General features: G+C 43.0%; 1 protein-coding gene and 1 non-coding gene across 3 annotated transcripts; both read right to left on the bottom strand.

Annotated features, from left to right (window-relative positions):
* Window positions 1-22,996: 22,996 nt before the first annotated feature.
* TRNAV-CAC (transfer RNA valine (anticodon CAC)) lies at window positions 22,997-23,069 on the bottom strand. The gene has a single exon. It is a non-coding gene; the product is annotated as a tRNA-Val (tRNA).
* Window positions 23,070-42,658: 19,589 nt separating this feature from the next.
* Window positions 42,659-68,945, bottom strand: MAP3K8 (mitogen-activated protein kinase kinase kinase 8). Of its 2 annotated transcripts, none has more exons than XM_065921243.1 (8): window positions 68,610-68,945; window positions 63,898-64,259; window positions 55,342-55,509; window positions 52,660-52,921; window positions 51,049-51,155; window positions 46,156-46,308; window positions 45,210-45,456; window positions 42,659-43,769 (listed from the first exon to the last, which is right to left on the bottom strand). In XM_065921243.1, the coding sequence occupies exons 2-8, from the start codon at window positions 64,234-64,236 to the stop codon at window positions 43,639-43,641; spliced, it is 1,407 nt and encodes a 468-aa protein (XP_065777315.1). In that variant the 5' UTR covers window positions 64,237-64,259; window positions 68,610-68,945; the 3' UTR covers window positions 42,659-43,638. The 2 variants fall into 2 exon arrangements, with proteins under 2 accessions (XP_065777315.1, XP_065777316.1); XM_065921244.1 differs by lacking the exon at window positions 68,610-68,945 and adding an exon at window positions 68,213-68,315.
* Window positions 68,946-72,089: the final 3,144 nt, after the last annotated feature.

Here is a 72,089-nt window from a genome sequence, read left to right as displayed (position 1 = left end):
TAGCACATGATGGATATGTACGTACTACTGTGATTAAAATGGATACCCAACAAGGAATAGCATATAGTGCATGGAACTCTACTGCATAGTATATGGAACTCTGCTCAATGTTATGTGGCAGCTTGGGTGGAAAGGCAGTCTGGGGGAGAATGGACACAGAATTCCTTCATTGTTCACCCGGAAGTATCACAGCGTTGTTAATCGGTGATACCTCAGAACAAAATAAAAAGGTTGAAAAAATAAAGAAAAAGAAGGGAGTCAAAACAATGAACACCCCATATAACCTAAACACACACACACACACACACACACACGCCAGGCAGAGGCCAGACCCAGGAAAAGACTAGATCCTCTCATGAGGAATGGGTGAAGTAAGAAAAAAAAAAAAAATCTACCTCGCAGAAGCATAGAACAAAGGATAAGCCCATTTCTGCTTTGTTTCTGGAAGACGGTTTTTAAATCTTCCCCGAATATTCCCAGTCCCTGACCAGCCCTCAGGTTAGAAAATTTGCACAGCCTGGAAACGCATGAGCAGAGACTTTTGATTTAAAATAGCTGTGGTTGGCAATGTCTTCAGTGCCAGAAAAAAGTAAATGCAAATCCTCCCTGAAAATATGTATACTCAAACCAACTAGGCCTTAAATAATCCCCATAGGAAAATGACAGAGATCAAGGGCTCACATTGAAAAATTATGAACACGCATGGAAACAAAACACCATAAACAAGAAAGAGCAAAAAGAAGAAACAGAGGAATCTTCAAAAGGGCTTCAACATTGTAAGGAGCAAAAGGTATAATTAATATAAGCAAAATTTGAAGAGTAAATCCTAGTTTAGACACAATCAGAGAACAAGTTAGTAAACTGGAAGATAGTTCTAGATCAACTACCACAATATGCCCTAGAGGGACAGAAAAATGAAAAGGAAATATTAAAGGCCAAGTGACAGAGTGAGAAAGACCGACATACATTCAATCAGGGTTTAAAAGCAAAAATAAAGGAAGCAGGGATGGAGGAATATTGGAAAAAGTGAGTCTGAGAACTTCCAGAACTGATGTAACACATTCAGTAAGTCCAGCAAATCCAGACAGAGTAGTTTTAAATGTATACCTACAGAAACCTTAGTTACATAACTTCGAAGTTACATAAACAAAAAGATCTTTTAAAAAGTCAGAAAGAAAACACAGATTTTCTACAGAGGAATTAAAAGGAGCTATTTTTCAACAGCCAAAGTGTTATTAAGACAGAAAATGGTATTAATAGCATTATTAATGCTATTATAGAAGAAAATGAATATCAACCTAGAATTGCCTGTGAAACTATCTTTTAAGAAAAAGAGGAAAGTTTGGCTTCCCTGGTGGTCCAGTGGTTAAGAGACCACCGTACAATGCAAGGAACACAGGTTCAATCCTTGGTGCGGGAAGATCGCTCAAGCCACAGAGCATCTAAGCCCATGAGCCGCAACTACTGGGTCTGCGCGCTAGAGCCTCTGAGATGCAACTACAGAGACCACATGCTGCAACCACTGAAGCCCACCCTAGGGCCCATGCTCTGCTACAAGAGAAGCCGCCACAATGAGAAGCCCACGTTTGGCAACCAGAGAGTAACTCCTGATTGCCGCAACTAGGGAAAACCTGCACATAGCAAGGAAGGCCCAGGGCAGTCAGAATAGTAACTAACTAAATAAATAAAATTATTAAAAAAAAAAAAAGGAGGAAAATGGAGACTTTTTTTTTTAAACTGAGAATGATTAACATCACAGATCCTCAAAAAGAAATTCTTAAAAAATTGACTTTAAGAAAAAATATTCTTTGGGAGTGCTCTTGGATGACAGAGCGAAGGTCTGAAATACAAGAAATCTGATGAGTAGACAGGGTAGACCAGCCCTGTAGGAAATCTAAACAAGCATAGTCTATACAAACTGATACAGTGTTTAATATGTGAAGTTCAAAGTGACTGGACAGCATCAGCTTGGCAACTGGGAGTGAAGAAACTGGTGTTAAATCATGAAGATTCTCTGATTTGGGGAAGGGGGGAATGCATTACTTAACTTTGGGTTTTGTGAAGTTTTCACATTAAATCATCAAGGGCAACCAAAGAAAGAACCAGCAATTTACCAACAGAGGGGAAAAAATGAACGAAAAACATGCCCCACATATGTGGTCAAGTCTCAGAAGCAATTTTATACCAAATCAAGTTCACACAGTAAAATCAGACTTATATAAAGTTTAGAGAATAAGCAAAACTAAGTAATGCACTTGTTTAGGGATTCGTAAAATGTTGGTAAAATTATTTTTGAAAAAGGCAAAGAAGGGATGAAAAAGATGAGAAAATTATTTTTTAAAAGAGCAAAGAAATGATCGGGTTTATAATTAGCTCTGGGAAAGGAATGTGGAAAATATATATGGCAATGTTTATTTCCCAAAATTATTTTGGGGTAATGCATGTATGCTCTTCTATTAGTTTTGATGCAAGTGTGAAACGCTCATAGGCATTATAGATACTGTTCTAAAATCTGAAGTGTGTTTATACTTAAATTAGCTTGCCTTTGCTGAGAAACACACCAAAACTCAGTGGGTTTTAAACAGGAATCATTTATAACTGCTCATGCATCTGCAGATTCTCTGGGGTTTGGCTGGTTTGACAAAGGATACAGAAATACCCTCTGTTGCTTAGGAGGAGTGGTAGTCAGATGACAAAAGTTATGAATAAAGAGAGAAGTGAAAACTTGAGGTCAATAATATACCATATCAAGCTCTTGGGGGATTAGTTCAATAAATCAACACATTTCTTTTTTTATTATGGTAAAATACACATAACCCAAAATGTACCATCTTACCCATTTTTAAGTGAACAGTTGTGTTATTAAATATATTTACATTATTGTGCAACATTACCACCATCCATCTCTAGGACTCCTTTCATCTTGAAAAAATTGAAACTCTTTAGGCAGCAATTAGGCAGTAATTCCTTCACTCTTTCATTCCTCCATCCCTGGAGACCACCATTCCACTTTTCTGTTTTGATGAATTTTATGATTCCATAAGTGGGATCACGTGGCTTTTTGTTTTTTGTAATTGGCGCATTTCACTTAGTGTAAGGCCCTCAAGTTTCATCCATGTGTAGCATGTTTCAGAGACCACTTCCTTTTGAAGACTGAATAGTGTTTCATTGTGTGTATATGCCACATTTTGTTTAGCCGTTCATATGTCAATGGACGTTTGTGTTGCTTCCACCTTTCAGCTATTGTGAATAATGCCGCTATGTACAAGGGAGTACAAATATTTCTTCAAGTTTCTGCTTTCAAATCTTTGGGGTATATACCCAGAAGTGGAATTGCTGGATCAAATGGTAATTCTATTTTTAATTTTAGAGGAACCACTATTCCGTTTTTCATTGCAGCTGCAGCATTTTACATTCTTTCCAATAATGCAGTTTCTTTGCATACCCACCAACATGATGTTTTCTGTGTTATACCATCTTAATGATTGTGAGGGGTTCTCTCTTTGTGATTTTAATTTTCATTTAGGCAACCACAAGTGATGTGTATTTTTAGGTACTTATTGGCTATTAATATATCTTCTTTGGAGAAATGCCTCCAAGTTCTTTGCTCATTTTTAAAAAATCTTTATTTTAATTGGAGGATAATTACTTCACAGTATTGTGATGGCCTCTACCATACATAAACATGAGTCAGTCATAGGCATACATATGTCCCCATTCCACCCTCCAGATGGTCACAGAGCACAGGCTTTGGATTCCCTGTGTTAGAGCAAATTCCCACCGGCCATCCTTCTTACATATGGTAATGTATATATTTCAGTGTATATGCCACTCTCTCAAATCATCCCACCCTCTCCTTCCCCCACTGTGTCCAAAAGCTGGTCCTTTATGTCTGCATCTCTTTTGTTGCCCCGAGAATAGGATCATCAGTACCATCTTTCTAGATTCCTTATATATGCATTAACATATGGTATTTGTCTTTCTTTCTGAGTTACTTTACTCTGTATGATAGGCTCTAGGTTCATCCACCTCATTCTGACTCAAATGTGTTCTTTTTTATAGCTGAGTAATTTTCCATTGTGTAGATATACCACAACTTCTTTATCCATTCATCTGTTGATGAATATCTAAGTTACTTCTGTTTCCTGGCTATCTAAGTAGTCCTTTGCTCATTTTTTAATCAAGTTATTTGTTTTGCTGTTTTGAGTTGTAGGAGTTCTTTATATATTCTGGTTATTCATCTCTTATCATATAAATTATTTACAAATATTGTCTCCTATTTTGTGGATTATGTTTTCACTGCATTGATTGTGTCCTTTGATGCACAGTTTTTAATTGTGAAGTAGTCAATTTATCTTTTCTTTTTCCTTTGCTGCCTGTGCTTTTGGTGTCATGTCCAACAAATTATTGCCAAATCCAATACCATGAGGATTTTTCACTATAGTTTTGTCTAAGAATTTGGTAGTTTGAGCTCTTACATTTTATTTAATTTTTGTATGCGGTATAAGATAAGGGGCTTCCCTGATGGTTCAGATGGTGAATCTTCCTGCAATGCTGGAAACCCAGGTTCAATCCCTGGGTCTGAAAGATCCCCTGGAGAAGGGAATGGCTACCCACCCCAGTGTTCTCTCGCCTGGGGAATTCCATAGACAGAGGAGATTGGTGGGCCACAGTCCATGAGGTTGCAAAGAGTTGGACACAACTGAGTGACTCTCACTTCACTTTCATAAGTAAAGGTCTAGCTTCATTCTTTGCATGTAGATACTCAGTTTCCCCAATATTTGTTGAAAAGACTCTCCTTTCCCCATGATCTTGACATCTATGTCAACAAAAATTTGACCATGTGTATAAAGTTTTATTTCTGGGCTTTCTATTCCATCTCATTTGTCTATAGGTCTGTCTGTAAGACAGGACCACAGTTCTGCTTACTGCAGCTTTGCAGTAAGTTTTGAAATCAGGAAGTGTGAGGCCCCCAAGCTTACTCTTCTTTTTTAAGATTGCTTTGGCTCCTTGGGGATTCACCAAACTCTCTCTCGAAATTTCATTTAAACTTTAGGATAGATTTTTCTATTTCTGATAAAAGCATCATCGGGGTTTTGATAGGGATTACACTGAGCAGGTAGGTCAATTTTGGGTACCATTGACATCTTAACACTCTTTAATCTTCTGATTCATGAATATGGATTGTGTTTCTATTCACTGACATCTTTAATTTCTTTCAGCAATGTTTTGTAGTTTTCAGTATGTAAATAGTTTGCCTCCTTAAGTTTATACCTAAGTATTTTATTCTTCTCTTTTCAGTTTGTTTATTTATTTATTGATGTGGACCACTTTTAAAGCCTTTATTGAATTTGCTACAATACTGCTTCTATTTTATGTTTTTGGTTTTTTGGGCCATGAGGCAGGTGGGATCTTAGCTCCCCAACCAGGGATCAAACCCGTGCCCCCCACACTGGAAGGAGAGGTCTTAACCACTAGAATGCTAGGGAATTCCCATCAGTTTGTTATTGTTAGTTGATAGATTAACTCCCTTTTTTAAGCATAGTGACTTCGACATATGCCAAGGTAAGGAACTTATTTATTTATCAGTTGTTTCTTGAGTCCAAAAAAAATTAATGCCAAAAATAGATATATTGTATAGTCATAGAACCCTTAAAGAAAATTAACCAATAATTGAGTATCATCTCACAAAGAAAATTCAGGCCCCAAAGGTTTGCCAACAAGTTTTACAAATTATTCAAGGATTCAAACATTTGAATATACTAATTCTTTAAGAGAATATAAAGTCAGGAAAAGTCCCCAAGGAATCCAGTGAGATTATTATAATCTCCTCATCATCAAATCAGAGTATGAGAAAGAAAATATTAATCCTGAACACAGTCACAGAAATTTTATACAAAATATGTACAAAATGAATCCAAGAGCATGCTTTAAAAAAAAAGAATCATCACTGAATTCATGCCAGGAATGCAACCAGATGGCTTAATATAGAAACTCTCATATTTTATCATTGAATACACTAAAGGAGAAAATTTTATGTTTATCTCATAGAAGGGATTTGATCTTAGTAAAAACATATTATAAAATTCACCAACAATTCATTTTAAAAAACTCAGCATATTTGTCAAGATCCAAGCACATCCTAATGGGATAATTTGAAAAGCATTTAATGATTTACAACAGCAAAGGCATAAAATGAAAGGAAACCAGTTGAGATAGTATGTGTCTTAGATCGAGTTCCCTTAACAGCAAGACCTAAAACTGAATTCAGATGCAAGCATTGAGAGTGTTCGGGGTGGGGGTGGGGGGAGGAAGTGAGGGAAGCAGGATGCGGCAGGAAAAGAAACTAGCAAGAATGTGTTCCACCTGAAGTCTACCTGGAGTCTAATCACATAGGAAGTTCTGGAGCATCTGTTGTACCAGAGTTGGTCCTGCCTTTAGGAAGCCTAGGGTGTCAGCCTTAATTTTACTAGGCATGTTAATTCTCATCATATATCCGGGAATTCAGGAAATTGCCACTGGGTGAGTCCGTGCCTTAGTAGACCGTCTATCGGATGGACCTGCTAAGACTGCATTTACAACCTAATCTCCACCTGCCCTTACTCAGGAGGGCAGTTATCAGGTCAGCTTGCCCTGCATCCAATAGTCCTCAAAAGGTGTGGCTCCACCGCTCTCTTCAGTATATGGTACCCAAGTAAACCTTTGGGGGAAAGACCAGGAAAATCACTGCTTTCCACAACTGCCATGATGTTTTGGGGTCCTTTATGGCAAGCCAGCCTCTCTTCCAATCAATGAGTTTTAAGTCTAAAAGCTATCTAGAAAAAGAGCAAGGTCCCCACCTTGCCATTGTGGTGACCGACCTCAGCCTCCTGCTCACCTGTTTTTGAGGTTCTTTGATTTTAGACATTGACTAAGACCCTCCAAGTCTGCCCATCTCTCTTGTCTGAGGACCAATACATTCTAGTAACCATCTCTATGGACCTCTTCAGGTAGGAGCTATTCAAACTCTGTGGCCTGTTCTGGTCATTACACCCAGCTGGTTTGTGAGGTAGTGTTCAATGCATCCACCTGGCATCACCTTGACTACTAGGGATCCCAATTCTCGAACAACATCTGCGTCCATCATCCATGACATACAGAAGACAACCTCTACTGAGCTCCCAGAAACGTCGGTGCTTCCGTAGCCAGAACATCTCTTATCATCTTAGTAAACAGATGTCCTTTAGGGTCTCCTAAATGTTAGCGGAGTCAGCTGGTGAGTTCTCCATCTTAAATAGCAAGTCATTGCAGCAGGCCCACCTCTCAGGGACTTTTGATCCCTTCCTCCATGGTTGCCATGGCAGTTTCAGCATCTCTGCTTCATTGAGCATGACCCATCACTTTCTCTGAGCAAAGCCATACGGCCAAGTCCTCATTCTTGGACTCTTGCCAGGTTGGGCCCTCCTAATTAACAGGAGTCTCTCCATATTGACAAATATCCTCTTTATCCAGACATACATGGATCCAGCTTAATCCTGAACCACCAAGAGTTACTCTCAGATGTAGATTTCCTGTTCCTGCCAGGACTAAGTAGCCAGGGCCTGGAGTGACTTGAGGGTACAAATTCCTTCCCGTGCCTTAGCATGTGCCAGCCTGGGATTTAACCTCAGATGCGTCTGGTGGTCTGGAGGAGAGGGAAGAGCAGATGCCAAAGAAGGACAGGCATTAACCTGACCACACCAGCCTCCGCCTCATTTAAAACTTCTGCATGATCCTCAGGAAGGGTCAGGGAGTGTTATTTTTATAAGGGAGAAAGAGCCCTTTTCTTAATGGGGGAAGGGCTGCAGAAGGCTAGGGGATTTTGCATATTGGTGGCTTATAAACACAAATACCCTGATCGCCCCATCCCAAGCTTGAATGTTCTACTTCTTTCCTATCAGGGCCCTGACTTTGGCTGGAGACTTGCTAAGAATTCGACCTTCAATAAAGCTCTGCTAATCAACTGATCAGTCCCTGAGGTCGGAGCTCAGCTCAATCTGCCCTCTAACTTAAGGAGAAACTCGGATTTGTTTAGGGGCTTCCCAGGTGGCGCTAGTGGTGAAGAACCGGCCTACCAATGCAGGAGACATAAGAGACGTGAGTTCAATCCATGGGTTGGCAAGATCCCCTGGAGAAGGGAATGACAGCCCACTCTAGTATTCTTGCTTGGAGAATCCCATGGACAGAGGAGCCAGGCAGGCCACAGTCCATAGGGTGACGAAGAGTCAGACATGACTGAAACAACTTAACAGGCATACAGGATTTATGTAATGCTGCTAAGAAAACCCTGTCTTCCACACTATGCTTTGAATTGACGACTGATAACCCCAAGCCTAACATTTTCTTCCTTCAAATCATCAATGCAAGCCCCTGATTCCATAGCTCTTTGATGACTAAGGTATAACTTTCAAACAGATGAGATACTATATAAGCCAATGAATCTATTTCCCCTACATTTCAACCCAGGGTAAGAGAGGTAAATATCTGTGCAGCTGCACTGGTGCACACCAGGGATCAGAAATACTGCATCTTCCACCAGGGACACTGCAAAGAAATGTGTACAAAACTCCTTCACATGTGCACCAAAGGACATGAAAAGAATGTTCCTGGTATTATTGTTGAAAAAGAAAGAAAGTCAGAAACAGCCCAATTGTTTCTTGATGGGAGAATGGATCAATCATGGTGTTTTCTTACAACGGAATATTATACATCACCAGATTTGTAATGAAATCAATGACCTACAGCCACAAACACCAATATGAATGAATAGTCAACATTCTGAAAGCAAGTACCTGCTCAGTACAAACAGTGCAACATTGTTTTCAGTTGGCTCTAGTGGAAGGAAGGATGCGGGATCAGAGAGCACCCCCCAGGATGGTTAATAATCTCAACCTCATTAGACAAAATGTTTAAGAAAACTGCATGGCCGGGGGGTGGGGGGGGGGGGAGGAATAGAACTAATCAACTAATCATAACTGGGATGATCACGAAAGGTTGGTGACATTTGAGATGAGCCTTGAGAAGATTTTTAAGGAGATGAGAGAAAGAGAGGAAAGTTACCATCCAAGGCAGATTAGAAGAGTTTGCAGAGGATGCTGGGAAGTGAGGGTGATGCTATGTGATCCCACCCCTAGGAACTCCTACCATTCCGCTCCTTTAGGACAATCTCCACCATAACCAGGGGCTACTCATTTGCTCCAGTGAAATAGAAAGAGCTCAGCTAAAGAAAGCTTTGAGCTGTAGCTTTGCCGTGCTTCCACTCTTATGATCTGGGATGGCCCCTTCTCCTTCTGTGTAAAATGGAGATGCCACAGTTACCACATAGTTATTTAAGGTATGAAAAATGTGAGTCAACCGTGGAGAACGGTATGGAGCTTCCTCAAAAAACTAAAAATAGAGCTACCATCTGATCTTGCAATCCCACTCCTGGGCGTATTCCGGGAAAGATGAAAAGCGTAACTCAAAAAGGTACATGCACCCCAGGGTTCATTGCAGCCACTGTTAACAATAGCCAGGACAGGGAAGCAACCTGGGTGTGCATCAACAGATGAATGGATAAAGAAGATGTGGTGTATATATATACCTTGGAGAACTACTCAAGTGTACAAAAGAATGAAATCATGCCATCTGCAACCACATGGACGGACCTAGAGATTACCACACTAAGTGAAGTAAGTCAGAAAGAGAAAGACAAATACCATATGATATCACATATGTGGAATCAAAAACATGACACAAATGAATCTATATATTGTAGAAAACACAAACAGACTCACAGACACAGAAAACAAACTTAGGGTTACCAAAGGGAAAGGCGGTGGCTGCTGCTTCTGCTGTTGCTAAGTCGCTTCAAGTCGTGTCCGACTCTGTGCGACCCCATAGACGGCAGCCCACCAGGCTCCCCCGTCCCTGGGATTCTCCAGGCAAGGACACTGGAGTGGGTTCCCATTTCCTTCTCCAATGCATGAAAGTGAAAAGTAAAAGTGAAGGGGAGTGGAGGGAGGGATAAATCAGGAGACTAGGAGTATCATATACACACTACTATGCATAAAGTAGATAAATAACCAAGAACCTACTGTATAGCATGGGGAACTATACTTTACATTATGTAATAAACTATAAGGAAAAAGTATTTGAAAAGGAATATACACGTGCATGTGTATATATGTGTATACGTATGTTATACATGTTCAGTTATACCCACACGTATTTATGTGTAATGGGATGGCTCTGCTATACACTTGAAACGATACTGTGAATCAACTATACTTCAATTAAAAAAAATTATTTTCTAAATGTGGGCAAATATTGGCTCGCCTATTCTCAGGACACAGTTATGTCAATGGCTTGATTTTTATCTTTGGCTTGATTTGTATCTAAATTCTATGTAGAGTGGACATTGCTTCCTTGGGCTCAGAGAGAAGTGGACTCAAGACCAGACTGGCCATCACATGGAAAGCTTGAGGAAGGCGGTCCCACCCCACCCCATGCTGAGGCTCAGGCTCCAGATTGAAAAGCAAGAGGAAAACTGACTTGGGAATCTGCTCAGTTATCCTCCAGGGTAGCAGCTGCCTGCACACCAAGCAAGGAAAATTTCTGACCCTACTTTTGGCCCCCAAGGAAGAGGAGGTCCTGACCCATTTATGTCTGATCAATGGGTCAAGATCAAGGGCAGTGGTCTGTCCTGATCTAAGGCCCTGTGAAGTCAGAGGCCCAGTGACATAACTGGTTCACTGTCAGGACAGTCTATAAACAGTTGAGGTTATCATGAACTCCCTGTTCACCAGGCATTTCTCTCCTGTAAGTAAACAAGTCAGCTTATGGTTTCAGCTGATTTTTTAACCCTAAAATGAATGTCTCCAAAGAGCTTAGTGTACTTTTAGGAAATGTCCCCTTTTAAGTTCCTAGCTTGGGTGACATCAGATAGAAGCTTCCAGATGGAGAATAGGCTTCTCTGGAGGAAAGTTTTGACCTTTAAAGAAGGTGTGAAATAGCCTCTCCTGATTTCAGCCAGGCCTTTGGGTTCCAATCTTGATAACCAATGCCCAGAACAGTTAGATGTGAAACTCTGATTTACTGTATGAGTCAGCCGAAGCTGGCCTGGGACAGGGGAATACCCCGTCCACTAGACAAAACCTCACTGTGGCCCAGGGGGTGGGCTGACTCAGCCCACAGCTACTCTTGAGAATCTCCAGCCAAATATTTTCCCCCATTTTGCTCAAGTACCTGAGGGGCTTTTCCTTTGTTTAAAAATGAAAAAAAAAACAAAAAAAAAAAACAGTGCCAACATACCAAATGATATTTCAGAAGCTGGTCTCCAAACTGTTAAATCCTGAATCCTTTGAAGGAAACTTCTTTGTTTGTTTGTTTTCACTTTTTATTATGAGACATTTCAAAATTATTTAGTACGAATTGCCAGGTACTGATCACTCAGCTTCAGCAGCTGTGAATTCATGGACTATCTCACTTCATCTCTACCCTGCCTTACTTCCCCCACCCCATCCCCTGGGTTATTTCAAAGTAAATCCCATATGTCATATCATCTCATCAGTAAATTCAATGGGGTTTTTAAACTCTTGTTTCAGAAGTTAAACAAGCTATGGCCAAGCAAGTGGACTCTGTCAGCAGTAAGAGCCCGTCTGCTCACCACTTACGGACAGCGGCTTGTCCTAGGTAATGGGGTTGGTGAGTCACAGGGCCAGGGATAAACACATGCTATCCAGCTTAGCAGAAGATAAATGATTGAAACTCGGAGCCCTGGTCAAACTGCAAGTGACTCTCTAATGAGAGATACTGAATGGGGTAGGTTGCTGCCGGCTTGCATAATAGGTTTAATCAGTAATTTTTCAAGCACTTGCTATGTTCAGAAAAAACACTTCTCCATAAGGAGCGTTTTGCAACGTGCGAAGTCCTTTGAACACCCTGGTAGTCCTCCTAGGGTTACCATTGTGCATGCTCTAGGAAGGAACAAGCGAAAGCTCTGAACAGCCAACCAAATCTCCCAGACATTCACTCGTAAGAGGCCAGATTTCCCAGTATACAGCTGAGATGTTGCTATCAGCAAACATGCCAAGAAAAGCAAAAAGCATTAAACAAATGTAAGTCTCCCTCTCTACCAAGAAAACAAGCATGCACCAAAGAGTGAGCCATTTTTACTGAAGGAAATTAAATAGAGTGTCAGCTCCTGAACTACAAATTACCTATGATAACTAAAAGCCTGCTGTCTCATGGATGACTGGACCTGCAATCTATGCTGTCGTAAGTTTGAAAAGATGAAATATGCCCCCAGAGAAAAGGCGATCTCTTATAGGAAATTCTGAATTACTATTAATAGAAGCCTCTGTGTCCAGCTCAGTCACCCTCCCCCCACCCCACCCTGGGGCCACGTGGCCTAGCCCATCCCCCAGAAAAAAAGGGTATTTTTGAATGTCAGACACAACTCAGAGCCACACAAAGTCCATCAGAAGTTCAGCCTCAAGGCGGGAGTAGGCGGTGGGGGTTTGGGGGGGAATGCAACAGATAAAGGAATTTCAAGAAGTCATAGAAAAAAAAATACAAGCACTGAAATTACATTTCCTGTAATTTCAGGGAAAACATTCACTGTCATCATTCAGTGAATCGCGTCCACAATTCTGCTTGTTTGCAGGGAAGGAGAGGAGGCTGGCATGTTTCCTGCTGTCTTCACTCCTTCTGGGAACTCTTACAAAACCACCCGTCCAGTCTTATTTTTTCTTTTTTTTTATGGCAGTAGAGTTGATTTATAGTGTTGTGTTAATTTCTGCAGTACAGCAAAGTGATCCACTTATACGTATATATCCTTTATCATATTCTCTTTCATTATGGTTTATCACAGGATATTGAATATAGTTCCCTGTGCTATACTGCAGGACCTTACTGTCCATCCGTTCTATATATAATAGTCTACATCAACTAACCACAGACTTCCAGTCCAATCCTCTGCATCTTATGTCTTAAAACCTCTCAACCAAAATATTTATCACTCATTTAATCAAGCACTCTTCCTATACACTGAATAACAAGGATTGTATTAATTATTTCAGTGTACCAAAAGGAAAAAGTGCTTACTTGACTTATTAAGGCGTACTGCCTTGAAATACTTTTGCATGAAGTATTTAAAATCTATTTCTAAACAATCAAACATCTATGACAAGCACATTTTCAAGCAATTTCGTGTTTAGTCTGTTCTAGTGAATGATGTCTTTTATTGTAGATTTAATCAAAGAGAACTTTAAGAAGCCTGCTTGGACTTTCATGGTGGTCCAGTCACTAAGACTCCATGCTTACAACGCAGGGGGTGAGGGTTCGATCTCTGGTCTGGGAATTAAGATCCTATATGTCACGTGGCACAGGCAAAAGGAAAAAAAAGAAGCAGCAGCCATGGTTATCTTTGAACACAAGAGCTAAATATTCAGTCAACTTTCTGAGTATCTTTGCCAAATCATGATTTTTAATACTTCTTCGACTTCGCTTTTTCTCAGATAGAAGCCACTGCTTACTCAGAGAAACTTTTTAAACTACAGTAAAATCACCAGTTCTGAGGCAGCAGATCTTAATTCCAAGTAAAATTACCAATTCCAAGGAGGCAGTTTCTCCTCTGTGAAGGGGCTAAGATGTGTGTCTTCTATTCCAGGGGCCCAAGAGGAAACGATGTGGGAGGGGAAGTCAAAGCAGGAAGGCATTATGGGAAAGTCTTTAAATGCTAAAGAACCTTGTTAATGAGAGACACAACTTTGTTTGCCTCACTGATCTTAGCTTCCAGCCTTCAGAGGGCCATTCCCCACTGATTTCCTTAAAATGGGAGGTCAAAGCCACCCCAACCTCAACCCCTTTGCCCTCAAAAAACTAACAACCTAGATTCAGTTCTGTGGTTGTTGTTCTAAAGAATCTAACCAGACATTTTTTTCTCACAGGAGCTTTGTAAACACTCACTTACCACCCTCCTCTGATGCTCCCGAGCTGTGAACCAGGTTGGGATCTCATGTCTGGTGGGTTTCTTAAGGGCCAATAAGCAGTTAATGTGGGTTTGGAGTTTAGATTCTACCCTGAAGTTTAGACAATGCTGACCACGAATTTATTTTTTTTTTAAATACACCCTTCAGCAGCAGTCTAGCTCGTGTCTGTTTGGAAGAGCAGAGCTGTACTGACTACATGAAAACATTTATTCCAGATGTGTCTCTGCTCTGAAGGAACCAGAATCAGTTTTCCAACCACATCTCCTTAAATTCCCAAACGAGGACAAGAAGAAGTGATTCGGTGAGAGGACACCGTCTGGGATATTGATCACTAACTGTAAGTGAGGTCAAGCCATATTCCCAACATTTTGTATGCATTACCTCTTTGAACTCTCATAACTCTTTGAGGCAGCAAAATTATAATCCCATTGTACAGATAAATAAAACCAATACATGGAGAAGTTAAGTAACTTCCCAAACCACAGAGAGATTCAAGAGTGTCCAGTCGAGACTCAAATTGATCTCGGGTGGCCTTGGTCTGGAGTAGCTTGAAGCAAGCAGAGATTTTGTTCCTGGCCAGAGATTGAGGTCAGGTCACGGCAGTGAGAGTGCTGAATCCTAGCCCCTAGACCAGAAGTCAGCAACAAGGCCCTGGCCCTTCAGCTTTGCAGAAAAGAATTCCCTCAAGACAGTAAGTAGTGAAACAACTAAAGTATTTTTTAGGAGGAAAAGAGTACAGTACCTGTTTGTAGACACATTGGCAGACTCAGAGGGAGAGTCGTGCCCTCATGGGCATTTGAATCACTTTTAAGGGGCATTTCCTCCAAGTTTCCTTGACCAATGATTTTGATTTGCCTGTTTCAGAGTCTGTATTTTGTATAACTCAGGATCCTCCTATATCTACATGTTCATCTCTCAGCCAAGATGGATTCAGGCGAAGAGGCCTATGGGTAGGTTGACATCATTCCCCTTTTGACCTCCAACGATACTTTCTGTGCATGTGCAGTTGGCTAGGTCTCCTGACTTCAAGAATGAGAAATATGTGGTCTCTTCTATCTGGGCAGGGCCCATCCTTCTGTCTAGATTGTCTTGCTGTTCTCATCTTAGAGTATCAGTCCAGAGGAATGAATCTCCAACTGCTTTCCCTGGGGGAGGGGTCCATTTACCTCCAGGAGGTGACCTGTTCCTTTTCTTCGGTTCGTGTTATCTGGTACTTTCTCCAAGCTTGGGCCATGATGCACTCTTGACCTGCGTTATCTAACAGCAGCCGTATGAGGTAACACCATAAGTATCCCCATTTTCCATGTGAGTTCTGAGGAATCTCAGTTAAAAACCATGCCCGTATGCCCACCACTTACAGTCAGCTTTGAGCATCCAACCGTTAAATATGAGTGAACAGCTAAGGATCAGCAGACATCAGAAGAAGCCTTGTAGTAAGAAAAACAGAAGTCAAAGCAAACTAAGCAAGAATAAAAATGTGAAGAAAAGTAAGAAAAGAAAGCTTAAAAAAAAAAAAACCTTTGTGAATTTCTTCAGAACAAAATAAGACAAGATATTCTATCCATAAAATAAGAACAATGTTTTAAAAGAAGTTTTCCTGAGACAAATGTGTTTAAACTTAGTATATAATAGGAGAACAAATTTTAATTTCTGAAAGATTTTGAAGTTAAAATTGAAACAATGTCCCAGAAATTAAAAAGGAAAAATAGGAGGGAAAAAATCATAAGAAATTTATAGGTGCTGATTAAGAGTTGAGGGGAAAAGCTGAGAAAATAAATGAGAACATAACACTAAAGAAATTATGCATATAAATTTCCCCAAGGCTCAAAATGAGTTTCCAAATTAAGAACCCCAGGATGCCTGAAAAATGTGCTGAGACAAATTACCACAGTGTTTCAGAACACTGCAGTTAAGGGTCAAGAACTGGAATGACTTTAAAGTTGTTAAGAGCAATACTAGAAGGTAGGAGAAAACAGAACAAAATGCCTGCAGAGTTTTGAAGGGAAGTTACTTCTTATCTAGATACCTACACACAGCTGTTTATTAAGTATGAGAGTTCTTCCTGAGGGAGAAATTTCCTCTGTCCTTTACGTTCTTCTGTCTGGTCTAAGAATTAAATTCACGTGAGACAGATAAACAAAATCAAACAGAAGTTTAATAACATGCACACCCAGGAGAGGGGCTTCCCTGGTGGCTCAGTGGTAAAGAATCTGCCCGCCAATGCAGGAGACACAGGTTCAATCCCTGGGTTGGAAGAGCCCCTGGAGAAGGAAATGGCAAACCACTCTAGTATTCTTGCCTGTGAAATCCCATGAACAGAGAAGCCTGGAGGTGCATGGGGTCACAAAAGAGTCAGACATGACTTAACTACTAAACAACAACAACATACATAGAAGAGACTCAGGAAAACTGAGTAATTCATCAAAATGGCCGAAGTTCTCATCATAAAAAGCATCTTCAACTGAAACCAAAAGAGGATGTTGGGGTAGTGGTTTGGGACTTTAAAGGGGAGGGAGCAACTGACATGAGGATGAGAAAACAAACATTTGGTAGACAAAAGGACACAGAGTGGACTCCGATTTCTGGGCCCTGCCAAGTTTCCCCCATCACACTTGGCCTGTAATCTTTGCAAGCATCTCGGGTAATAGATCTATTCTGGAAAAAGTCCCTTTATCTAAATACTCTAGGCAGGTAAGAGGAAAGGGGAAAGTGACTTTCTGTGTCTTTTGGGCCTCGATTGCTTTCAGCTCAAAATAATTTGCCAAGGAGACATTTTGGGGTGGCAAATTTTCCTTCCCTACAGAGTAGAATAAAGACATTTTCAGAGATGCAAGCTTTCAAAAACTACTCCTCGTGCACTCCTCCTCAGGAAGCTACAGAGAAAGAACTCAGATCAAGAAGTAAACAGCTAAGAAATAAGATAGAAACCGTGTGATGGTGAAAGTTCTCAAGGTCTCCAGCCTCATTTGGTGGCCCTTTGAACAGAAAATCAGGAGCTATACCAGCCTGTAAAGATGTGGGATGGCTGATCAGCCCTTCCTTCAGGAGATAACTTGCAGAAGGGAAGCAGTCAGTGACAGCTTCCAGCTGGCAGCTCCCAGACACTGCCTCAGCATGGCAGTGCTAGGGGACTATTGAGCGAAATGGCCCGCCTTGGCAGACAGGATGATAACCACGTGTATGAGCTGTCTCACAGCAGGAGGTCCTGATAAGGAATATGGTGCTGCTGCTGAAAACTAACTGGGAGAATTTGGGAGGGGCCAAAAGGAGGGAGGAGCCACCAGCCCATAATATGTCCTACCAACCTTCCAGAATCCTTCACATGAGAATCCATCTTGGCTGGCAGATGCCAGTGCCACCAAGAAGGACCCTGAGTCAGACCAAATTGGGCCAAACGAGATGATTGGCCAGAGACAACCCAGAAACTAACCCCATCACCATAAACCCTGAGACTGTGAGCCAAGTGGCAGAGCAGTCCTCCTGGGTTCCCTTAGCCTGCTGCTCTCCACCTGGGTGCCCCTTCACAATAAAATCTTTGTTTTGTCAGCTCATGTGTCTCCTCAGTGAATTCACTTCCAAGTGTTAGATAAGAGCCCACTCTCAGGCCCTGGAAGGGGTCCCCCTTCCTGCAACTGCAAGGTTCCTACAGCTGGTCATTTCTGCCCAACATAGCATTCTTCCAAGGAGACTTCAGCTGCCACCCTGAGGTTTTCTCAGAGCCACAGTGCAGTCTGAGACTCTTCCTGCCACAGCTTCCTTCCTTCCTCCTCTCCTTTCCCAGATGTCAGACCTGCATCCCAGTCTGAAGGCTCTCCCTGCCTCCTCCTGCCCCTTTATGTTCCCCCTGCCCAGGCATTTGTCCTAATAAATTTCTTTGCTCTTTAAATACCATCTTGGTGTCTGCTTCCAGGAGAACCCAAATTGGCACAAATCCAAAGCAAATTTAGGTCAGAAGTTTCCTGGAAAAACTTCTTCAAGAAGAAAAAATATTAGAATACCCAGGATTGATTTTATTGAGTGATATTAACACAAGTGAAAGTGAGAGGTGGATAATTAGTGATAAATACATAGGCAGTTAGCCTCTTGCCTGCCCTCAATAAAGGCAATAGTTAACCCTAGTGGGGAAAAACCTAGTTTACTATGTTGACTGAAAAATGTACAACAATAGAAGTTGAGAACTATGCTTTATTCAGCAGACATACTGAGGACGTGAGCCCAGAAAGCAGCCTCTCAGGTAGCTCTGAGGGACTGCTCTGAAGATTTCAGGGAGGAGCCAGGACCGATGGGGGGTTGTAACAAAAACCAGTTAGTCAAAACATCCAAAGATGACTGTTAGTTAAAGAAAACTGGATATCTTAAGTTAATGAATTTAACACTTTCCATGTATGGGAAAATACAAGAGCCTGGGCTCACTGAATTCATTCCCTTGATGTGGACCTTAGCTGTGTAGGACCAGTTTCCTACTTTCTCCATCCTGAATCCCCTCGGGATGCACACAGTCAGGCAGCTACCGCGGCTGCTGGCTTGATGGCAGCAACATCCTTTTCACTGATACAGCAGGCAACAGTTTTCATTCACAACCACTTGGCTCAGCTCTAAATAGCATCATAATAATAATGCAAACACCACACAGTACAAACCAACTGAAATTATAACACGTTGGAGGAATAAGAAATCAGAAAGTGCCCAAGGATATCACAAAGGTTCGTTCAGGAGGAGAATTAAATCCTCATCTTTCATATGGAGAAATCAATAGATGACACATAAACAGGCAAATTAAGTAGTAAGTATGTTATTTAGTAAGTAAGTATGTTAGAGGAGAGTGAAAAAGTTGGTTTAAAACTCAACATTCAGAAAACTAAGATCATGGCATCTGGTCCCATCACTTCAGAGCAAATAGATGGGGAAACAGTGGAAACAGTGACAACGTTATTTTTGGGTGCTCCAAAATCACTGCAGATGGTGACTGCAGCCATAGAATTAAAAGACACTTGCTCCTTCGAAGAAAAGTTATGACCAACCTAGACAGCATACTAAAAAGCAGAGACATTACTTTGCCAACAAAGGTCTGTCTAGTCAAAGCTATGGTTTTTCCAGTGGTCATGTATGGATGTGAGAGTTGGACTATAAAGAAAGCTGGGCGCCCAAGAATTGATGCTTTTGAACTGTAAAGTTGGAGAAGACTCTTGAGAGTCCTTTGGACTGCAAGGAGATCCAACCAGTCAGTCCTATAGGAAATCAGTCCTGAATATTCATTGGAAGGACTGATGCTGAAGCTGAAACTCCGATACTTTGGCCACCTAATGCGAAGAACTGACTCATTTGAAAAGATCCTGATGCTGGGAAAGATTGAAGGCAGGAGGAGAAGGGAGCGACAGAGGACGAGATTGTTGGATGGCATCACCGACTCAATGGCCATGAGTTTGAGTAAACTCCAGGTGATGGACGGGGAAGCCTGGTGTTCTGCAGTCCATGGGGTCGCAAAGAGTCGGACATGACTGAGCGACTAAACTGAACTGAACTGATGTTATTTAGTGATGAAGTGAATGTTACCAAAATAATCAATTAAAACTGCTGAAAGTAGATGCCCTTAGGGAGCAGAAAATGGAGGGGGAAGTTCAAGGAACTGGGATTTGGGAGTTAAAAACCATGAAAACAATTCAGCTCTTAAACCATGTGAAGCTATAACTTTTATTTAAAAATACATTGCCAAGGGACTTCCCTGGTGGTCCAGTGGTTAAGAGTCAGCCTTGCAATGCAGAGGACATGGGTTCAATCCCTGATCAAGGAACAAAGATCCCACATGCCAAGGGGCAACTACCCTGAACACAACACTAAAGACAGTCTGTGAGTCATAGTGAAATATCTCACATGACACAACTAAGAGCCAATGCAGCCAAATAAACAAACATGTAACAAATAATTGATTTAAAAAATATATTGCCAAACAAAAATATACAATAAAAGGAGCCAAGTAAAAAGAAAGGGACTTCCCAGGTGGAGCTCATGGTAAAGAACCCACCTGCCAATGCAGGAGATGCAAGGGACACAGGTTTGATCCCTGTGTCAGGAAGATCCCTGGTGGAGGGCATAGCAACCCACTCCAGTGTTCTTGCCTGGAGAATCCCATGGACAGAGGAGCCTGGCAGGCTACAGTCCATGGGTTCACAAAGAGTCAGACAGGACTGAAGCAACTTAACACACACACAAGTAAAAAGAAACAGGAAGGACTCTAGGCAACCTCGGAGGAGAGGAGAGGTAGGTGTGAGGTGAGAGTTAGTTAACCCAGTGAGCTGGACTGAGCATCTCATGCGCATCTGACACAGGATTGGGCAAGGTGAATGTGGTTGGAGTGTGGCGGGCAGGGAGGACAAGGACGCAGAGGAGGCAGGCAGAGAAGTAGGGACACAGATGACCTTGTCAGCCACATCATCTCGGGACATTTTCTTAGGAGCCATAGGAAGACTGGATTGTTCCCTTTGATAAGATGCCTCAGATGAACACCTACGATTAGTGTCTAGGATGCTGAGAACTTGTTGGAGGGAGACAGGGGAAAGGAGGGGGAAGAAAACGGGTGTCCTGGATGTTGGCCGGCATCTTGGAGGATGGCTGTGCATCTTGGATAAAGCACATACCTAAGCGCAGGATGGGAACAAAGGATGTGAATGTGTTCCATTTTTGTGATGATGGTTAAGTTGTCTGAAAGTTTCCTGGGTCAAGATGTCAAGTAAGCAGTTAGATTCACAGACTTAATAGAAAAATCTGGCAACTTTGAGTCGCTAAGGCATAGACAGATGGTAATTCAAATCCTTGGGAATAAGTGACGTGTTTCAGGAAGAGAGACCCAACCTCGGGCAGAGGCCTGTGGAACCTGACAAGGGCTGAGTACGGAGCAGCCAAGGAAACAAGAGAGGGAACAGTCAGAGGGTAGAGTGTGTGTGGGGGTGGGGGGGGGGGGGTGTCTAACAGTCTCTCACTGGAAAATTCATTTTGATACCTCATTCAGATATTCAAATGGAACTCTCTCGTGATGACTGAAGCTTGGCCACCTAGAGGGGCTGCAGGCTGACCCCAAAACTACTAAAGGTGGTGCTGCTGCGCTGAGACCCCCTGGACTGTAGCCCGCCAGGCTCCTCCATCCATGGGACTAAGGAGAGGCAGAGGGATAAGAGGATGCAAAGTCCCCAGCAGCTTTGTACCAGAGAAGCCTGATGCTGCTCCCAAAGGCTGAGACACAGAAAATGACTCCAAAGAAGCAGAATAGTAAAAGAGAACAACAGGAAAAAAATCTATTTGGGGACTTCCGTGGTGGTCTAGTGTTTGAGACTTCACCTTCCAAAGCAGGGGGAGTGGGTTCAATCCTTGGTTAGGGAGCTAGGATCCCACACTCTTCAAGGCCAGAACATCAGAACATAAACAACAGAAGCAGCATTGCAACAAATTCAATAAAGACTTTAAAAGATGAGACTTCCCTGGTGGTCCAGTGGTCATGAATCCGCCTGCCAATGCAGGGGACAGGGGGTTCGATCCCTGGTCTGGGAAGATTCCACATGCCGCAAAGCAGCTAAGCCTGTCCACCACAACTCCTCGAGCCCACAGGCTCTGCAACAAGAGTAGCCCCCACTCTCTGCAGCTAGAAAAAGTCCGTGTGCAGCAACAAAGACCCAGCACAGTCAAAAATAAAATTTTTTTAATTAAAAAAAAAAAACTTTAAAGAATGGTCCACATAAAAAAAAAAAAAAAAAAAAAAAAACCTTAAAAAAATGCTATTGTGATAAACTGGAAATCAGCTAAACTTTCAGGAGTTTTGAGACTTGTCTTAATAGGTGAAAAACAGTCGCAACCAAAGGTTTATAAGAAACCGTTTGATGTACAAACGCTAGACTGAGTGATTTCTTTGGTCTTTCGTCATTCATTTGGGCAGATTGATGCAAATCCCCAAACGGCTTAACCCTAGCCACTGACGTGTGTCATTTCTGGATGGTTTCTCCTCACAGTGGGTTGCCCGGGGCAGGTATTGTCAGAACCTCCAGCTGTGCCGGGCCTGCTTATCACACCCTGTGACTGAGGTCTTTCCAAGTGCTAAAACCACTTCCTAAGTACGAGAAACGAGATGTTTTTCTACTCAGGTAAAATGCAAAATATAAACACAAGCCCTCTTGAAAGGGTACCTGAATAAAATTATGCCAAACTGGAACATTTACTTTAAAAGTCTGAAGATAATGACCCCTTTGTTGAAACGGTCTTATCAGTTGCTACCTGTGCTTGGCACGCTGTCTTCATAAAGCAACATCAAAAACCTGATGGGAAGGCGTTATCATTCTTTTACTTCAGCAAAAAATAAATAAATGAAGATTCTGGGCTTTGTGTCCCAGTATCCTCTGGGTATTGTCTGCATATATTCTGAATTTTGTCTTGATTGTTGTGGATGTTAAATAAATAGAAAGCATCTCAGGAGAAGAATAGTTAATGCTAATAGATGTTAACTCATAGCAGTGAAAATAGGGCATCAAAAAAATCAGAGAAAAGTGGTTTTGACCATGGAGACTGTGATTGGTATGGTCACTACTGTAGTGAAAGGAAATGCAATCATTTTTTATTTTTCCTGTTCTGAAACAAAGCTTATCAAAGAATACTTTCAAAAAAATTACATTAAAAGAATAATGTATATATTTCTCTTTTCATCTATTCCTTTTTAAAAAATTTTTATTGAAGTATAGTTGATTTAAAATATTACATTAGTTTCAGGTGTATAGCAAAGTGATGCAATATTTTTCTAGATTATATTCCATTTAAAGTTATTATAAAATACTGGCTCTATTCCCAGGCTGTACTACATAATTTTGCAGCTGATTTATTTTATACATAGTAGTTTGTTCTTCTTATGCCTATTATTTTACCTTTCTTTTTAATCATTTTGCATTTTTTGTTGTTTATTTAGCTTCACAAGATCTATGATCTTCATTGCAGCATGCAAACTCTTAGTTGCTGCAGGAAGAATCCAGTTCCCTGACCAGGGATCGAACCCGGGCCCTCTGCATTGTGAGTGCAGAGTCTCAGCCACTGGACCACCAGGGAATCCCCATTTCTTTACTTTTTTATTTGGACATTGGAGTGTCCCAGACAAGGGAGTGCTGTGGCAGCTTCACTTTGAGGATGGACACCGCACGCAAGTCCCCGAGATGGGAGGGTCTGCCTCTGAGATTACGTAGTCCCTGGAGAAATAGGGCTTCCACTGGAGCACTCTGTTGAATTCTGAAGATAAATCCACCAGACTGAAACCTTCATAGGTTCCCTATTACTATCACATTAAACTTTTTATATTTTTCTTTCAAAAATATATACAATTTGAATGCATCCATCCTCAGCCTCCCATTCTAAACTATGATGTAACAGACTTACCAGCAGTGTCTTTTGAACAAGGTTGTTCTAGAAACAGGATGGAACCAGCTGTCAGAAACACCTAGGCCCTCGGCAACTGTGGGTTTTTTGGACCATCATCCTACTTTCTTGGAAGATCACCTTTCCAGCTCCGAATCCTGCTAAATCTTCCCCAGACCTCTCTCTGCTGTGATATTCAATCGATCCTTTCACCTTATAGCATATTTTCAATTCGTGGTTCAGGCATTTGTGGCCATGAAACTAAAAAATTACATAAGATGATGCTAAACTCTTCCATTTCGTTCTGAACAGCTATTGGACTCTAAGGAGATCAAACCAGTCACTCTTAAAGGAAATCAGGCCTGAATATTCATTGGAAGGACTGATGCTGCAGCTGAAACTCCAATATTTTGGTCACCTGATGCAAAGAGCTGACTCATTGGAAAAGACCCTGATGCTGGGAAATATTGAGGGCAGGAGGAGAAGGGGAAGGCAGAGGACGAGTTGGTTGGATGGCATCACCAACTCGATGGACATGAGTTTGAGCAGGCTCCGGGGGTTGGTAATGGAGAGGGAAGCCTGGCTTTCTGCAGTCCATGGGGTCGCAGAGTTGAACATGACCAAGCAACTGAACTAACTAATTAGTCCTAAGTAGCCAGTTCTATGGGCTTCCCAGGTGCTGCTAGTGGTAAAGAACCCACCTGCCAAGCAGGAGACCTAAGAGATGTGGGTTTGATCCCTGGGTCAGGAAGATCCCCTGGAGGATGGCATGGCAACCCACTCCAGTATTCTCGCCTGGAAAATTCCATGAACAAGGGAAGCTGGTGGACTATGGTCCATGGGGTTGCAAAGAGTTGGACATGACTGAATGATTTAGCACTCATGCACAGCCAGTTTTACAGGCAGTAGTTTAGAATAACACTTTTTGAGATGAGGAGAATTCATTTCTCCAAAGACTTAGGTGTTAATACTGTAGTGTTTATAGATCGGCAGAGAAAGCAAGGGAGAGCGTGGGAAGGAAGTGGTGAGGGCGAGGTGCCCAGAGTCCCTCTGAGAAGTAAACAGCGGTCAGCACCGGTCCAGGGAAATTTCTCTCTCAGGCCCTGTGAACAGAGCTGCACGCTAGAGTGATTCCCCAATACCCCTTCCAAAAATGCCCTGGGGGCCTCCACGGGGACCCAGTCCTGACCTTGACTGACCAGATGGTTTGCATCATGTAGCCAGGAAGATTCAACCTCTCTCCCCCTTTCTCTCTCTCTCCTTTTGAAATGAAATTTCAACTTTTCAAGCAGGAATCCAGCTTTTCAAGCAGGAAAACTGTGAACAAAGCTTGCTGCAAATCCCAAATCTCATCCATACATAAACTTTCAAGTTTTCTTTTTTTTTTCCCCTTAATTCAGGCAAATCAGATTTCCAGAGCAATAGTGCATCCATGGTGCTTACATTTTCTGACCTAGCAGGGTCAGAAAATGCAGTTTAACTCACAGTTTAACTGTTCCAGGGACCTTTTCATACACTTTCTCTAATCACCAGGCTTCCCTGGTAGCTCAGCACATGAAGAATCTGCCTGCAGTGCAGGAAATGCAGGAGATGCAGGTTCCGTCCCTGGGTTGGGAAGACTCCCCTGGAGAAGGAAACGGCAACCCACTCAGTATTCTTGCCTGGAGAAATCCATGGACACAGGAGCCTGGGGGGCTAGAGTCCACGGGGTTGCAAAGAGCCAGACATGGCTGAAGCAACTGAGCAGAGCAGAGCAAAATCAAGAAAAACGGTTTTCCAGCTACACCCAAGTTTTACATTCTGCACTTTGGGGAAATCTGAGAACACAGACCAGTGAGGAAGGTGAAGAAAAAGGAAACCTTGGGACAGGGGCACCGAGCCATCCAGCGACCAGTCTCCAACACGGGCTCCTGGGTGTGCAGATATCCTGTAGTCACCTGGAAGCTGCTTTAAGCCAGCCTGTCCTAGAGCCAGTAAAGGTGTGAGATGCAAAAACACCACACCAGTGTCTTCACCCTGCTTCCACCTTACAGATGACTGAGCACACAGCTGCCTGCATGGTGTGTCTGAGGGGCTTGGGAGGGATCACGGTTCCTTTGTTCTTCCTGCAGAACAGCCTTCCCTACAAGCCAGAAATGTCATCATCTGTCATTCACTCCCTTTACTCAAGCACTGCCCTCTTTCTAGTTTTCTTGTTTGTTTGGCTGTACTGAATCTTAATAGTGGCATGCGAACACTTAGTTGCAGCGTGTGGGATCAAGTTTCCTGACCAGGGATGGAACCTGGACCCCCTGCATTTGGAGTGCAGAGCCTTAGCCCCTGGACCATCAGGGAAGTTCCTCCCTCTAGTTTTTATTCAAGTTATAAATACTCAAGAAATATGCCACACTCACTCCCTGGTACTTTTCTATGCATAAGTCTACTAAGTGGAACCAAGAAGCAGGACAAACCGGGGAGGATGGAGACCAGGTAGGAGGGAGAGATGGTATCTCAACTGCACAAAACCTTTTCCTACATCAAAGATTTGCTGGGTCCAACCCCATCCTTTTGATATGCACTTCACTCCTACTGCAAGGAAAATTCTGAGCCTGTGGGTATGTTTTCATAAATTATTAAACCATCTTTCCTAGATGGTCTAGTTTGGAAAACCCTGTGGCAAAGGAGTCACCAAGTGAGCAAAACAATGTAAAGCATCTCACATGACACATATTACTTAATAGATGTTCAATAAATAAATGTTTCCTTCCTTCCTTTCCTAGAGTTGCAGCATCTCTAGTGTATTAATTTTTCTGCATGTGGTTACATTCCTCAGAAGTGTAGGTTTCATGTCTGGAATGATGGGAAATACCAAGTAAATTTCATAAAGAATCAATCTTAGGGAGGAAACAACAGCCATGGGTATCAGGGGATCTCATACCTGTTGACTAGATCCAGCTTATAGTTTCATAAGAGGTGGAAATTAAAGAAAGTCCAGAGGGCTGAGATGCTTACTGACCAGAGAGCATGACTGTGTGTTCAGACCTGAATCACAAAGGCTTCTAGGAGACAAGGCAGTACCTCCACCCCAGGAAAACTGGGTGTGTTCTAAGCAGCCAAGGACCACACGGATTGCATTTCCAAAGTGTATTCTTAGATGTGCCTCTCAAAACGAAATTCCATGTTCCACGGCCAGGGGGTGGGATAGTGGGGAGACAGAATAATCAAATAATTTCAGAAGGTCCTGAGTTTAACTGATTTTTACTTCAAGGTTTCTGAGGCCCTTCACTGTTTTAGGACTCAAGGTTGATTTCCTAACGGAAAGGTTTCTTGGAAAAATCTCAAGGACCAGTGTGTTCCTTACGATCCACACACATGCACCACCCTGAAAATCAGGCTTCCATGATTCTAGCTGCAGGTCTGCCACTGTCTGGCTGTGTGGGGACACCACAAGCCACTTAACCTCCTTGGATCTCATCTTTCTTGTCCTGCTGAGTTAAGGAGTCAATCTAAGGTGTTCATATCTTTAGGATTCAGTGTCTATCCCAGAGTCAGGGTTGACCAGAAACCTTGAATTTCTCAGGGTAAAAAGCACAACCTCAGAACAACAGACTCCTCAGAGGGCTACCTGATGCTTTCTCCCCTTGACCAGACCTTAGTCTTGAACTCATTGTTCATCATCACTGCACAGCTCTGGTCGCCGGCAGTGATACACGCTGACCTGAGTGCCTGTGGCAAGTTCACACAGCCCCAGATTCTGCCCGGTCTGGTTCTACCTCTGTGACTCACTCCTCTCCATCTGTGACACTTGAGTGTTCCCCAAGGTCATCCCACTGTGCCTGGGATCACGTGTCCTGTGTTCAGAGCTCACCAGACCTCACTGGCAGCTCCACCCATCATGTCCTCAGCAGTTTTCTTTTGCATGCTGATTTTTTTATTTCCAAATCATTTGATTTGTTTCTTATATCTTCCTCTTTTTTCCTACCGACACTGGCCGGCAGTTTTGCTTTTTTCTTTTTCTTCCCCAAACGGCCACTTCCCTCCTTCCCATCCTCCCACTGCTCTCTGTGGCTTCCCTGTAGCTTTCAGGGCAGAAGTTGCCATTGCCCTTCCATGTGAGGACCCTGAAATCCAACCCTCCCTTCCATGGTGACACAGGATCAAGTTAGCTATTCACTGGGGTGACCATAGAATTTATCCTTCAAACAGATACTTTTTGAGTGAAGGCGGGTGCTGTTAACAATTATGCCAAAACAACAGTATACGGAGACTGTTGTTGGTGGGGTTCTATGGTCACTGCATTGTGTGCAGACATATGATTTGCTCTATGGCTGACATTTTATATAATTTTTTTAATGAGTTGCATTTATGTCCTAATCTTGCAGATTGGAAGCACTATACCTTGAAAATAGTGCTTGAGTTACACGCACTGCATGTGCCTAACCATCCCCTACATCAGCCAAATTCCTCCTCTAAATGATGAGGTCCCTAATTTGGTGGTTAAAACTGCTATCCTGTTCATGGTCATGGTCATGGGTAATAGCAGCATCTGCATCCTTGCCTGTACCCCCACCAGCTTCCCAGCTCTTTTAGGGACCTTTTCACCCTGTCCCAGCTTTCCAGCTTGATCTAATCACCTACAGCAGCATTCACTGGGGTAATCCCAAAGTCAAGAACTTCTTTCAGGGCAGGAATAGAGACTCAGATGTAGAGAACAGACTTGTGGACACAGCTGGGGAAGGAGAGGGTGGGACGAACTGAGAGAGTAGCATTGAAACATACACACTAGCACGTGTAAAACAGATAGCTAGTGGGAAGTTGTTGTGTAACACAGGGAGCTCAGCTTGTTGCTCTGTGATCACCTAGAGGGGTGGGGTAGAGGGCTAGGAGGGAGGGTCAAGAGGGAAGGGATCTATGTATACATATAGCTGATTCATGTTGTACAGCAGAAACTAACACAACATTATAAAGCAATTATCCTACAATCAAAAATAAAAGAAAAATCATTTTTAAAAAGGCAAGAACCTCTAGGTCCTCAACTCCCACCAGACCCTTAATAGCCTGCTTCTGTTTTGAGGTTTGTGCTCCTCTTCCTTGGCAGCTAGATGCTTTTCGGTGAGTGCTCGAGCTGATTTCACTAGCCTCTGTGTATTGTTGGGCTGGTAAGTCAGCACCCCAACTCAAGCTAGTTTAGTTCCAAAGGGAAATTCATAGACTCAAGAATCTAAGAGAAATCTTGACGATGAGATGAAGCTGAGCCTGAGAATAAACTGGAACAAGAGATCTGAGTGGCCCCCAGACTGTCTGCATCTCTTGTCATACTTAGGTCACCAGTTTGAGTCCCTCTTCTTGACGACCAGCACCACCCCATGCCAGGAAATGTGGTTTCTGTGCTTCTAGGTTTTACACTTTAGTGTTGTGTGTGTGTGTGTGTGTGTGTGTGTGCAGCTATAGCTATATTTCCATCAGCTCCTAGGTGTGAACTTGGGACTTGACCACTAGAAGCCCCGGAGGTCACACTTGGCCAGGGAGAGGGAGTGGGCCCAGCGGGTCTCCTGCCTGGAGTAGTGATGACATCACTGCTCGGATACAGGGGTGAGATCTCGCAACAGCTTGGTTCTTGAGACAGAGAACAGGTTCATTGGTAGTGTACGTGCACAGGTGGTTTCTGGTGCATTCTCAGATTCTTCTGTCAGTTTTTGTTGAGACCTGGGTGAGGAAGTATTCATTTTACTTAACTGATATGCTTGGTGAACTGACACACTTCAGTGCTTTTGACACTGAGATGATTAACCGCATGGCTTTGGGTCTCCAGTCCCAAACCCAGGCAGGAACCAGCTTGGATCTGACTCTCCAACCCTAAAGAAGATCAGCCAGAGCCGGAGCGAGAAGGGCTGGGGCTGTTTCCAGGAGATCGGAGTGGCTGGCCGGGAGTCCCACAGAGTCCTTGACCCGAGTCTCCTGGACCCCACAGGGCCCATCCACCATCTTCCATGGTTCTTCTCCTGAGCCCTGGGAGACATGTTTTTTCTTGCTGAAGGTGCAACACTCTCGGTAAAACGCGCCCTGATTTCCTTTTGTGCTATTGTTTTCTTTGTGATTATCAGCTGCTGCTGAGGTTGTGTTATTTTAGGAAGGTCCTTGGGAGTGGTCATTACATAACTGCCCCAGCTGCCGCCCATCAAGTCAGAAATTGTTGGGGATGCTCACCTCCACCCAGTGGTTCTAGTACAACAAACAGCTTCTCATCTCCGCCCCCGCGTCCCTCTCCCCAGTTCCTCCCTCTGGGTCCCACGCTGGGCTAGTCACATGCCTGCTGACTTTCAGCTGAGTTTCATCACATGGGAGATTGATTCATCTGAGTTGAACTCCCAAGTTTCCTTCACCTTTGACACCTTTCTTGTGTGTACTTTGAACTTCTTTTCAGATAAATTATGATGATGCCTTTGGTTAAGTCAAGTGTCTCCTTCTTCGACTTTCTCTTGGGATCTTTTCTGAGGACCTTGTTTGCCTGTGTACCCTAGATCCACAGACCCACACACCCCCACCATCACCACCTCCATCACCTCCACTTGACAGATTTTCCCTCTGGGCTTCTCTCCCTCTTTCCCTTCATGGATCTAAACCATGAAAGCCCATCCTTGCCCACCTGGAGATTATCTGCTCCTGCTTGTCCTTCGTTCTTCTCATGCTTTTCCCCAGCTACTTCTTCAGCATCCCTTCAATTTCCTTAGCATCCACTGATTCACCCCTGTTCCTCCCAAAACTTGTCTTGCAAGCTTTGTCCTCTGTCTTCCAAGGAGCAGTCCCCTGCCTGCCTCCCAGCAGATGCTACCAGTCCTGTGTTTCATTTCCCCTCTCCCTCTGGGCCCACCTCCACTGTGGCCTACATATGAGTCGTTTATATAAATGTAACTTCCCTCCACCCAGAGATTACCCCAGCCTTTTTTTTTAAACTCAAATCACAGATATAGGTACTATGCTTGAAACACCATTCTCAGCAGCACCATTGAATTCAGAGTTTCCTCTTTTCTCTTGTGTTTTTGAGATAACAAGAGTATCCTTGGAGGTTGTGAAAATAATACATGGCGGCAACAGAAAACTGGCAATTGAAACAACTTTTTGTTGTACAATGTACCATTTCTGTTGTTTGAAAGATAGTTTTTTTAAAGGAATAGTTGTAATTATATTATACGTACAATTATGGATCCTCCCATTTTCACTTACTATTAAGACTTTCCAGATATTCACTGAGTGTTTTGTGTGTGAAGGATTGTTTCAGGCCCTGGGGATACAATGCTGCCCACCCTCTTTGACCATGTGGTCTAATGTCAGAGGTAACAGGGCAGTTATGATACTGTATAGAGAACACAAAATCTTGTCTTGGATGGGGTGGTCAGGGAAGGTCTTCTCCCCACCCCTCACCTCATGAAGTGAGGTCCCAGCTAAGACCGAAAGAATGAGCAGGAGTTACCTGGGAAGACTCTTCTAGGTACAGTGAATAACATGTGTGAAGCAAGGAGGAGAAGGGCACAAGAGAAGTGTAAATGCTGATTCTAGAGCAGCAATAACAGATGGTGTGAACCATGTTATTGAATGTGCTATTTTATCACAAGAGAGTCAGACACTTCCTTTTGAGTCTAATTAGATTTTCCCATAAGACAGCTGTAATTACAGTAATGAAGCATGGATCAACTCTTTTGTCTAATTATTAACTCTTCATAATACACCTTTTCTTGATAATGGAGATTCACAAGTGGAGGTACCATCACTTACTTAATCTTTCCCCTGCTGTTCCTGATATTTCACAGTTATAAATAATGTTGCAGTCAACACATTTCCCCTGGTTTCTCCTCTGCATTAACAGAAACCCTTTGCAGATGCTAACTCAACAGCCTCTTCTTTGTAATTCACCCTGTGTTCTCTTTGTTCCAACTCTACTCATGTTTCACGCTTCCAATCCAAGCCCTTAACTAGCCTACATACTTAGTAGGAACTAGGGGGCTTGCCAGGCTTCCCAGGTGGTGCTAGTGGTAAAGAACCTGCCTGCCACTGCAAGAGAGGTAAGAGACCCAGATTTAATCCCTGGGTCAGGACGATCCCCTAGAGGAGGGCCCAGCAACCCATTCCAGTATTCTTGCCTGGAGAATCCCGTGGACAGAGGAGCCTGGAGGGCTACAGTCCATAGGGTGGCAAAGAGTCGGACACGACTGAAGTGACTTAGCATGCACGCAAGGGGCTTCCCAGCTGGCACAGTTGGTAAAGAATCCACCTGCCAATGCAGGAGACAAGGGTTCGATTCCTGGGTTGGGAAGGTCCCCCGGAGAAGGAAATGACAACCCACTCCAGTATCCTTGCCTGGAAAATTCAATGGACAAAGGAACTTGATGGGTTATAGCCCATGGGGCCACAGTGAATCGGTAGAGTGGACAGGTTCTCGTGTGTTTCTGAAAGGAGCTGGGAGTCCTAGTGTGAGAGACCACAGTGGTGTATGGACAGTGCACACACACAAACGGAAAATGGACTGAAATCTCACATCAGCCATTTTCACACACTTCCTCTTTTTCATTGTACCTTTTTTTAGCTTTCCCAGCTTACTTCTTAATTACCATCAGTGAGTGCAGAACAGGAAGGAAGCAACTACCACCCTTCTTGAGTTGCTGGGCTATTTTAGATTCAATGTGATGGATCCACAATTGAAGCTTTGAACCAAAAGTTCTATTAAGTTTCACACCAGTGTCTTAAATTGCTGAACCTCATTTCTCCAGCTTGGGCATCAAAGAGCCAAAACACTCATAACAGTTTCTATAACTATTCAGATAACGTAGTGTCTCTGCTTTTCCATGTTGTTTTCTGCTGATTGCAGTTCTTCTTGTTATTGTGTCATCTTTCCTAACAACTTAGCTTCCTCTCAAATTAAATTTTATTCATTAAAGGAACTCCGTTTTCATGGTCCCTACTTTCTTGCTAATTAGACTGTGTACAACCACGGTATTAAAAACCACACCAAAGTTGATAGACCTCACAAACCTTGCACTAATGAACAATTTCATCCTTGGTACATTTTTTTGTGTGTGTATTTTTAAATCTCTTCTAAGTCCTATTAAAATTCCACAAGCTTCTTTGTGCAGAAGGGGGATTGCCAGAAAGAAGAGTCTTTCATTCACTTATTCATTCATTGACTTCTTTAAAAAAAAAAAAAGTGTTTATTGAAGAACCCATCATGAGTGAGGTTTGTGATACACTCTACCATCCCAGGACCTGGATGATATCAAGTATGACGCAGGTCTCAGCTCCAACCTCAGACTTTGATCAAGAGTTAAGAAGATTCAGTATTCTGAATACCTCAACTAAAAAAGACCTCTTTGTGCAGTGTGCAAAGACAACTCTATCACAACCGCACTCTTAACACAATGCCTAGAGCAGATCATGTTTTAACACTCCCTTCCTCTATATGACAAAATTATTTTCAGTCATAATTATGAAATGAAATAGTGTATAGTTATGACCAGAATAGAAGAACAATGAAAATGTTCTTTCATTAAATTTCATAACATATACATAGCTGTATAACATATACATGGCTGTATAATAGCCATGCCAGTAAAAAAAATTAAGAATGAAATAAGTAGTACAGTTAAAAAAAAAAGTCACCCCTCTAGGTCATCACAGCACCAGGCTGAGCTCACTGGGGGTGGACAGAGGGTGGGAGGGAGGGGATATATGTATATTTATAGCTGATCCACGTTGTTGAACCAAGGAAATCAATACAACATTATAAAGAAATCATCCTCCAATTAAAATTAAAAATTTATTTTTAAAAAAGGGAATGATTAATATTTTCAATTGCATTAATTTATTTTTAAAGAGAAAGAATCTCTATTTTTCTCTGTTGCAGTAGACAATAATAAATTATATTTCTGCTTTCCAGTCATAACTCCTGCAAATCTGTCAACAATACACTCAGCTTTGATTGATCTTCTTCATGAATACATGCAATACAGTCTATGCTATGGTCAGATTTTCCATTTTTCTTTCTTATAGTTGATTTGAGAACAATGCTTATTAATTTTAATTGCTAAAAGCTCCTTCCATATGAGACAACAGGAATACAAACAGTTAGGAAAAGAATACAGTTTAGCAGATACTTCCACGAATCCCATTTCACAATAAACTCCAGAGATAGCAACACTTCCAATAATTTTGTTCTTGGGAATTGATCCCAGTGACTTTCAAAAGTGTTCATACTAAGAAAAACTTTGATTGTCTTCCAAATATCTTCTCCAGAAGATTTACTATACATTGCCTCCATATTCGCTAAAATCTTTCAAAGTTTTTCTTCCTGTCCAAAAATCAGAGAGTAAACCTTGACATTACCTGTTTTGTTCCTTTAGAATAAGTGTTGAGTTCTTGGGGAAAATGACTGGGGTATTCACACATTACACTTTGGGTTTCTTGTGGCAGTGTAGGCCAGCATCTTTTATCATTGCTATGTATTCTTCTTCAATATTTAATTCTATTTTCTATGTCAACATTACTTGTTCATCTTTTGTTGTTGCAGAGTTAAAGGCCATTTTCATAAAATCTAAGCCGATCTTCCTAACTTCAAAGTCGGGATTAATTTTTCAAAATAATCTGTGGCATGGACAGCTTCATACTGATCCCATCTTCTTTGGGAAAGGCTTTTTATTTGATACCCACAGTCTGCACCATTTTTCACTGATGGGGTGAGACTCCTAAGAATTCGTTAAAATTTCCCATATTTCCAAAAATATCCCACCTGAAGAAACACAACCAAAAGGGTAAACTCTGCAAAGTTGTGAGAATGATTTCTTAGAACTGTGCTGGACACCACTGTGCACACTGATCAGAGCAAAGGTGGGGACATTTCCTTGACCATAGCAGAGGTTTATGCTCAGTCCATCCATATCCTGTTATTCCAAGATGTCTTTGATGCATCCAGCAGCAATTTGGGCCCCAGAATGGGAGCTTAAACTTACATAGTGCTAGATGTCAATTCAGTTCCGTTCGGTCACTCAGTCAGGTCTGGCTCTTTGTGACCCCATGGACTGCAGCCCACGCCAGGCCTCCCTGTCCATCACCAACTCCCAGAGTTTACTCAAACTCATGTCCATTGAGTTGGTGACGCCATCCAAACATTTCATCCTCCATCGTCTCCTTCTCCTCCTGCCTTCAATCTTTCCTAGCATCAGGGTCTTTTCAAATGAGCCAGTTCTTACATCAGGTCGCCAAAGTATTGGAGTTTCAGCTTCAATATCAGTCTTTCCAATGAATATTCAGGGCTAATTTCCTTTAGGATGAACTGGTTGCATCTCCTTGCAGTCCAAGGGACTCTCAAGAGTCTTCTCCGACACCACAGTTCAAAAGCATCAATTCTTTGACGTTCAGCTTTCTTTACAGTCCAACTCTCACATCCATACATGACTACTGGAAAAACCATAGCTTTGACTATACAGACCTTGCTTGGCAAAGGAATGTCTCTGCTTTTTAATAAGCTGTCTAGGTTGGTCATAACTTTTCTTCCAAGGAACAAGCATCTTTCAATTTCATGGCTGCAGTCACCATCTGCAGTGATTTTGGAGCCCCCCCCAAAATAAAGCCTGTCACTGTTTTCACTGTTTCCCCATTTATTTGTCATGAAGTGATGGGACCAGATGCCATGACCGTAGCTTTCTGAATGTTGGGTTTTAAGCCAACTTTTTCGCTCTCCTCTTTCACTTTCATCAACAGGCTCTTTAGTTCCTCTCCACTTTCTGCTGTAAGGGTGGTGTCATCTGCATATCTGAGGTTATTGATATTTCTTCCAGCAATCTTGATTCCAGCTTGTGCTTCATCCAGTCCAGCATTTCTCTGCATATAAGTTAAATAAGCAGGGTGACAATATACAGCCTTGACATAATAGGTCAATTACATCTCACTAAAATTTGAAGTAAATAGTTTTAATAAACCACCTATGTTCTCTGTAATTTTGGTACTTAGTAGACATTTATGAAATCACAATATTATCAAATATCAACTGCCTGCTTTATTCTATTTTTTCATTTCCCTTAAAGAGAAGTGAAAAGTGAAAGTGAAATGTGCTCAGTCGTGTCCGACTCTTTGCGACCCCATGGACTGTAGCTCACCAGTTTCTTGGTCCATTTTTTGTTTTACAACAAACAGTAGTTAAAAGAGAAAAGTAACTTTTAATTATAACAATCAGTAATTAAAAGAGAAAAAATAATTTTAAAACATTTTTTCAAATTTAAAATATTTCATGTGTGAACCAAATTTTACACCTACCAAACAAAAATATTTTACCTCATAGTTCACACTCTATTTTACTATTTCAAATTTTAAACACAAATAGGAGCTCCAAGTGGTCACATAGAATGATAGAATTGAAATGACTCAGATCTATTCCTTCTTCTCTAAAACTATTCTCTAAAAGTCATTGTTTATTCTGAATTGGTTTAAAGGTGGCTATGCCTAAGACCACAGAGGCTGCAGACACCAACTGTGACTGAGTGATGGTCAACAGTTATGTCATGTTGAAAACTTACTCTTGAAACTAATATAGGTAACTGAGTTCTCTGTGGGGATAACTTTGCAATTAGCTCTGTAAGTTAGCATCATATATTTATTAGATAAGTAATGACTGTACTACTATGAGGTATGTAGAGCAGTCAATTCATAGAGACAGAAAGCAGAAGGGTTGTCGCCAGGGGCTGGGGGGAGGGGAACAGGAAGTTAGTGTTTAATGGGGATGGAGTTTCAATTTTGCAAGATGAAAAAGGGCTCTGTGCATGGATGGTAGTGACGGCTGCACAACATGAATGTACGTAATTACACTTAACTGTACACTTCAAAACGGTTAAAATGGGAAATTGTATATTTTATGTAGTATATTTTACCACAAGTTTTAAAAATAACTAATTTTTTAAAAATCAAAAAGAGATAAGTAATTAAAATATGAGAATTTTTAGCTTACATATATTATAGAAAGTCAGCAATCACCATAGCAATTGTTTAGAATTTAGATCAACAAAAGATTTTTTTCAGGAAGGATCATTTTATCACTGACCAGGATACAGTAGTAGTCACAGCACAACTGCTTGTATTGATTGCATCACGGTTTGTGAGTTCTCTGTAGACAATGCCCCGCCAGCCCCTGCATGCTGGAGGATAGCTCCCACCATCCCATCTGAAACTGAGCAAGACATCGTGGGGCTCCTGGGAACAGAAGCCTTTCTGTTCCCCATTTCTTGTTTATAGGGAATAGAGGTCAGCCTCCATGACCTTCCCTGAGTCCCAAAGTGAAAGTGAAAGGCAGTCTGTCATGTCCGACTCTTTGCAACCCCGTGGAATTCTCCAGGCCAGAATACTGGAGTGGGTAGCCTATCCCTTCTCCAGGGGATCTTCCTGACCCTGGAATCGAACCAGGGTCTCCTGCATAGCAGGCAGATTCTTTACCAACATCAGGGAAGCCCCAAAGTGCACATTCAAACAGTTGCTAATCAAAGAAGGGAAAGAATGTGGAGACAGAGAGGAGTTGTCAAAAAACAGTAGTGCAGATTTGGGGCAGGGTCCTGGTTCCACCTGAACGGATACACGTAATAGTATCTTTGATTTCTTCTAGAGAACTAAAACTGCCACCAAATGGAAGACATTAGCATTCTTCATTCCAGAGAGAAGATCTTGGTTTGACAGCCCCAAGAACCAGAGAAGCTTGTCAAGAGACCACTTGAGGCCAGATTAAAGGAATGTAGACCCTGCACACACTAATCTTATCAGCAAACCACCCTTGAGTGATTGCTATAAATCCTCCACCAAATCGTCCTGGGTTGAGACACACGGTTTATGGAGAGCTCAAGCCCACTGTGTCCCCCTTTGCCTTGCAAAGCAATAAAGCTATTCTACTTCACCCGAGCTCTATCTCTGAGCTTTAATTCAGCACCAGCGCATAGAGGTCTAGTTTTCAGTACCACATCCTTGGTCTATTCTTTCAAAGGTAACATCCTGGGTTGCACATGTCAGGATAAGAAGAGATGATCAAGTGGTGGGTTTTCTCAGTCCCAACCCTCACTTATGGATTTGAGCGAAGTGCTAAACTGAGGTAAATGGAACCTGATTAATCAGAAACTGCCTAAAGGTACCTGGAGACTCAACCCAGCACTGAAGAAAGGCCAACACTCACAGGCAGCCCTTGACCAGCAAGACAGGACCCCTGTGTCTTTTCCTGAAGCTGTAGCCAATTCAGTGATACACTGATTTGTTTCTCCTCATTTTCTGTCTCACTCCCTCTTCTCTCACTCTCACTGCCCTGGGCTTATACTACCCGCTGACCTCTTAGGAGAGGAGAAGGACTGGAGGTTGAGTTAGTCACCAATGGTCAATGATTCAATCAATTGCATCTATGAAACGAGACCTCCATTAAAACACAAATGGGCTTCCCTGGCAGTCCAGTGTTAAGACTCTACACTTCCAATGCAGGGGGCTTGAATTTGATGCCTGGTCAGAGAACTAGGTGCAGTAGGAAATGACAACCCACTCCAGTATTCTTGCCTGGAGAATCCCATGGACAGAGGAGCCTGGCTGGCTACAGTCAGTAGGGTGGCAAAAGAGTCGGACATGACTGAAGTGAATTGAAGTCTCCCTCCACCTGGCAGAAACAGCTGGGGAAAGTTTTGTCTAAGACAAATGTTAAATAAGACACTTGTTAAATGTGATTGCTCTTATTTAAATGCTTCCTTCTGTCACTGCCGGGAAATAATTCTGTCAAAAACCAAGATGTAAAATTATGTACGCATCATGCATTTTGTTGTTGTTGTTTTCCAAGGAAGGGTGCTAGCTAAGCGTACGTGTGTGTGTGTGTGTGTGTGTGTGTGTGTGTGCCCAGAATATCTCTAGGAGCAGCAGCTGTTTCTGGAGAGCTGGCTGGGGCCTGGGGAGGGTCACAGAGGAGAATGAGGAAGGTATTTGCCAAAATCTTTTTGTTCATTCTTGCCCACTGGCCAGGGGACAAAAGGAACTTGGGGTTTCAGAGACAAAATCTGAATTAATTACCCTGTTTGTGCTCTCTCTTTCCTGTGTAGTTTAATTAAGATAGAAACAATCGGGGCTTTCTTGCTCACAGGCTCTGGAGAGGACTCACAGAAAAGTCCACACAGGGAAGTTGTGAGAGATCCAGGGCGTCGCCTGGGCCCCTGAGGCCCCACCCAGCCTTCTCATCTTTTGGAAGCAAAGCCTTGGCAAGACCTGAATTTCCAAGCAGAAGAAATGCCCAGGCAGAAATTGAGGAGGTTCTGCCGAGGCCCAACATTGACACCAGTCCTTGTCTTTCTGTAACCTCTCCTTTATCCTTACTGCCCATGGGTTCACGGTCCCCGGAGCCCATCCATCTGCTTTCGTGAGAAGCCGCATTGGCCTAGAAATCAGCCCCACCTCTCGAGTACACTGCTCTCTTGTTCCCGAGATTGTTCTTCTTCCTCTTCATCCCTTGGATACCTTGCAAGAGTGTTAGGCTCAGAACAACCACGTCAGCTGGAACTTAGTTAGACCGCTAAGGAGACATGTTCCGATGACATGCAAAACGATTCCTGCTCCTGGAGTTCTACATCCATGTAGGAAAGAGACCTGAAGTACTCTAAGCTTCATAGAGAGGAAATTTAGCACGAGTTTACTGAAGGAAATAAGAATGATAGTCAACATTTGTAAAGCAATTGCCCAGCTCTTCTGATTTTCAGGGTTATTCCAAGGATAATATAATTACGAAGACAAGTCAGGGCACCTCTACGTGGACAGAGGGCTGTAATGAGAAGAATATTCTGCCCTCCAGCTGATTCCTCGCTGTTTGTATTTCCAGTTCACTTCACTTGTACGGCCACCAGAATTAACAGGATCTCATGAAATCAGCTTTAGTGCTCTGGACACCCAGATAAGCTCGCCTTTATCACTTCTATCTCTGCAATTTCTGAGGAAACAGATGCCTGAAGGCCAAATGCTTAGAACGTACTGATCATAAGTGAAGGACTTGCTCTGTCCTCATGTGTGATCTCACTTTGTTTTGTTTTTAATTTTTATTTTTTATAGGATATAGCTGATTAACAATGTTGTGTAGTTTCAGGTGGACAGCAAAGGGACTCAGTCAAACATGTTCATGGATCTGTTCTCCCCCAAACGCCCCTCCCATCCAGGCTGCCAGGTAACCTGGAGCACAGTTCCCTGTGCTATGCAGTAGATCCTTGTCGGTTTTCCATTTTATTTATTTATTTTTGGCTGCTCTGCTGTGAGGGCTTTTCTCTAGTCGCAGTGAGTGAAGGCTACTCTCTAGTTGCAGTGTATGGGCTTCTCTTTTCGGTGGCTTCTCTTGTTGCAGAGCACAGACTCTAGGGCATGCGGGCTTCAGTAGTTGCAGCTCCCAGGCTCTAGAGCACAAGCACAGTTGCTGTGCCACATGAACGTAGTTGCTCCATGGCATGTGGTATCTTCCCATATCAGGGATCAAACCCATGTCTCTTGCATAGGCAGGTGGATTCTTTACCACTGGACCTCCAGGGAAGCCCCAGTTATCCATTTAAAATATCACAGTGTGCACATGTCAGCCTCAAACTCTGTAACTATCCTTTCCCCCCATCATTTCTCGTTTTGACTTCAGAGTAAAACAAAGCAGATTTCCCATAGCTTCTTCACTGGGACCCATAATTGTGCGATATCCCCTCCTCCTGACACTGTCACCTGCCTGCCCTCCCAAGGTGGGGAAGCCAAGCAAAATTCACAGCAAGGGCATGTGAGATCTGGGACAAAAGTGCTCTGTGCAGCCACTTTGCATCCTTATCTCTGGCTCAAAATGAAGTTTTGAAACCCTGTTATTGCAATAATCACTTTCTTGTGCACTTGAAATTAAATCAACATTTAAAAATCTAGCTCCCAGGCTAAAGGTTAGTCTTGGCCAAAAAAGTTTTTGGGGAAACAGAAAGTCATATATTAAAACAAAGAAACTCCTAACAATTCCAAAATGGGATATACTTCCTTTCAGCAGGGACTGGATTGGTCTGGGGGCTGGAAACGTCTCCTACTTGTGTTCCCTGCAGGGGCCAGCCCAGTTCTTTGCCCAGAGAAAGTCCCCATAAGGTTTTGACTCAACTGCCAGGCTGCTGGGCAGCACATTTCTTTCCGGCTGCCCCTAGGGCTGGCCCTGGACACTGGCATCAAACGATCTTTGTTTCCAATCACGCTGCAGATCTACAAAAAAAAAAAATCCCCCAGGCCCTCTAGAAAACATTGCTTTCACATTGAGTTACGCCACGGAAAAGTGCTATCAAGCCACGGAAAAGTGCTATCAATGAAAGATCAATTGACTTCAGTATGTCAGATAGTGGAGGAGCTCGGTGGCTGATAGAAATCAGCCCACTGCTTTCAGGTCTTGCTGCATCATGACATACCATACATCCGGTAGAACTAGCACAAGAGGTGTAGATGTGTTCGTTGACCCCCTAGATGGAAGCCATCTTTCTGAGGCTCAGCAAGCCCCCATTACGTCTGACACATTCTGGGTGGGCAGTCTTCATGATCTGTTTCAAGTTATTTGCAGACCTTAAGGCAGACACAAGGGCATTGTGATCATCAGAGGACCAGGTTCCAGCATTGCCCGTGTGACCTCCCCAAACAGGTCTATATACCAGTCTAAGAGCAGCTTAGACAAGACCGTCTCCAAGGCCCAAATGGAAAGGTCCCATCCATCTTCCGTAACACATTCCAATTCCCCCACACAATCAGCCTTGCTGCCTGAAGCAGGAAGAACCCAGGTGGTCAGGAGTTGGTTTCAGGATATGATCATTCTGTCCTCACTACCCTAGGGTCTGACAGCCCCACTGCCCCCTTCCAGGAAGGAGGTGAGCAGTGGATTCTCTCAGAACCTTCTCGGGGCCGCCTGGCTTCTCTGAAGCTGATGTTCTGTCTGGTGGCCCATCCCAGCCACAACTCGTGACTTTCTGGGTCGGCAGCTGTGCAAGTCCTCGGTGCTCATGTCCCAGCCCTGAATTTCCCTGGGTGCTCTTCTGACCACGTTCTCAGCCCCACTATCTCTGACTACCTCTTGGCAGACAAATATCCCCAGATCTTTCCATAAGAGTTCCAGTTTACTTAAAAGGAATGTTCTTCTACAAGTGGAATTTGTTAATTGGACCTCAATTCACATGGGCTATTTGGGTTTTTCATGAAAATCATCAAAAGTTATGCACTTTTGGGACTTTCCTGGTGGTCCACTGGCTAAGACTCAGGGTTCCCAATGAAGGGGCACCAGGTTCAATTCTTGGTCAGAGAACTAGACCCCACATGTTGCAACTAAGATCCAGTGCAGCCAAATTAAAAAAGACATTGTGCACCTTGACAGCTGTAGGCAAGTCCAGGTGTGTTGGGCCCAACCTGGAAGGGTACAGAAATTGCTACAGGGCTATAGAGGGGCCCCCACAAGCAAAGAGCCCTGAGGCCAAAGCTACATCAGCTTTGTGGTATATCTACCTCTGACCTTATTTGGAGACCAGAATCTTAGGGACACTGAGTTTTCTGTCACTTCTGTTGGTCTATCATTATCACAAGAACAATCTGAGGAGATTAAGCATGTGATCCAGAAAGGCCCACATGCAAACACCTCCCATCTCTTTCCTGGGGGGCTTTGAGATCTTGAGCATTAAGTTAGCTAACCTCACTCTGCTTCAGTTTTCTTCTTCTGAAAAACAAAAACAAAGTGGAGGTAACAATGCCTCTTTCACAAGTGCAGTGTTGCAAATTACAGGGAGGGCATGTTTATATAACACTGGTACAAGTGTTCAACACTATTCACTCAGTGAATGATGGATCAGACCCCCATTCAACAGTCTTCATTAGAGTTTGTAGACGTGATTGAAATCTACCTTCTACAAAGGCAAGTTGGTTGTGAACTTGACAATAATTGGCATGGAGAATCCAAGCAGGTATTCAGAGGTGGTATAAATGTATAAAAATAATATGCAAAATTGAACCACACTTAGCCTAAACCAGCAGCTGAGAATTATTTCCCAACCACAATGAGAATTATTTCTCAACCACGATGTGCTGAAAGTACACAATCCAGATGACAATCCAGATGACAGCTATGGCTTCACACAGCAGCCAAGAGCAGAGGTGGACACAGACCACATGCAAAGCTCGCAAAGCTCTTGGGCACTTCTGGCCTCCTCATGGCACACGTTCTCCTCCAAGTTCTATTCCAACCCCTAAAACCCATCCCTGGGCCAGTTGAGAATCACACTCTTTACAAGACTTCAGGCAAAATACTGAATTTATTCAGCTGACTTGACGGGTCATGTTGGATAAAAGTATCATTTTCATTTGCATGATGTAAAAACATACTTGGAATACTCACATTACAGTGTTAAAAATATATATGTATGAAAGATTCGTGAAGGCATTTGATATAAAACATACACAGTATGCTATTTTAATATACAAACGCTTTCAAGAAAATAGAGAAGTAAGAATTATAAAAGTAGGATCATTAAGAATTTATAAATGTTCCATTTTTCTTAAAGGTCACATTCTCATCCTTTGGGATGTACAAACATTATGTGGTTTAACACAGTTTTATCCACATTCAAAACATCATGTTTCAAATGTCTGAAGCATAGCATGTACAGTACAAAATGTTTCCATAGGAACTGAACCAAACCTGTCACTAGTGGCAGCTGTCACATGGCTCCCAGTTCATCGGTGAGCCATTTTTAAGACACTAGTTCAGCTTATCGCTATAATATTCAAGTTGTTCTATTTACCCCAAATATAAAGACTTTCATTTCTATCAGCATTTATAGACAAAGGCTTGAAGAATTATTGTACAATATACACCATATATACACTGAGTTAAAAGAGGTTCCCTTAGTTAAATTATTAATAGAACCAAGAACAGTCATTGTAGGCTAATATATTATTCTTGTGATTGGTATTCTTAAAATTTTGAGCAAAGTGCACAGTGGATGGAATCAGTCACTGAGAAATGATCCTTCCGTGAATTCTCAGCTTCCTTAGAGTCAGGTATACCACCTGAGAAATGAGAACTTTCCAGCCTAGTGGGCCAAGGGTAGCTTCACACATCAACTCACAGGAGTCACATGGAGTCACATTCATGAGTCGGAGGAGCCCAACCAATAAAAATACAATTCCCTCGATAAAGACCCTGTGCAGAGTCAGCAGAATCAGCTTCCCAGAGATCTATGAATATTGAGTCCTAATTCAGGGCAAACGCCACCAGCCATCAGCCATACTCTAGGGTCGGTGGACCCCGGACAAGGTTGAAATAGCCAGCAAGGGCCCCAAGGTCTATGTAGAGAGAACGCTGCCTCTTTAGCATCTCCGATTCCTCAGTGCTCCCAGTGCATGAAGAGTCTGAAAAAGGAAATATTGAAAAAATAAAATAAGTGATCAGGGGACATTTTCAATAATAGATGCCTATTCCCTCAACTTAACAAAAACAACAAACTTTGGGCCTAATGGAACAGCATTCAAACTCTGTTGAATTATTACTAAAAAGCCGTAGTATTGGGGGCTTCCCCAGTGGTCAAGTGGTTGAAACTCTGCCTGCCTGTGCAGGGGCTGTGGGTTCGATCCCTGGTTGGGGAACTAAGATCCCACATGCTTCAGGCTGCATTTCTGGCTGCAGCCAAAAATTTTTTTAAAAGCCATAGAGTTGAACATGATGGGCTAGTTTATACAGCACAGACAAAAGAATTTAGAAAAGAGTCAACAACACAAAAAATTAGCTGGAAATCCTGGCCCATTTTCCAACATCCCAGACTATTCTTTTCAAATGCAGGAAAGTCAGATAAGAAGCTGAGAAATGCAAATAAGCATTCCAGGCTTGACATCTGGGTTTGGACCCAAATACATTTAGAACATCACAGATTTCATAATAAAAACAAAAACCCTTCTCCATGCATATCCAATGTTCCTGGAATGTGTATCGTTTTTCCTAAATGGGAAAGTTTCACAGCTGGAAGAGAGATTTTTGAGCAGAGGAAGACAGAAATGCAGGTTGCCTTCAAATTCAATATTTTATCAGTGCTGTGATGTTTCCAACCAACAGCTGGCATAGTTTACCATAACTGCATTATACAGAGTTCCACTCTTTGCCAACAGCAAAACTGTCATGCTTGATCTATTTTTAAAAGCAAACACTTTTCTCTGTTGCAAAAGAAAGCAAGGCAGAGGTAATTCTCAAAGACAGCGTTACCTCCATCTGTACTGGAAACCAGTTAGGCTTGCTGGTAACTTAGCCAATGGCTTGCAAGATCCTAGTTTCCCCATCAGGAATCAAATTCATGCCCACTGCAGTGGAAGCATGGAATCTTGACCACTGGACTGCCAAGGAATTCCCAGCTAATTTTTTCTTTCTTTTTTTTTTTTTTTTTGGTATATGCTTTTGCTAACATTCTTGCTAAAATCTCTCCAACAACTTATAGCATGCAGGAAGTTACTTCAGTTTTTTTTTTTTTTTTAAATTTTACTTAAGTCAAGTTGATTGACAATATTAATTTCTGCTGTACAGAAAACTAACTCAGTTATATATATATATATATGTATATGTGTGTGTGTGTATATATATAGATACTTTTTCATATTCTTTTCCATTATGTTTTATCACAGGATATTGAGTATAGGTTCCTGCGCTATACAGTAGGACCTTGCTGTTACCCATCCTACATATACTAGTTTGCATCTGCTAATACTATTTTTTTTCCCAGGCATGTTCATGAGTTCTATGAGAAGGTGGATGGAGACAGAAAAAGAAGGGAAGCCAGGGCACTGCACACCGCAGGGTGTCCATACCGGCAATGTTCTCAGGAAGCTCCAACTCCTTCCGGCTCAGCAGCCGCTTCCGCTCAAAGAGAGCAGAGTCCAGACTCTGACAGCGGGGTTGATCCTCCCTGGAGGGGTTCAGCGCCTCGTGTTTCAGTAGGTCTGCTGCCCTAGGCCGGTGATTGGGGTTCCTCTCCAGAGCAGCCTCAATCAGCTCTCTCATACCAGGACTGCAGTCCTCAGCAATATCTTCCAAAGGAGGCGCTTGCTTGTGAATCTGTGAACAAACCAGCTCTCTTAGCATCAATGGCATGAACATATACCCTCGACAGGACAGGTATTCTAGTTACAAGACCCGGAAAGTCTTTTGTTTTGAAGTGAATACAGCGCATAGCCTTCGGTAACATTTCCTAAGGACACTGAGTGAAACCCATCTTTTGGTTAAATGCAGTCAGAGATAAACACTTGAGGTCTGAATACACAGCTTTCCATAGGAGCAATGCCCAAAGGTCCCTGTGCAGAAATGGGAAGCGCCTGCCTCTCAATTTCTCTATAGTCAAAGGAGGGGGGTGGGTGGGCGCTGTGTGTTTCACTATGTGCCAGGCTGCCCTGGGGATCTAGAACCTAATACCTTCTTTCTGGAAAGTGTTCAAAGAACATTTACAACTTCCTCAGTTCAATGATTTATGCTACTGCAGTGGCATCGTGTGTAACAGCATAGCAAATAATTTCTGCCTGGGCACAGCTGGGTGGGTTTCCACAGGGTGATCCCTCCATGTGGGAGAGTTAGGGTTATACTAAGCCTAGTACATGGTCAGCATACCATGGCTAGCATACTGAGCATATACTAGTGTTACCATAGAGAACAATGGTTATACTTCACCATCATCAGATGTGTGTACTATCAGAGAGAGAGCAGCTCTCCTGAGCAGGTGAGATGCTCCAACCCCACCCTCCCTGCATCGTCACCACTTACTATGTACAGGTAGGAGGGGTAGGCGGAGCGCGGGTAACGCTTCACCCAGGGCGGGGTGCCCGTCTGCATGTGGATGAGAGTAGCCCCCAGGCTGTAGATGTCTGCTTTGGTCGAATGGCCCCTGCAGAGGATCACCTCCGGACTCATGTAAATCTGAAAGAGAAGCAGGAAGGTCAATCTGACCCCCTCATGGGTCTAGGCACCATTTCCCTAACCCAGTTCTGGAAGCTGGCACATGCCCCTCGCTGTATCCACTGCACACTTCGTCCCTTGAGAACAGCATATCACTGCTGTGTTCCCTTCAGCAAAGGAGTAGCACTGGCCCGTGGGCACTCAGGCAGCTTCACCCTGCAGCCTCACAGCACGTCTCCCCACAGACTCAACACAAGGCAGCAAACCATCCATGGCTGAGAACACATCTGGCACTCCCACCAAAGTTCTGCGAAGCAAGGACCGATGTTTCCTGTTCCTACTAAAACACCAATTCCTTTTGTATTTCAATGGACACTAAAATACACGTCCTCATTTCATGTTTGGCATTCAAATGCCAAACCGATAATTATCTTCAGTCATCAAAAGCAGCAGCGGTCCCCAGAGTATCAACACCGGCTACACAGAAGAGAAGAATTTAAAGTGTAACGCTGGAGGACTTCCCTGGTGGTACACTGGATAAGAATCTTCCAGCCAATGCAAGGGACACGCGTTTGATCCCCAGTCCGGGAAGATTCCACACACTTCAGGGCAACTGGGTCTGTGTGCTGTAACTACAGAGCCACGTGCTGCAACTATTGAAAAGCCCATGCACCCTAGAACCTGTGTTCCATAATAAGAGAGAAGCCACTGCAATGAGAAGCCCACGCACTGCAACTAGAGAAAGCCCCTGTGCAGCAACAGAGACCCAGAGCAGCCCAAAAAAAATAATAAAGTGCAATATTGGAAAAGTGATCCTAGTGGGTCATTTCTATGAACCACTTCTTATTTCTACCTACCAGGGAGCCCAATGACTAAATACTAAAGGCAGGCCGTGTTCACATTGTGTAAGTTGGTTTTATGAGCCAATGCTGGAAAAGGAGGGCTCGTTTTAGAAATGGTTTCCCTAAGCAGTGTGTGTTTCTAAAAGAGAAAAAGAGCAAACACCGGTGACCTGTCTTCATGGCTGGTACAGGCACAGTGCAGTTTCTACCCTCACCATCAATATTTAGCTTTAAAAACTTTGGATGCTGCCATGAACGTGGAGGGGGCAGGGGGTGAGTATTCCCAGAATACATTTCAGAGTAAATAAAGAAAGAACTGGCTTACAAAAACTGGGGAAATTGCCCAGTTTCCCCACCTCACTTGCCTCAAGTACTTCCTACAACACACTTCCGGGCTGCTTGGGCTTGGTTCTTTACTAGTTTTTTTTTTTTTTTTCTCTCTCTCTCTCTCTCCTTGGACTTTCTTACTAAATAAAATCGCAAAGTTGAGCAACACACTCAGTGGTCAGGACAACTGTTAACAGAGGTGCCTGCCTCCCCTCCCCGCCACCCCGGCGGCTCTCCTAAGCAAGGATTAGGCAAAGTGTTACAGCTGGTGTCACCAGTGGCAGCTGTGTGCTTGGGGCCCTGGAGGGGCTGTGGGGTGGCGCGTGGTGGGGGCAGATGCCTTGCCCAGAGCCCCATGGCTCCCAGTTCCTGACTCCTTAAGCTCTAGGGAGCCACAGTAGCAGGTCATGGGGTCAAGGGCACTTCCTGAAACAGGCCTGGGGGGAACCCCAAGTCAGGCTCTCTAGGGGTTGTGCACCCTTAGCTGTGGACCCAGGAGCCTAGAGCTCAGCGGGGTCGGGGGGAGGGACGTCAAGGCCTTCACCTCCTAACACATTTGTTACAAAGGGAAGGAGACTCTGTGTGTGTGTGTGTGTGTGTGTGTGTCCCCACGTACTTGATGATGACATGTGACCTTATGTAAGAACTTTACAAAAGGAACAAGGCTATCAAGGGAACTCTAATTTCTAATTCACATTCATTATTTCTTCTCTCTCTGTACCAGGGAATTCCAAAACAATAGCTTAAAGATAGGCTGGATTAACCCTGTATAAGTGCATCACATGGCATGGTTACAAGATCATCCCCCGAATAGGCAGGCCACGAGTGACCAGTGTCTGTATTTGGAAGCTCGGCTGGGGGGTTCGGAAGTTATCTGATCAAACTGAATGATCAAGTTCTAATGGAAGGCGAATCTGCACGGCTGACCCTGACTAATGATACCTTCTTGCTCTTTGAGGATGAGGGGTCAAAACAAGCTTTCTGAGAAGTGACCTCTACACCTCAACTCATCAGCACACTTCCTACCACACTTCAATCACAAGTGCCAGACATACAGTAAACAAACACGGGTGGATCAGAAGAGTTTTTACAGCTAGGAACTCCAAGGCCAGTTTAGCTCTTCATAGAAAGCAATTAACATTTGGTGAAAATACTTCAATCCAAACTCCTATTCAGGAATAGACACTGTGTTGCTATCTCGTACTCAGACACACACTCTTCCGATAGAAAATCCCAGAAAGGAGATGTCTTTCTCCAGTTATTGCAAAATGTCCAATTTGATCATCCTGCCGGGAAGAGAAAGGTATTTTCCATCTTTAATACCATAAATAGTTTGTTTCTCAAACTGGCTCCAGGAAAAAAGGGTAGAGTGTCACATATCTGAAGGTCTGACAACTGCCAAAACATGCTGAAGTAGTTCCAAAAAAATCATGTCAGAAGTGTTAAGTCTTATTAGATTTTGTGCTTTGGGGAAGTATTCCCAAGATCTGGAGACTAAAACATGCTTAAAATAAAAGGTCTACAGTTTTCTGAATATTACTTTGCTTAAAGACAACTCTCCAGGATCCTCTCCCAAGTATTTTCCAGAATAAGTTCAGTAATAAAAGCAAAACCAAAGATCTCTTCTACTGCCCAAGAAAGTCTGCTTTAAGAGAGTTAAGAAAAGGCTTACACAGCCTGGATGGGAGGAGGGTTTAGGGAATATTGGATACATGTATATGTATGGCTGAGTCCCTTCACTATTTACCTGAAACTACCACAGCATTATTAAATGGCTATGCCCCAGTACAAATTAAAAAGGTTAAAGTTTGAGGTGGGAAAAAAAAGGATTAAAAAAAAAAAAAGGCTTACAGAATCCCAGCCTAAAATGCAGACAATTCTTTTTGCAACTGCGTGCATGTGTGTACTCTGTCACTTAGTCGTGTCTGACTCTTTGCAACACTTTGGACTATAGCCCACCAGGCTCCTCTGTCCATGGAATTTTTCAGGCAAGAGTATTGGAATGGGTTGCCATTTCCTCCTCCAGGGGATCTTCCCAACCCAGGGATTGAATCCACATCTCCTGCGTCTCCTACATTGCAGGCAGATTCTTTACCGCTGAGCCATAGGGGAAACCCTTGCACTGCAACTGAGTCCAATGCAATACATTTACTAGCTAAACTAAAGGTTATCTTTTGATTAACACCAGGACTGACCTGGTAATCTTGAGGCAAAGATTCACCAACTGCCCCCTCTTCACTTCCTGAGGGCACTTTCAACAGAGAAGGGCATGGGGCTGAGGGGCTCTGATAGCTAAACACCTCATCGTCATGAAGATGGGCCAGGAAGGCAGATTCTACCCTCATGTACCTTCCCAGATGCAACCAACCCCATACCCATCATAACTGACTGTGAACTAAATGGCTGGTCATTTATTAATAATCCAGGTAAATTTAAAATAGGTCCTAACTCCAGAATGGAGTCCTTGTTGGCTTTGTCTTGGGTTCCATCCCTTGCAGGCTCAGCAGCCTGAACAATCAGATGTCCAACAGACACTCACTACATGAATCAACTATGCAGCCTAATAATATGAATGCTAAATATATTATTTGAAAGCTCGTGAGTGTATCTCTCTGAATCTCATTTAGATTCAGGAAAGTTTTGTTTTTGTTGTTTTCGTTTCACAAAGGAGTTAAATGTTATAGTAAGCTTATACCTTCAAATTTCTTTCTTTTAAGAGTCCAAGTTCATGTCAATGTATGACAAAACCCACTGCAATGGGTTTTGCATAAAACTAATAAAAATAAATGGAAAAAAAAAAAAAGAGTCAAGCCCCCCCCCAAAAAAGTCCAAGGATTAAAGAGAGGCCTAAAATATCAGATCTCAATAATGTTGTTCTTAATGATCATGATGATTATGGCTGTAACTGAACCAAAGCAGTAATACTATCATACTGAAAATGTACATATTAGTTACACATCAGTTAAACCTTAGACTATAGACTCAGAAAAAACTAGATTTGATTCCCTGATCTGTCAGTAGCTGAATAACTTTGGGCACTTTATCTTAACCTCTTCAAGCTTATTTTCTTATTTTAAAATGGTAATAACAGTATTTCCCTATGATAGTAGTATTGTGAGGATAAAATAATATAATCCAAATAGAGTGTTAAAATGAGCACACGACACAGTGTGAATGCTCATTAAAAACGTTCCCATGATAATAATGACTTAATATAATGGATTTCTTCCCCTTCTTTGTCCTTTCTGCAGTAATGATAGAACATCTTATTTTTACTGTTGATAAGATATTGCCAGACTGTGCTGGTGGTCCAGTGGTTAAGAATCAGCCATGCAATGCACGGGATGTGGGTTTGATCCCTGGTCAGGGAACTAAGATCACACATACCTCAGGGCAACTAACCATGTGTCACAACTGCTGAACTTACTGGCTCTGGAGTCTGAGCACCACAAACTTGAGAGAAGCCCATGCATCACCACGAAAGCCCCTGAATGCCACAATTAAGACCCAAGGACAGCCAAACATAAATAAATACTAAAAAAAAAAAAAAACAAGAAAAAGCTATTGCCCATTTTCATATGAACATAATTACCTCTGTTCCACGGAGGTCCTTAGGGAAATAGATCTCTTCGGTCATTTGGACACTTAGACCAAAATCCACCAAAACAGCTTTTGTGGACATGAAAACAATGTTGCTAGCTATAAAGAGATGAGAAATTTTAGTAAAAAATTGTGTATCTATCCATAAACAAAATGGAAACATTATCTAAATTGTGTTGCAAATAAAGATACATTGAAATGCTTCCTTTATTGAAATGAGTGCATTATAGTCAAAAGGAAAGGTGAATGTGGGTGTGAGTTTAGGTAAAAATCACTTCAGATTTGTCAAGAATTCAGTCAAAGTGGATATAAATGAAGGTAGTCATTAATAATCCTCAAATTACAATAGCCAAGACATGGAAACAAGCTAAGCATCTATCAATGGATGAATGGATAAAGAAGGTTTATACATATGCAAATTTTGTGATTATCTATACACACGTAAGTTGTCTGATATATATTAATATAATGGGATATACAGTCATAAAAAAGAAGGAAATCCTGCTATTTGTGACAACATGGATGAACCTTGATGGCTAAATAAGTCAGACAGAGAAAGACAAATCCCATACTATCTAACTTTTATGAGGAGTCTAAAAAAGAAAAAAGCAAGCAAACAGAAACACTTAACAAAGTGGGTGCCAGGGGTGGGGGCAAAGAGAATTTGGGTTGGTGGTAAAAAGGGTACAAACTTCCAGTAACGAGATAAAAAACTTCTGGGACTATATGTCCAGAAGTAATGTATAGCATGGTGACTATAGTTAAAATTGTTGTTGTTCAGTCGCTAAGTGGTGTCTGCCTCTTTGTGACCCCATGAACTGCAGCTCTCCAAGCTCCTCTGTCCTCCACTATCTCCTGGAATTTGTTCAAATTCATGTCCACTGAGTCAGTGATGGTATCTAACCACTTCATTCTCTGCCACCCCCTTCCCCTTTTGCCTTCCCTCCTTCCCAGCATCAGGGTATTTTGGAAATTTGGTATGGTACTGGAAATTTGGTATGGTATTTTTGTAAGTTGCACATTTTAAAAGTTGTCACCACACAAAAAAATTACAAATACATGAGATGGATGATGTGTTAACTAATCTTATCATGATAATCATTTTGCAATATATACATGTATCAAATTACTACATTGTACATCTTAAACGTATGTTATATTGTTAATTACTTCTCAATAAAGGTGAAAAATTTTTTTATATTTTATATACTGTGTACTATCATCAAGCCACTTTCTGAAATAAAAAGTAAAATATCCAACTTTTCTCAGTACAAGTTTTGCTAGCCCAATTTATGCTTAGATATTGATCTCTCTTATGGATTTCCCCACAATCTCTTACTCCTAGAAACCAGTCAGGCTCATGCTTAGTTGCTCAGCTGTGTATGACTCTTTGCAACCCCATGGACTGCCAGGCTCCTCTGTCCATGGAATTTTCCAGGCAAGAATACTAGAGTGGTTGCCATTTCCTTCTCCAGGGGATACTACTGACCCACGGGCAGTCCTCATGCCATCAAGGACCTTCATATTGAACAGAAGAGCCCATCTGCCTAAAGTCCAACTAGTCTGTGTAAGCCAAAAAGGGACACATCCAAAGATAACTCACGTTTAATGTCATGGTGGATCACTTTCTTTGAATGCAGAAAATCAAGTCCCTTGAGAACATGTTTTGTCACCCAAATAATCTCAAATTCTCTCATGGGTCCACAGCTCTCCAGTTTCTCCAGGACAGACCCTCCTTCACCTGCTTCCATGAAGAGGTGGACAGTTTCACCCCATAGAACGGCGCCATATAACTCAGCGATATTCTCGTGCCGGAAGCAAGCCTGGATTTCCACGTCAGATGGCTTAAATTGGTCTACTGGAATCTAGAACACAAAAGCACAAAGAATATCCTCAACAACCCCAGGATAATGAAAAATATACACAATATAGGTCAACTTATTAACCAGAAGGCAAACAAATGCCCTCAAGGATACTCTGATGTATTATGAAATTGTACTCTTGAGTAAAGATAATGCTTACTTGGGATCTGCCTTTACATTAACGTCTGCATAAGGTGAAAATATTCAAAATGAGAAAATAAAGGACAAAACAATAAAATACTACTTTCATTTACAGTAGAGACACCCAATGAAAGAATTGTTCATGATTGGCCCAGAGATGGTAATTTCCCATCTGTTATACATGGAATTTCTACGGTACTAGATTTGGGTCATTATTTTCAGTCTTCCTCGTCATAAAATACTATCTCTAGTCTCACCGTTCATGTTCTAACAATGCATTTAAATAAGCACTGACCATCTATTCTATGGAGAATCAATAGTCACTAATAAAGAAAGAAGTAACTCTTTCATGACAGGAATGCCTCCAAAATAAACTGTTAGATTGAGGTAGGTAAGATGCAGAAATGCACATACTATGCTCCCATTTGTAAAAAAATATTCCACTATACAGACACATGTCCATAGAAATTTTCTGGAAGGACATGTAAGAACCCATTAATGGTAGCTGCTGCAAGGAAGGGAGTCTCATTCTTTAGGCTGCTTCCTTATGAACTGTTTGGGGTTGTTAATCATCTTACATGTTTCTCTTTTTTAAGAAAACACACAGCTTAAAAATTAAATATAAGGACTGCAAGGAAAACAAACCCGCAAAGCTATTTGCCATGTCTTTTGTGATAAAACTGAAAAACAGAACATTTTCTGGCACTAAGAGCTTTAAAAAAATGTCTCTAGATTTTTTTTTTTTTAAACTTGGACATATCTCTTTATAAATGCAACCTTCAAATAACTACTATACTACTTCCTTTTTTCCCTTTAATAACAGATGCTCTGGGTTAACCTTTATGGAGGCACAAACCAGGCCCTCACGACGAAAAGGGAAACTGAGATGATAGTGTCATTATTTTCTATTTTGTTTTTTGTTAAATCAAAAGTGAGTCTGTTCCATTGCCCTTAAAAAAGCTTCAAAGTAGAAGAGACATACACAAAAATGCAAAACTGATTATCACACTCAATGAATTTTCAAGTGAACCCACCCATGTAACCACCATGTAGATCAGGAAACAGAACTTCACCAGTATCCCTGAAACCCCCTGCTGACCCCTACATGCCACCACTCCCCAGGGACACCCACTAACAGGATTTCCAACAGGTCTGTTTAGCCTTTTGGGCCTTTATAGAGGGCTGGCCAAAATGTTCCTTCAGATTTTTCCATACGATGTAATGGGAAAACCTGAACAAACATTTTGGCCAACCCAGTATAAGTGGAATCTCATAGACCAGATCCTGTTTTGTGACCAGCTTTTCTAGCTTCACCTAATGTATATTCATCTACATCATTGCAGTTGTAAGTTATTTCTTCTCTTTGCTGGACAGAATTGCATTGTATAAACACACCGCATTTCAACATCTGCAAACTTTCCAGTTTGGGGCTATTGCAAACAGTGCTGCTATGGACACTCTAGCACATGGCTTCTGGGGACCGTGGATGCATGCCTACTGGGCAGGCACCGGCAGGAACGGAATTGCTGGGTCATAGGGTGTGTGCCTGCTCACTTTGGTAAATCAAGCCAGTCTTCCAAAGTGGGGGCACCTCAGCAGGTGCTTAATGTTTAATAAGAAGAGATGGGGTGTCTTCAATACTGGTCTATTTAAATTCAGTCTTTGGGGACTTCCCTGATGGTTCAGTGGCTAAGACTCCACGCTGCCAATGTAGGGGGCCCAGGTTCGATTCCTGGTTGGGAACTAGATCCAGGATGCTGCAACTAAGAGTCCATACCAAAGCAAAGATCCCACAGGCTGCAACTAAGACCCAGTGCAGCCAAACTAAATAAATAAATATTTTAAAAATAAATAAATAAATTCAGTCCTTTAATCTGTAGTCCTGAGGAGTCTTGTGGCTTTCTGAACAGTGCCTACTTCCCTGCCCAGTCCCCACCCCTGTGGGTGAGATTAAAAACAGCAGCAAATAAATTTGCTCTTGCAGGAGAGCTTCCCTCCCCCATCCTACCACAAGAAGGATGCAGGCATCCAAGCAGGCACTAAGTAAGCTAGTACCTTCTTTTTTATCAGCGCAAACTGACTAAATTCAACTATTGTACTTAAGTAGACTTGGGGATTAAATGACCCCAGGTAGGAAGCCTATCTATAAAACAGAGATGCTTTGTTGGACTGAGCACCCTCAAACAAGAAGCAGTCAAATGGCAGCCAGCTTTGAGTAAAGAAACACACAAGAGTCCCAACGCCAACACTCAGGGCACCGTGTCTGGTTATGAAGTACATACCAATTTACATGCCATCCTTTTCTTAGTCTTTATATCTTGTGCTAAGTACACTTTCCCAAATGCCCCCCGAGGAATGAAATCGGAGCCAATGTTCCTGTAGGTCAGCTTCCAAGGGATGAGCAGAACATCAGAGTCTATTTGGTAGCGTCCATTCTGAGGAGTGATTACCTACAACAAAGCAAACATGCAGGAAGGTGAGAATTTCAGCAAGGTTCTCTTCCAAGACCCACCCTTCAGGAACTGGTTATGTTAGAAGACATTCTTACATGAAGTGTTAAAAATGAATGTCACTGTGTGTAATCCTAACAGTGTACAGAGGCTATATTTAGAGCTTCAGCAAGACAGAGAAAGCATGTCACAGAAACATGTCACTGGCCAGACCTGATCATATTTCTATCTGCATGTGAGTAATTCATTGCGAAAGACAACTTTAAAAATGGTTTATCTAAGGCACCCTGATTGTTGTGACCAAAAGGCTGAAAATAAAGATTGCAGAAATGTAAACTGTACACGCAAGCTGACTGGTTTCCAATTAAAATGTGCTAACCTGTCAGTCTGCATAACTATTACTCAGAGCTGATGCACACAGAGAGAGTGCGGAAATGAACCGATGGATCACAGAGGATTCTGGAAAACAATGTGTTTTGCCAGAGCTGTAAGTTGACATAAATAAAGCAAAGGCAGAATTATCTCTCATCTACTCACTCATTTAATGTTTACTGAGGGCATGATACGTGCCAGGCTTTATGTTTGGTGCTGAGAAGGCAAGAACAAGAGACAGACAGTCCCTGAGCTCTGAGGGTTCACGAGTCAGCAGACACTTTGAACAAGAGGTCTGAAAGACAGCTAACTCAAAAACTGAGAGCAACAACCTAAAGAAGATGTGGTACATATACACAATGGAATACTACTCAGCCATGAAAAAGAACGAGGCCATGCCATTTGCAGCAACATGGATAGACCTAGGGATGATACAAAGTGAAGTCAAACAGAGAAAGACAAATACCACATGATATCTGGAGAAGGAAATGGCAGCCCACTCCAGCACTCTTGCCTGGAAAATCCCATAGACGAAGTAGGTAGGCTACTACTGTCCATGGGGTCGCAAAGAGTTGGACACGACTGAGCAACTTCATTTCATTTTCATATCATTTACATGTGGAAACTTTAAAAAAAGATATAAATGAACTTATATACAAAGCAGAAAAAAAAACTTATGGCTACCAAGGGGAAAAGGGAGAGGATAAATTAGGAGTTTGGGATTAACATACACACACTACGATATATAAAATAGATAACCAACAAGGACCTACTGTATAGCAAAGGAAACTCCACTCAATATTTGGCAATAATCTACAAGGGAAAATAATCTAAAAAAGAATGTACAGCATAACTGAAATAGTTGGCTGCATACCTGAAATAAATCCAACATTATAAATCAACTCAAATAAATAAATAAAAATAATAACTAAAAAATTAAGAGAGATATCTTGATAGCAGTATGGGTTATAAGGGTATGTACCCACGTCAAAACTCATCAAACTGGATGTTAAAGATCTTTGTATCCTATATGTGTGTGTTAGTCACTCAGTCATGTCTGACTCTTTGTGACCCCATGGACTATATATAGCCTGCCATGCTCCATTGTCCGTGAAATTCTCCAAGCAAGAATACTGGAGTGGGTGGCCACTTCCTTCTCCAGAGGATCTTCCTGACTGAGGGATTAAACCTGTGTCTCCTGCATTGCAAGCAGATTCTTTACCGTCTGAGCCACCAGGGAAGCCCTCTGTGTATTCTACTGCATAAGAAAGTCTATCTCAATTTTTAAAGACTGAAAAATTAAAGGAAGAATTAGTAATAATTAAAATGAAAACAAGTTAATAAGACAATTCACGAGAGAGGTGACCTGGAGCACATTCCTTTAAAAAAAATAAAAGATGGTGTAAAGTATTTTTCAAGGGCTAGAATCTCAAAAATACAGGTTTTACCTACAAATCATTAGTAATAGTATGACTTTAGATTATGAATTCGGGAATTATGAGACTATCAAAGTGACACAAAGTTATTTCAAGAACGGAAGAGGCTGCAGGGGAATGCGGATCACGTGGGGAGAGAAGATAGCGATTCATCTCCAGACCCGCTGGGCTGCTCACACGACCCTGCTCCGGGAACAACCCTGGTGACCATAAGGGTTATTCACTCAGGACCCATTATTACTAATCATAGCTACACCCCACAGACATGCACACTATTAGTCAGGAATGAAACAGAGAAAGATGCTAATACTTAGAAATGTGAAGTTACTGACACTCAAAACTTTAGCATTTACTGAGCATGGCCGCTGGGCAAGAGGGACCATAACTAAGCAGAGACCACGGTCTTGCCAAGTTTGAAATAAGACCTCGTTTCAAGAAGTGTCACCTCAAGTTCCTGGAGGCCACTTCTACAGGAGGCTGGGGACATGGTGGGTTTAGTCCTCAAGACAGAACCATGCCCTCGGCCCCAGCTGCACTGGCTTTACTGCCTCTTCCTTGTTATTAAATATTTACAGATCCAATTGCTCTTGATTCTCCAGGGCTCACTTCAGGGTTTAAGCAGCCTTCGGGAAAAAAAAAAAAACTTACTTTTTTTTAGGTTTGGTTTTTTTTTTTTTTTTTAATCACTGAAGTATAGTTGATTTACAATGTTGTGTTAGTTTCAGGGGTTCAGCATAGCGATTCAGTTACATAAACACATATAAATTCTTTTTGAGGTTCTTTTCCATTATAAGTTATTACAAGATACTGAGTAGAATTCCCTGTGCAGTATGGTGGGTCCTTGTTGTTTATCTATTTTATATGTAGCAGTTTGTACATGCTAGCCCCAAACTCCTAGCTTCTCCCTTTCCCCTCACCTTTCTCCTTCGGTAACCACATGTTTGTTCTCGATGTCTGTGAGTCTGTTTCTATTTTGTAAATAAGTTCCTTGGTATGATGTTTTTAGATTCCACATATACATGACATCATGGGATATTTGTCTTTGTCTGGCTTCACTTGGAAATTTTACTTTTGTTCAACTCAAATCTGCTTTAACCCACTCTGACCCAGTGTCCTCTCAGCTGAGAGGATGAGGGTAATAATACTAGCCATCTGCTGAGCGCTAGCTCTGGGCCAGGCCCTGTGCTGAGTACTTCACACACTAACACATCAGTTTCGCATACGTCTGTGATGTAAGGACTCTCTTTATCTCCACTTAGAGATGAAGAAACTGACTTGAAGAGGTTAAGAACTCAGTAGGCAGTGACAGAGTCAGGTCTGTCTGACCTCAAGCCACAGCTCCTATTCTTTAGATAAGAGCCTTCAGTTTTCCAGAGGTTGTAATTAAAGTTGAACCCAGTGACCAAATGCCTAATTTATACTCCACTGAGATGGCTTGGACTTCTCCTCTTTAGATCAAATACTGCAGTTCCTTCACCCCAGTTTACCATTCCCCCACGTTCTTCTCTGAATGCCCTGAGAGTTCTCCAGGCCACCTCTGATGACAGACCCTGAACGTGCAGGGTGACATACAAGTGTTGACATACAGTATGTGGTTCTGCAAAGTCCCGGGATTTTTCCAAGCCCTAGACCTTCCCTATCTGGGTTTGAAATATTTTTCCCCTTCTTCTTTCTAGCAGCCTAAGTAGATAATCTTCTGGAAATCTCTGTTGTCCATTATCTCTGTCAACTCTTCCATGTACTAAAGCCACATTCAAGTGCAGACATTGGAGGCATGCTGTCCGTGTGTGTGTGTGTGTGTGTGTGTGTGTGTGTGTGTGTGCTCAGTCGCCCAGTCATGTTCAACTTTTTGCAACCCATGGACTGTCACCGCCAAGCTCCTCTGTCCATGAGATTCTCCAGGCAAGAATACTGGAGTGGTTTGCTATTTCCTTCACCAGGAGATCTTCCTGACCCAGGGATCGAACCCCCATCTCCTGTGTCTCCTGCATTCACAAGCGAATTCTTTACCACTGCATCACCTGGGAAGCCCCTATGCTGTCCATTTACTCATCCCGATCACTGCCATTGGCATGACACATCGCCAGCCCAGAAACAGCATTTGAGTAGGTAAGTCAGTGAGAATGATTCCACAAGGGTGATGTGGTAGCTAGAAAATGGATATGACCTTGGGCTACATGAAGAGAGACGAGGGATCTAGAACAAAGCCAAGCTGGCTCTGTGCTCCCCTGCTGGTCCCACAGCAAAGGGGCAGCCAGGTTCAAGCGCGGGGCTGTAAGATGGGTACTAGCTGGGGCCTGTGCACGAGGGGGGGGCAGGCACAGCCAGGGCTGATGGGGAGAGAAGAGGGAAGACGTGGGGGATGAGGGAAGAAGAGGCAACACGTGCAGTTTTGCAAACACTGGGAGGACTGTCATAAGGAAGGAGAGTGACAATCACAATGGCCTGTGTCCTTTCAACACTCTCAATGTGCACACAGACCACTTGCAATTATTTGCCCCCAAACAACCATGTGGAGTGAATCTGGCCATTTACCCATTTTACAAATGAGTGAATGGAGGCACGGAGGTTGTAGTAGCTGGCTTGGGGTCACCTACTCCATTTCAGAGCTGAGATACATGCCAGGCACTTGAACTCAGGGGCCTGCTCTCTTCACCACTACTCATCATATACGTATGAGAGTCATCCCATTTTTATGGCCAAGAAGTAGGGCTAGGACTAAGGGCGCTCAGAGATAAATGCTTGTGCCATCTAAGGAAGGACTTCTCTGCAATCAGTTGGCCTGATATGACGATATACGCCCCAGAATATGATGCATGCTTCGTCACAGGTTTCCAAGCAAAGGCCAAAATGCGCCAGCAATTATTGGAGATGATGAATGGGGTGAGCCAAGCCTCAGAGAGAGAGCTTGATTCAAGTATATTTAAGTTTTTTTTAAGACTGAGAAGCCAGGAATCCGTGACTAAGCCCAGAGGAGCAGCACTCAGCATCACACACCCACACCTCTGAGCGAGCTCCTTGGGGATCTTCAGCTTCCCAATAATCACACAAGAGTTGAGTGTTGAGAACCCATTTTAGGCTACTCATCCCCAGATGTGGGTGAGAGTTGGTCTAGATTAAAGGTAACTTGTAGCACCCTCATACAAAGCAATCCCTGGCTTAGTTTCCTCAAGTTTCTTCCCCAGATCCTGTGGATGTTGGAGGGCTCTTTATAAATATTATTTTTAGGAAAACAGCAGATACCTGCACACACATGCAGACCACTGTTTCACAAAAATGCATTTCACAAAAATGCCTGTGCTTCAGGTTATTTTTGTAATTCCTGGGCCCTCCACCCCGTCTAATTCCATGGTGCTGTGATTGTTGGTTGCCAGCAACACACCATGTATCTATGCCTCCAATCTCACCATCTGGAACATTCTCTGCTCTCCATCCCCTTCATCTGGCTGATTCCAACTCAGTAATTAAAACATCACTTCCTCTTGGGGGGAATTCCCCTGGCAAAGCAGTAGTTAGGACTCAGCAGTTCTACTCCGCCAGGGCCCAGGGTTCAATCCCTGGTTGGGGAACTAAGATTCAGTTTGCAGAATCTCAGTTCTGCAAACTGCATGGTGTGACCAAACACAAGGGGGGAAAAAATTCTTTTTTAATTCCTCTTGGAGGCCTCTCTGATATCCTATCAACCCTCACGGTTATGTGAGGTATCTTGCCTGACCATTCCCCTGATCAGGGTGTAGCTGTATTGAGAAATATTACACTGCATTATAATTACATGTTTACTTGCCTCCTTCAGCACACAGAAAGCGACCAGGAAACACAGATTGTATTTCTAGCACCTGAAAAAGCACCTCATGCTCTGTAGATATTTGAGCTCTGTCTAGCAAACAAATGGACAAATCCTGGAAGGAGAGCATATGGTCCATTTGAAGGTACACTTGGAACCAATGTGTTTAGTAGATGATTAGCCATCATCTTGTAAAGCAGAGAAACAGAATTTCCCCGAATTCCCTTCCGTACATTCCCAATTCTATGGCCCATCTCTCATCAGTCTGATTGGCCAGGGGAAAGAAGGGAAGTCTCTACATATTTACAAGCAAAAACAATGTGTTTATTCTGTATGGTTTCCTTTAAAATAGTCATTTTAACAAGTAAGTATGCAAAAAAAAACCCCACATAAACTATTATGTTTCTGATCATGGACATATATGTTATTTTGAACCAGAGTTCTCCAGCTATATTTTAGCTAAGACAAACAGATACGACCCCTAGTTCAAATTATGACTTCCCATGTATGAAAAGAAGTACTCTTCTCAAGACAAAGTTAAGTATCAAATACAGTTTGGCATATCCAGACCAAAGCAAGTTATACAACAATGCAAAACGTAACCTTTACTTTTTTTTTGTAAAACGTGATTTTGCAGTCTTGCTGGCAATTGAGCTATAGGTGAACACAGCTGGCTTCTAACAAAACAATTCACTTCATAGCTGACCTAAATCACTGTGTTGTTTTGAACTGAACAAATGTGGTACACAAAAAATAATAATAATAATTAAGTACTTGGTACAGACTCTACTTGTTCAGCACCACCCTCCATATATTAACCATCTCTCCATTTATATGCACCAAAGGAAACTGAGGTGCTTTCATCATCAGTAAGCATGTTTTGCAAGTTCCCACCCACTCCTTTGAGACTTGTTCTTTTCCAAAAATTAGATCACCTTTAGCCAGCACCTACATTCACCTTTGACACACTAAGAGACCAGCCACACCCCAATACATCACCTGATCTTCTGTTGTGGCAACTAAGTGTTGTCACAATATTTTGGATTATTTGCATACTTAGCATAACTAAACAAATATATCCCTTGTCATTCATACCTCACCAATTAAAGAGAGAGCATCTCTGGATAACTATTTACTGCCCACAAACTACATTTCTGCAAGAACTGAATTTAGCCAGTATTAATACTATGATGTTTCAAGATGTAACAAAAGAGGATTTTTTGTTACAAAAAATTCAGCCTTCAAAAATGTTAATTAAACAGAACATTCTTTGACATAAATTATAGCAATATTTTTTGGATCTGTACCCTAAAGCAAAGGAAATAAAAGCAAGAATAAACTAATGGGGCCTAATTAAACCTAAAAACTTTTGCACAGCAAAGGAAACCAAGGACAAAACACAAAGACAACCTACTGAACAGGAGAAAATATTTGCAAATGATACTACCAATAAGGAAAGGGTGAATATTCAAAATATACAAATAGTTCCTACAATTCAACATCAAAAAAGCAAAACCCGATTAAAAAATGGGCAGAAGACCTTAACTGACATTTCCCCCAAGAGGATACGCAAATCGCCAACATGCATAGGAAAAGATGTTCAACATCTCTAATCATTGGGAAATGCAGATCAGGACTATAACGAGGTATCACCTCACACCTGTAAGAATGATTATCATCGAAAAGAACACAAATAACGAATGCTGATGAGGATGTGAAGATAAGGGAATCCTCCTACACTGTTGGTGGGAATGCAAATTGGTGCAGTCACTATGGAAAACAGGATGGAGGTTTCTCAAAAAACTTAAAAGAGAACCACCACATTCCCTAGCAATTCTACTCTTGGGTATACATCTGAAAAAATGGACACAATAATTCACTAGACACATGCATCCCAGTGTTCTCAGCAGCATTATTTACAATTGCCAAGAAATGGAAGCAATCTAATCCTCTGTCAATACATGAATGGATAAAGAAGATGTGGTATACACACACACACACACACACACACACACACACACACACACAATGGAATACTACTCAGTCATAAAAAAGGATGAAATTTTGCCATTTGCAACAACATGGATGGACTTGGAGGGTATTATGCTAAGTGAAATTAAGGCAGACAAACACAAACACTATGATATCACTTATATGTAGAATCTAAAAAAAACCAAATTAATAAATACTACAAAAAGAAACAGACTCATAGGAAATAAACTAATGGTTAACAGTGGGTAGAGGGAAGGGAAGGGGGTAGAGGATTGAGAGGTATAAACTATTACGTGTAAAATAACCTATAAGGACATACTGTGTAACACAGGAAATATAGCCAATATTTTATAATAATGGACATGGAGTACAACCTTCAAAAATTGTAAATCATTATATTGTACAACTGTAACTTATACAAAATTATACATAAACTATACTATATAAAAAACATATAAAGACAAAGTCTTTATTCCCCTCTCACATGAAAGAGTCTCAAAACCTTTCTCTTTGACTTAATTGACAAGTGAGCTCTTTAGTGAATCATGAAATTAAAATTCATTCTTCTTAATTACCTATTCGTAGAACTACCTCTAAAATATGGAGAAGATTCTTTAAACGGAACTTTTAATGAAGGCTGTTTTTTTTGCAGCTTTCACATGGAGGTCATTCTTACAGATATTCCATTTTTAAAAACCGTACCTGGCAGCCAGTCTGAACCACGTTCAAATCCCACTCAGCATTAAATGTAGCAGGAGTAGGAAGCTGAACACACAGCATTCAACTGATCAGGAAAAAACATACCATATTTAACAAAATTCCAGATTCTTGTGGTCGGCGTCTGTATAAACGCTTCGCAGTGTTGGATATGTGGTTTGCAAAAGCAAGCAAGTCCTCCACGGTCCCATATCTGACTGAGGACAACCAAGGCCCCTCCTGCCCGCTGAGCAGCAGAGACTCAGACCGCTCCTCCTCGTTGTGGTTACTGTCCTGACACATGGTCAGCAGACTGGGTTCATAAACCGCTGGCTCTTCACTTGCGTAAAGATTTTCCATAATGTCTATCACATCGGACACATTCAAATGTTTCATTAATAAATCGAGTTCTTCTTTGTTGTCACTCCCGGTGCTCATGAACTCCATCACTGTTGGGCTCTCCAGAGAGTCTGCAGAAGAAAGGGCGACTACTTTAGTTTACGCTGTTTGTATCTGCGATCAATAGGAAACTGACAAGATGGATTGGGGACAGGCTTCTATGTGCCTTTGTTCATAAAGCAGGGGCTGCAGCCACAGTGTGTATGAGGTCAAGTGCACAGACAGTGAAGAAAGGGACCGGAGATAACCTTTAATCTGGCGCAAACTTTACAGAAGGAAACCTGAGATCCAGTGAACTCACTAGCTACCCACTTACTCACTGAGTTGCTGGCATCAGCTGTAGCTTCTGAAAATAAACGTTCACTAAACCCAAGTGTGAATCTGAGGAGCAGGAGTTGAGGCGCCTGGTTCTTGACAGTTTCCAACCTGCTGCTCTCCCAAAAAGGGCAATCCTTTCTGCATGATCTCTGTGACTTTTAGGCCTTGGATGAATTTAAAAAGAAAAGAAACTCTCTGGGAATTCCCTGACAGTCCAGTGGTTAGGACTCAGCCCTTTCACCACAGAATCCTGGGTTCAATCCCAGGTCAGGGAATGAAGATTCTTCAAGCCACATGGTGTAGCCAAAGATAAATAAATACATAAAACAAAAATAGAGATACACTTAAAAAAAAAAAAAAAAGAAATTCCTTTACCAAATTCAGGAACTAGCTTTGCAAATAAAATTCAGCTCCTGAAGCCAGAAGCATCTCAAATGGATTTTAATCTAAACAAATTTGGTAATGGTAAGTCAAGTTTCAGGAATAATTCTGATGCAAATAAACGGCTCACTTAGAAGGAAGACAGTAAACCTCAAATGCTCCTTCTGCTGAGGATGGCTATGAGAAAGAAGATTCTTTTAACCTGTAATCAGCTGTCCCCTCCTGTGACCAGAACTCTTTAACAGGACAAAACATGCATCTCACAGACTCAAGAGGTTTCATTTAACATCTAGATCAATGACTCTCTAGAAGTTGTGGTAAAAGGCCAGGGCAGACAAATCTATCATAAGCAAGACACAGACAAGGTCAACTAAGTCTGCTTAGCCAAAACTGTGTTTCAGTTCTTATACACACACCAGGAGCCACACTTGGGGATCAGTAAATGAGAAAACGAAGAGAAATGAAGGGTCAACAGTGAGGCTGTAACGCAGGATTTTGGAACAATCCCATCCCAAAGGGTTAAAGATAAAAGGACTTAAGGGACCTAAGAAAATAGAAAGATATGTATGTCTACTTAAACTACTGCACTCCTGGAAGCATCCTCTCTCTGAGAGATGTTTCAGGTTCTTAAAAGCACAAGCCTTCAATGCACACAGGGATAAATAAAAACCACAGGCTCCCATTAACCTGGAGCACGCACACCAAACCCAGGGAAAGGGCCACCTGCCCACAAGACCCAGACCCAGACCTCTTGGTGAATTTCACTGGAGAAATGAACCATGCAATTTTGTGCCATTATTAAGTTACTGGGGGATCAATTTCTGCTCTACAAACAGTGTCTGGGGTAAGAAGGTAAAAGATCCTGAAGTCTGACACCCCACCTAGACTCAGACTGCAGGGGATCCAATCTCTAGCCTCTCCTTTTCTGTCTGCTGATCTTGGGCAAGTACTTTACCCATGGAGCCACCGCGAAGCCCTCTTTAACCCCACTGCACATCAACGTTCCCCATCTGTAAAATGCAAGTAATAACAGCATGTCCTTCATAGGTGGTTGTGGGGATCAAAGGAGCTCAAGAGCACAAGGTGCTAGGTGCAGAGTCTGGTACACAGTAAATCAACTGTGTCTTTTGCAGCTGCTATGATGTGCATGAAAGCAAAGGACCGAGTCTGATTCCTGGCTTTGCAGATACCGCAACAGAACAGCTTTCTTATCTGCAAATGGGATGTGGCTACCTATTCCCCCACTTCTTTGCAGCAAGGTTTTAAAGATCACTTCTAAAATAAGAGACAAAGAAAAAAAAAAGTCAGAAAGCTATGAAACGTTTTGATGGCTGTTATCACTGTAGTTGCCTCTAGAGAGCAAAGGAAGCCCCCCTCTGAGACCTAGCAGGTCTTTGAGGAAGACTGATTTAGGCTCTTGGAGTCTGTTGAGTTCTGAAAGGAATTTCTTAGGTTAATGGAGAAATGTTCAACTTGGGTTTCATGGGGCCGTTTAGTTGCAGTTTCTACTTGCAAAATTTACAGGAAAAAAAAAAAAAGGAATTAAAACAAAACCAGCCCAATTTAAGATCCCACTGGCTAAAAACTTCCAAAGCTGCTGGGTTTACTTCTCAAATGGCTGGCCAGAGAGAAAGTAAAGTTCCCAGGGGTAACAGGGCTAAAGAAAGAGAGAAAAAGGTCCATACAGTTTAAAAGTCAGCTGATCCAGAGAGTGGAAAGGCAGGTTTCGGTTCTTAAATTCTGCAGTAAGTCTGGAGCATTTATATGTGAAACCTAAGAGGCGGAGCCACACACACCCGTAATCTGGAAACTCGAGGAGGGAGGGAAGGCAGGAGGGAGGGCGGGAGGTGGAGGAGTGTGTCTTCTCTGCCACTAATTCCTTAGCAACGCCACCCTCCTCTCACGCAAATCTGTGTGCTCCTGAGGCAACCCTGATGACCAGTCCATCCGCTAAAGGTCTGGGCAAAAGCCTCAGCACTTTCAGGCCTTAACCAGGCAGACAAAATGCTAACAATTTCTTAGTTATTCACCATCAGTAGCCATCTAGAAAAAGTGTGAATAGTGAAGGTATCTGTATTCCATGTTAGCCACAAGGACCCTTCTCCACACAGTTAACAGTAAAAAAAAAAAAAAAAAAAAAAAAAATCTGCATTAAATCACTGGTTGTTACTGCAATTTTAGACATGGACAAATGGGCAGATATAGTCAAAATTCTGCCCATTTGTCCATGTCTAAAATCCCATGGACAGAGGAGCCTGCAGGGTGCAGTCCATGGGGCCACCAGGTCAGACATGACTGGGTGACTAAATCACCACCACAGTCAAAATTATCTGCTCTGAATTATTTCTGACACTGGAAATACAATCAAGAGGAAATACTCTTCCTAAACATGAATGGCATACTCCTGGCTTCTTGCATCTACACAAACAAAAGCTGAGGGTTTCCTGGCAAGTGTGAGTGAAAATGCCCAACATGACTGGCCTAAGTTCCTGCTTAACAAAAGGATGATTATACCTCGTGGTACTTCCCATTTAATAGATTTTTCTGCCAAAATATTACATTGCCCCTCGGGGCACACATCCAGCAAGACTTTTTCTAATGATATTTCTGTTCTCAAAAAGCCCCAGAATGAAGCCATTCTCCCTGTATTAGAAGCACAGCCACTTCAAAATCTCTATGTGCCTCAACTCTCCAATTTTCCTTACAGGAGACCTCAGCCAAAACACTGCACACAGACCTCCACCCATCAGATCTGGGGGCGTTTGCAGATTCAGGTTACCTCCTACTTGGCTAGTTACCTACAACTCAGGCCACAGATACAGAAAGGCAACTGTATCAGCGCTTCTTTCCCTGTTTTTATCAAGAGCAGTCCTTTATTCTGGGCAAAAATATGTCTTTGCCAAAGTGAAACAGACACTGCAGTGTTTCACATAAAGACAGTTCACGGCCTTCCCTGTTAACTTTTGGGGCAATCTGTGTGCCGTTCTTCCTTTTAAACTTCGGAATCCTGAATACCGCCTTTCCACGGGGAAACATCTGTGAAATAAAACATTTTTCCCCTGAACATTCTTTCCTAGGCCAAAAGCCCAGCATTCGTCTTCTGCTATATTCACCCTATTAGTCACAGAAGACGGTCCACCAAACAAGCATGAAACTTAGGTTTCAGCTCTAACACGACTCTCGGTCCCGCCAGCCCCCACCCCTACTCCCTTCCTCCCGTCTCTTTCCTTAAAGCGAAGGGAGCCTTAAAGGGCTTGCAAGTTAGAAGAGCACCCCTCGTTAGGGCGAGGGGCAGCGGGGGCCCCCGCCTCCGGGGTGCACTCACCGGGTCTGGGCAGACAGAGGGCGGCCGTGCGGGTGGCGCACGCGGCGGGAGGCGCGGTGACAGCGGGTCCCAGCCTCCGGGTGCATCGCCCGGACCTGCACTGCTCGCGCGCTCGGGATCCGGGAAACAGGAGGAAGGGGGAGGAGTCGGGGGCGGCGCCCCGAGAGACCCTTGCGCAAGGTGCTTTCCAGCTGTGCTGGCTGCCGCGACTACCCGCGCGCAGCAGCCGAGCTCCGCAGCTGGAGGCCGGCAGCCCCTACCTCCTGGATCCCCGGAGCACACACCGCACCCCCACGCCCTGATGCCGGGGCTCCCTGGATCTCAGAGTGGGAACCGCCGGGGCACCCAGCAGGGCTGCGATCTAACGATACCCCTGAACCCCCAAAGTCTGCGTTACCTGCGGCCTCCGCGCGATCCCGCGGGCAGAGCGCTCCCGCCGCGGTCCCCCGACGGCTCTCCTCGCAGCTGGTGGGCAGCCCCCGGGAGCCGGGCGCTCCGGGGTCCCCAGGCCCGGCGACAGCAGAAGCGGGAGCCAGGGCGACCGGCCCCGGAGCGTGGCGCGCAGTCCAGGTCCGAGCTGCCAAATGAGCCCGGAGCAGCTCGCGCTCCCGGGACGCCCTCGTCGGCCCCTGAGTCACGGCGTCTGAGCCGGCCTAGGGGCGGTGCAGCGGACTCCAGCCGCCGCCTCCCCGCCTTTTCCATTTCCCCTTTCTCTCCGTAAACAGAAAGAGCCCGCCGGCTTGCGGGACAGCCCAAGCCCCCGCGCTGGGAAATTCCGTCCTCCCCCCCACCCCACTTGCCCGCGGGGCCCGGGGCGGAGCTGGAGGCGGGACAGGGGTGGGGCGCGCCCTGAGCGGAATCGGCCTCGCCACGCCTCCCGGGGACCCGGACTACCGCGCGGCACCTGCCGTAGGCCTGGGACAACACCGACGAGTTCCCTCTGAGCCGGGGTACCCGGCAGCCAGGGTGCTAGAGGGCACCCAGATGCGGAGTTGGCAAGGGCGACCGCGACTCGGCACCCTGTCCCCAAAGAAAGGTCGTAGTTCCTAACGTGCTGGCGGCCTCGGCAGTACTCCGGTGTCCCCGGCTCTTTGGGCTCAGATTTCGGTTCAGGTCCCAGACACAGCGCGGTGGTCCGCGCCCCGCTCCACCCCGCACCCACTCAGGTTCCAGGGCTTGCGAGAAGCGGCCGCAGTGTAAACCCGAACCTGGGGAGTTTGGTATGGAGTAAGGGCGAGCCCCTGGACCCAGGCCAGGATCGCCGCCAGCAAAACCTGGTTTCGCTCTTTCCGGCCTTCATTGGAACTGGTTATTGGTGGCGCTGCCCGATCCCAAAGTATGTCTGCCCTGATTTCCTCCTAACCCCAGCGTCTAGTCTGGGAGTCTATCCTGCTGGGGAAGAAGTTCAAAGTTCATCTAGAGTGATCGTCCTTCTGAAGTGGAAAGCGTTTGCTCCCAGGGAAGCCGGAAGAAGATTCTGGGGAAATAGCGCCCCTCTGCGAAATCCACATTCCCAAAACCTACTGAGTATCTGCTCTCACGCTCCCACCAGTAGTGCCTGAGTCTTGCTGGGTACCTTTTGCAAGAGAGGCGGAAGGAGATGCTGTTAGGCAGGGGTCCCCAACTTCAAGGATGTAATCCCTGATGATCTGAGGTGGAGCTGATGTCATAATGATAGAAATAAAATGCACAAGAAATGTAATGCACTTGAATCACCCCCCAAACCATCCACCACCACCCGCTTCTCAGTTCAGTTTAGTCGCTCAGTCGTGTCCAACTCTGCGAACCCACGCACTGCAGCATGCCAGACTTCCCTGTCCATCACCATCTCCAGGAGCTTGCTCAAACTCATGTCCATCGAGCCGGTGATGCCATCCAACCATCTCATCCTCTGTTGCCCCCTTCTCCTGCCTTCAATCTTTCCCAGCATCAGGGTCTTTAAACTGTTTTCACAAAACTGGTCCCAGGTGCCATAAAGGTTGCCGACTGCTGCTCTTAGGCACACACCCTTGTCTCCGTGTTAGCGACTCAGACCTTGGATGTGCCTTGTGGAGCCCAGATTCAAACGTCTTTCGAGACTGCATTGGACTCGCTATAAGACTCTTCATATTTCTCCTATGGAAAGTGAACTGTTACTCCCACCCAAAGAAGTCATCTGAGAATTGCAGTGTAGGGAGGCTAGCTGAGATGAAGAGCAAGGCCCTCGCTGTAGGACCTTAACTCCCTTCATTTCTCTGTGCTTCTGTTTCCCACAATGGTAACAAGGTGATTGATAGGGGCCCAGGATTTTAGTGAAACGGTGAGGACTGTTTGGGAACTAAGTCATCCCCCAGATGATTTTAAATACTAGGGTGCTGCGACATGAATGAGGCATGTGCCATTTCCAGGCGGTCCCAGTGCTGAACCACTCCCTACCCCCAACCTGGTCCAGGGGACTAGGTTTTTTCTGCTCCTGGAGGAGGACGTGCTACCTAGACCGACCCAGTTGCTCTGACTCTGCAGGGACTGCCGGCGCCCAGGCTGGGAGAAGCCCGGCTGGCCTGGACACAGACTCCGTGGAATTTGGCCGAAACTCAAGAGCAGATTATCCCAGTCGCGGCTGAAACTGAAGCATTCACTACTTAGTTGTTTCTCTGGGAACCAGATTGGCCGGGTTGTTGCCTCTAACTGAAACATGAGAAACGTCTCTCCGTCTTTCCTCTTATCTGTTGTCTTTCACCAAGGAAGGATGAGTTTTATAAGCATTTTAAAAATAGAAACATGGAACCGCCCCCTTGATGAGCTCATGAAAACCACACCTAATCTTCTGGGAACTAAGTATTAGCCTTGTTTCCTACACAGAGATCTTCCAAATATAGCTTCATTTTAAGGAGCTGCTGAAATGGCTGCTCCAGGGGTGGGGGTTCTCTCTGGTTCTTCATTGCTTATGCAATAGCAGATTTCATCTGGTGGGGTGAAATAAGAGGCTTTACTCACTTTTTAATTTCTAACAGAGATTGGCCCTGGTGATCCGGATTACTGGAGAGAGAGGACAATTGAAGGGAAAGAAAAAGTTTGCAGACTACTTGCGTTTTTCTCGGTCAAGACTTTGTTACATAGGCTTGCAAAAGCAATCCTGCTCAGTGCGCTGAAAGAGTGAGGCTTCAGCTTGCTGAGGAGAGGCCACCCAGTGAGGAGTGTGCACAGCCAAAGAGGGGTGATTAAAGCAGAGATGGCTGTTTGCAGCCAGCAAAATGCACTTGAAAACTGAGCTGCAAGGTTGCAGTTTACCTGAAGAGGCTTCTCCACAGGTGCATTGGGACAGTAATAGGCTTGTTATCTATAGCGCAGAAATCAGAGCTCACTAACACCCAGGACCAAGGTGATTAATAAGGGTAGGTGCATCAGTCTCTGTAACCCTAACAAGATCTATGCTGATAAACAGAATACAGGACACTGCTTTCCAGTCTTTTTCATATTCATAAAAATTATAGTGTTTTTCTAGAATATTGGGATAACCTGGAATAAATTGGAGGATACCTATATGTGACTTGGGCTTCCCTGGTGGTTCAGTGGTAAAGAATCTTCCTGTCATGCAGGAGACACAGGTTTGATCCCTGGGTTGGGAAGATCCTCTGGAGAAGGAAATGACAACCCACTCCAGTATTCTTGCCTGGGAAATCCCATGGAAAGAGGAGCCTGGTGGGCTACAGTCTATGAAGTCACTGAATCAGACACAATTGAGCGACTAAACAACAACAATATGTGACTTGAAAAAAAATGTATCAATATTTCATTTTCTTAAATTATAATAATAATAACATTTGAGGAAGATCATTAAATCTTGAGCTTTAGTAAAGTTTTAAATAAGATGTTTTTAAAGTTAGGCAGAACTTGA

The sequence above is a fragment of the Muntiacus reevesi genome, chromosome 2, assembly GCF_963930625.1.
Source record: "Muntiacus reevesi chromosome 2, mMunRee1.1, whole genome shotgun sequence".
Taxonomy (NCBI): Eukaryota; Metazoa; Chordata; class Mammalia; order Artiodactyla; family Cervidae; genus Muntiacus; species Muntiacus reevesi.
Note: the sequence above shows the minus strand (reverse complement) of the source record. Positions and strands in the feature narration are given on the sequence as shown.

What these genes read in the sequence shown, in the direction of transcription:
- MAP3K8 (XM_065921243.1), bottom strand. Translation starts at nt 64,236, where the DNA reads ATGGAGTTCATGAGCACCGGGAGTGACAACAAAGAAGAACTCGATTTA. An exon ending in AGGACCTCCGTGGAACAGAG is followed by an intron (nt 46,309 to 51,048) that starts GTAATTATGTTC and finishes CTTCTCTTTCAG; the next exon opens with ATTTACATGAGTCCGGAGGT. An exon ending in ACCCCTCCTACCTGTACATA is followed by an intron (nt 45,457 to 46,155) that starts GTAAGTGGTGAC and finishes GTTTGTTCACAG; the next exon opens with ATTCACAAGCAAGCGCCTCC.